The following is a 71,112-nucleotide window of genomic DNA, read 5'->3' as shown; positions in this document are numbered from 1 at the left end:
ACAGGGGAAGACAGCAAGAAGCATCCCATTGCCATCCTAAGCAAAAAGCTGTCCCCTGCTGAACAGAATTACTTTATCATAGAGGAAGAATGTGTAGCCTGATTTAGGGTGTTCTAATAATATTAATTTAATGGATCTATTTTATTTTATATTAATAATAATTAATGATTAATAGTATGGGTTTTAGGTTCACCAATCTGTTTGATCAGAAGTTCTTGTCCCAAAGCAGGCTGCACAGAATTTACAAAGGACCCTCGGGCGTATGACAGGAAGCTCACACTGAGACAGATATAGTCATAAAGTCTTTTTTTAAAAAACAGTAATAGTAAGTAAATGGTAAAATACTCAGAGTCACAAAGTTACGATTGCATTACTGCTATTCAAAAGACACATATGAGAATATAGTATTATATTTTACAAAGCTTTGGTTAATATACTCACACCTTTCCTTGATAACCTGGTGGTAAGAGACACAGGACCAATTCTTGAGTGAGGGATGCAGTGCTTAGAAGAAACGAATGCTAAGAACTATCAAAACTAACTTAGGGTTTACTTGACTAACTTAAACTTAAAATCAAAACCTAATAAACAAACTAAGAATAAAACTTAGGGAAACCAAGCTTAGCCTAGTTCCCTTGAAACTTAAAGTTTAAGAAGAACAAATACAGCCTACTGATAGTAGTAGTCATAGTAGATAGATAGAATAAAATAAAATAGAAAGAATGACTGAAAGTAAGATAGAGTAAGTGAGAAAGTTGAGGTGGCTCACCTCTTTTATAGGGCACAAGTGCCAGAAATCCTTCCTCCTATGCCCAAATTTCATTCCTCACCCACAAAATGTTAGGGTACACTTACCCCATAGGCTAGTATGTAGGTGCGTATTGATGACATGTACGTACACACATAAGTTTCCTTGTGGTGTACCTGTTAAGTCTGTGGGTACAACATTGAAAAAACCCCTATGCCATTCTTCATTGTCAATTGGTCTAGATAAAAGGTCTTAGACGTAGGCGTCGGTATTTATCTATTTAGGTTACGAGATATAGGTCAACTTTAATTTCTGGGTAAAAGGCCTTAATATAGATATGTTAACTTTGCTTTAGCTTAACATACAGGATATGGCCTGTAGGTCTCTTGCCTTACAGCCAAACTTACTTTAATATAAATCTATAAACCTATTACAATTAACCAAATACTTAAACTATAAGAAAAGATATAGATATATATGAAGAAAGCAGGTTAGTCCTATGGGCTACAAGTGCTATACCATTGTGTGGGCCGTCAAACAACAAAGGCCTTACCTCTTCAACAGGAGGTTCAGGATACTAACTCACCATTCACCTTTGGTATGGCATCACCAGACTAAGGGCACAGACTCCGGAGCCTGGTCCTGCAGGAATTTGACATGGAGATTATGCATATTAAAGGAAAGGATAACTTGGTAGCAGATGCCCTGTCCAGAAAAGAGGAATTTTAGGTATACTGCCTCTTCCATGGACAGTGTCCAAGTCTCTGGCAGTAAGTTCAGGAGGAGGGTGTGACGTTATTGACATGAATTGTGACCATGTGCTTCTTTAAATGTTTTATATATTATTTAATTTCATAGAATCATAGAAGATTAGGGTTGGAAGAGACCTCAGGAGGTATCTAATCCAACACCCTGCTCAAAGCAGGACCAGCCCTAACTAAATCATTCCAGCCAGGGCTTTGTCAAGCCCAATCTTAAAATCCTCTAAGGATGGAGATTCCATCACCTCCCTAGGGAACCCAGTCCAGTGCTCCACCACCCTCCTAACGGAATAGTGTTTCCTAATATCCAATCTAGACCTCCCCCACTGCAACTTGAGACTATTGCTTCTTGTTCTGTCATCTGGTACCACTGAGAACAGTCTAGATCCATCCTCTTTGGAACCCCCCTTCAGTTAGTTGAAGGCTGCTCTCAAATCGCCCCACACTCTTCTCTTCTGCAGACTAAATAACCCCAGTTCCCTCAGCCTCTCCTTGTAAGTCATGTGCTCCAGCTCCCTAATCATTTTCGTTGCCCTCCGTTGGACTCTCTCCAATTTCATTCCATAATGTCTATAATATGAGGCATTGTGCTGCAGGGAGCGGGGTGGGGACTCAGTAGGGGGCACTCTCCCCAGCAGTCAGTGCTGGCCTCAGTGCCCCAGGGAGTGCTAGGGGAAACTGTGCTGCACAGCAGAACCCCGCTGAGCCGAGGACCGGCCAGAGTGCTGGAGCCACCTGCTGACCAAGGCACTGAGGAGTCGCTGGGACTGCCACTGGCCTTCTACCCTGAGGAAATGGAGGACCCCCATGGATCCAGGTACACCCCAAGGGGAGGGGAGGAAGTGGCTCAGGGGCAGCTGACCCCAGTCTGGCCGGATTGCTGGGGTGGCAATCTCCCCTCTCGTGGCAATCTCGTTATCAGATCTTCTGTCCAAAACCTTCCAGAAGCTGGTGTCAGTTCAAGTTTCTGTGGTTGGCTGATGTCATTATTCCCCCTTCCATTCTTCCAGTTCCCCAAAACTTATCGGTTATCTAAGTTTATCTATGCAAAAGGACTCAAGCCTCATGCTAGCTGCTGAAGTCAATGTCTTACAGGAGCCAAGCCTGTCTATATACTGCTAAATATAATCAAGCAGAATATAATGCAAAGCCGAGGTAAGCTGGACCCCTGGGCTACAACAGGCATGACCAAGGAGTGAGGTGTGTAGGATGCTCCTAAGCCGGCAGGGTGGGGCAGGTTCTGGCACCCAGGGAGCTCGGGTTTCAGGAAGCATAGGGCTGATGATTTGCCATGGGCGTGGCAGGGTGGTGAGATGGCAGGCCAACTGGTGAGCAGGAAATCCTCTAGGGGGTGGCCAAGGGGAGGAGCCCCAAGGGAGGCTGTATATATGGGGCTGGGGCTTTGGGGCTGGGGCAGTGTGGACGGGACAATGGCTTCACCCGCAGCCACGTGCGTCCTGGCCTGGGCCCTGGCACTGCTCTGCGTGGGGACCCAGGGTAAGGGAGGCAGGGGCTGTCTCGGGTCGGTGTGTGTTGGTGTGTACTGTGGTAGAGTGTGTGGCTATGCAGCAGGGTGTTGGTGTGTTGTGGAGCAGTGTGCTGTGTTGTGTAGTAAAGTAGATGTTGTGAAGCAATGTGTTGTACTGGAATGTATGTTCTGAAGTGGTGTGTTGGGGAGTAGAGTGCATGTTGTGAAGCAGTATGTTGTTCTGTTGTGGAGCAGTGTATTGTTGTGTAGTGTATTAGAATGCATGTTATGGAGCAGTGAGTTGTGTAGTGTAATAGAGTCTGTGTTGTGGAGCACTGTGTTGTAGTGTAGTAGATTGTATGGCTCTTCAGCGGTGTGTTGGTGTGCAGTGTAGAAGAGTGTATGCCAAGGAGCAATCTGTCATTGTGTAGCTGTGTGGTGTAAAGTATAATGGACCATGTTGTGGAGCAACATGTTGTGTTGTGGAGCCATATGGTGCTGTTCAGGAGACTGTTTTGTTGTGGAGTGTAATACACTGTGTGTTGTGGAGCAGTGTGTTTTTGACTAGTATCGTGATATGGGGGTTGTGGTGTAGTGGATGCTGTGTGGCAGTGTGCGTTTATAGTGCAGTGTGTGCTGAGGGACGTGCTGTTGTTGTGTAGACTAGCACAGTGTGTTTTGTGAAGTGGTGCGAGACATACCAGCCTGGCAGGAGGTTGGAGATGGACAGCAGGAGTCCTGGCCCCCAGACATCCCCCCACCAGACCCCCCCACCTCCCAGAGCCAGAGAGAGAACCCAGGAGTCCTGGCTCTCAGCCCTCCTGCTCAAACCACGATGTCCCCTTTCCACGACGTCCCCTGCCAGGCATTGAGGGGCCCCCTGGCACCCATCGCCCCCTTTTCTGATCTCTGCCCCTTGTTCATGGCCAGGCGCGGACTCTGCCCCCTGCATCTTCCCCTTCACCTACAAGGGCAAGGTCTACACGGAATGCACGACCGCGGACAGCAAGCGGCCCTGGTGCGCCACCACCGCCAACTACGACCAGGACAAGGCCTACAAGTTCTGCTCCGAGGAGGGTGAGCGCCCAGGGGCGGGAAAACCGGGGGACAGAATGAGAGGGAAGCCGGGGGATGGGATGGGGAAAGAGGGTAGCTGGGGCACGGTTCAGGGACAGGGGCAGCCCGGGGACAGAATGGGGATGGGGAAGAAGCTGGGGGATGGGATGAGGATGGGGGGCAGCACCGGGCAGCACGGAAGAGCGTCTTGGTTCCTGTTTGTGATCCCACACACCCAGAGCTGGTGGGTCTGGTCCATGTCCAGGCGCTCGGCCACTGTCTTCCTGCCACCTGCCCCGGCGACGTCTCCAGAGCTGGGCAGGGCAGAGCCACCCAGTTGGTCTGTCTGACTAGCCCCATATACCCTCCTCTGTCTGTCTGTCTAGCTCAATACACCCCCACCCATCTGTCTGTCTATGGGTCAGACTCTTGCAAGATGGCAGCACAGTCCCCATCTCTGGTGGGCCTCACCCCCCCCCCCACAGGCTCTGTCCAGGCTGGGGTGAGGGGTCCGCACCCGTCTGCACTGCCCCCAGGACACCCCACCCCCTGACGGTCCCTGTCTGTGTTTCCCCTCAGCCTATGGGGGGAACTCAGGCGGCCAGCCCTGCTTCTTCCCCTTCGTGTACAAGGGCTGCACCTTCCATTCCTGCATCAAGTTGCAGACTCGCCTACTCTGGTGCGCCACCACGGCAAACTACGACAGAGATCAGCGCTGGAGCTACTGTCCTGACACAAGTATGGTGCCTTCCCGGCCAAGGGGCATGGGCAGGGGACACGGACACTCCCAGTGTCCCCCCCACACATCCATCCCTGCTGGTGCCCTTCACTCCTGACCCACAGCCCCTGCTAGCCCAGTCCTGGGCTCACTCCCAGTTCTGCCAGTGCCCCTCACTCCCAACCCGCAGCCCCTGCTAGCCCAGCCTTGGGCTCATGCCCCACACAGCTCTGCCAGTGCCCCATAACCCAGTCCCCCATTCCCTGCACTACCCCACGGTTGTAGGGGGCAGCGGTCGGGCTGCTGGGGAGCTTGGGGAGGTGAGAGGTTTTATTTACCTGGAAATGGGCTCAACTTGTGGTGATTCTAGTTTGAGTGTGAACCGCGTTACCCAGCATGCTCTCTGTCTCTTCTGTCTCCCACATCCCATCTCTCTCCCCCGTCCCATCTCTCCCAGTGCTTGGTGGAAACTCGGAGGAACCCTGTATATTCCCATTCAGCTACAAAGGCAGATGGTACACAGCTTGTACCATGGTTGACAGCAAGCGGCCCTGGTGTGCCACCACAAGCCACTACGAAGCGAGCCGTAAATGGAAGTACTGCGGCACGGCAGGTATGTGAGGCCAGGAGAGGCTTAAGGGGTGGGTTTGCTTTGCAGCTGGTATGTACACAGACTATGGGGGCAAGAGACACCATGGCCCAGTGGAGAGAGCACAGGAGAGAGAATCAGGACACATGGGTTCTATTCCTGGTTTTAGTTCTGTGTCTAGGCAGCACTGGGCATGACAGAGTCCGATCTCAGTGACTCTGGGCAATGCTCTATTCTACTCTGGGAGTTTTTAGTGTCTCCATTACTGTGGTATCTGAACAGTTAAACAAAATGAGTGGACAGGAAGCATTCATTTGTATATAGGTCCTGTAGGAACAAGGAACATCTCAGTGCTCATATTGAACCAAACCAAAATTTTGCCCAGTGCTGCCGATCGACACCTTGGATCTTTTTCCTAGCCTAGAAATATTTTTGGGAATTCAACATTTTTCCCCTCTGGGATTGGAGGGGGGAAAAAATGAAACCTCAAAAATACTCATGAACTGAAAAGCCAAACTCAGTTCAGCTCAGTTAAAAAGTTTAGTTTTGAAACCTGCTGTTTCCATTTCAACCATTTTTCTTTTTTAAATTTTTTTTACTCTAATTAACTTAAATTCCTGTAACCCTTCTGCCAGTCAGAATTGGCAGCAACAAGGACCGGGTTCAGGATCTAGGGGTTCCTTTTCAACCATATAACACAGAACGAGCTCAAGCTCCCACCCAGTTACATGGGACAATTACACACCAACCCCCAGGCACCCCTAAGAGGGAAAACTTCCCCTCTCGCAAGCATGGAGTCTGAGTGTAGCAAAAACTTTTAATAAAAGGAGAGAAGTAACTCTGCGTTAATTTGGGAAAACGCCACAAACAGGGTTCATAAACACAAACCATGAGCAAAAGACCCACCCCAAGTAGGTTGGGCAATGTCCTTTCCCCCTCAGGGTCTTAAGTCCAGCAAACAAAAGTTCCTTCAACATGCCCATCCCTTCTCTGCACCCCACTCACAGTTGTTGTCCTTGGTCAGTGCAGACCTAAAGTTCAGAGGTGCATCTGCAGAGTTCACCTCCCTTCCTGTGTGGAGGGATGGTCAGTAAAGATGCACCTTACTTGTTCCACTGCTCAGGCACTCACTCGCCACCCCTCTCTGCAGGGCTCTGCTCTGGCCTTCTCCACCAGCTGCCCTGTTTGCCACTCACTAAGGGTCGATCACTTATTATAGTTCTCAGTGATTTCAGCTGTTAGTGGGAGAGCCTCACGGCTAGTGCACATGGGCCAGTCTCTTGCATCAGAGGCACTGTCTCAAAGCAGGCCTAATATTTAGACCTGGATATCAGTGATTTTAGCTTTGCAGCATGCAACAAGACCCTCAATTAAGTTTAAATTAGCTGTGTTATTACACAGTGGAGAGAGGAAGAGTCAGAGTATCTGGGGTGCCTTGGGCACAGCCCACATCATCACACACAAGCACCTGTCACAACCCTCCCTCTGTTCACTGGGCTTTGGAACCCATGTTCCTGGTCTAGCGAGTGCCATTCCATTGAGGGTGAGTCCCACCATTGGGATACGCCAGGTACAGTTCTGCTGCCCTTGATTCACACAACGATAACAACCCTTTATTGCTCCTGCCCCAATAAGAAGGAGACTGGGGATCCCACACCAGCCAAAAGTGATCATTGGGCAAGCAATCCCATCATGCTGAGCACCTAGGCAGGGTGGGTGTGTTCATGCAAGTGAGATCAGCCCCTGAAGTCCTCTTCCACAACTCACCACTAGATGTCAGGGGAGAGCTCATTCAGACTCTGCTTATATTTCAAAACAAAAAAGTGCTCCCAACCAGGAACTCAGATTTTTTTTTTCCATTTCAGGCATGTCTAAACTGTTTCCACTTTATTCCCTCGACATTTTTTTCAAGTTGGGAAATGCGTCAAAACCAGCAACTTTCATCAAAATGCTCAAACACTTTTGATTCCCATGAATTGGTATTTTTTCCACTTTAAAAAATTGTTTTGTTGGGAAAATTCGCACCCAGTTCTTCCAGCAAATCACCTGCCATGCGACCTGCCTTCTGCCCTGTTTTTAACCCTTTCCTCCCTTGCCTCTTTCTCCACCAGCTGTAGGAGGAAATTCAGACAGCTCCCCTTGTGTCTTCCCTTTCGTCTATAAGGGCAAGACCTACCACAGCTGTACGGCAGTCGATGACCACATGGGAAGGCCCTGGTGTGCTACCACTCCCAACTACGACAAAGACCGTCTCTGGCGCTTCTGCTTGAGCAAGGGTGAGTCCTGGTCATGAGCAGAGCGCTCCGTGTCAGCACAGAGGGAAAGGGTTTGTGGAGGACGTGCCGGTACGTGGAGCTCTAGCACAGGGAGTGCTGTCACCCAGTCTTGCGGGCCAAATAAGCTCCCTGGAGGGGCTGCGTGCTACAAATGCATGGGCGGCTCTAGACACTTCACCACCCCAAGCACGGCGGCATGCCACGGGCGGTGCTCTGCCGGTTGCTGGGAGGGCGGCAGGTAGGCAGCCTTCCGCGGCATGCCTGCGGAGGGTCCGCTGGTCCTGCTTGGCGTGCTGGGGCCTGGAGCCAACCCTGTACAAATGGCTTCATCTGTGCAGCCAGATTGCCTGGCACCTCCTTGTTATGCGGCCGTCAGAGACAGGATGCCAGGCTAGATGGGCCACTGGGGTGATTCCATGCTCCTAGGCACAACGCCATTCACCCACGTTACAAAATTATCTTTGGCTTTCACCGCAGCAGTGAGATGAGACACTCCTACCCCGGCTTTTCTTTTTCACTCTCTTTGTCATTCCCGCTCTTCACTCTGATTTACTTGTTGCCTTTGCAGCCTATGGGGGGAACTCAAATGGTCAGCGCTGTGTATTTCCTTTTGTTTACAAATCCCGGCGATATCACAGCTGCAGCAACCCTGGAAGCAAGAAAGGAAATTTCTGGTGCGCTACAACCCAGAACTACAACCAGGATAAGCTGTGGAGCTATTGTCCAGATATCAGTAATGTATCCAGTCTCTTTTTATATTCCCTTTGGAGCAGATCTGACTCTGGCTTTTCCTATACAGTTGGGAAAATAACTAATTTGTGGTTTGCTGGTGATTATGAAAAATCAGGGTGGGGGGAGGAGCTTGTCATGGATTGCCATGAAAATGAATTTTTTGAAATTGTCATTGAATCAAAAATGGGGGAGGGAATCATTTCAGGTAGATCATGAAAGTTCATTTTTTTTTAAATTGTCATTGCATTGAAAAATCAGAAAAATGGTTTAGAGGACATTCCTAAAATGAAATTTCTGAAATTTTCAGTAAGTCAAAAAATTAGAAAAAAAATGTCTCAGGTTGTCCAGAAAATGAAATATTTTACAGTTTTTAATTAATCAAAAAAAAGAATCAGGGGAAAATGTGTTTTGGGAGGATTCTGGAAACAAACATTCAAAATTTTCCATTATTTGTAAGATCAGGGAAAATACATTTTGGGTGGACCTTGGAATTGAAATTTTCTTTGATACTTTTCGTGAATTAAAAAAATCAGGAAACAAAATTGTTTTGAGTGGATCCCAAAAATGATTTGTTTTAAATTTTCATTGAACTGAAAATTTAAGGGAAAAAAATCCCTTTGGGTTGAATGAAACATTTCATTTAAATTTTGAGCATTTTTTAAACTTTTTAAATTTTGGTTTTAATAAAATAGAAGGAGATTTTGAAAACAGAAGTTGTTTGAAATTGAAGAATTGACTTTTTCTGAATTTTTGGTCATTTTTCTGACACAAACAATCTCACAAATTCACAACACATTTTGGCTTCACTGAATCCTTACTTTTTACCAAAAACATTTAATCTGAAAAGTTTCATCCTCCTCTATTTACCGAGTTGTCCAGGGGCCTCCAGATCTCCTGTATGATCTCAACACATCTCTGCTGTGCCCCTGAGCCAATGAGGAGTTGTGACATATTGATACCAATGGGAGTTGGGCAGTGGGAGACTATCAGATTGGTTGGTGGGATAGTGGCTTACCACACGGCCCTCCAAGCAGCTGAATGAGCCTCTAAGGATTCCTTCAGGAAAGGTTCAAGACCAGGGTCTAGGAGCAGCCATAAAATCAGATCCAGAACTGATGGAAGGTCCGACCTAAGTGGGATTTGGAAATCCAGGTTCCTGTCCCAGGCCAGTGTTGGCTTTCCTGGAAGATGCTTTAGCCATGATGATGTCATCAGATCCAGACCGGATGCTGTTCTAGAAGATACCTGAGTGAAAGCCAAGTTATTGGGTTCAACACAGAGAGAACCATGGAAAATTCACTGGCCTGTGTTCTACAGGTCAGACTAGATGATCACAATGGTCCCTTCTGGTCTTGGGATCTATGAAAGTCTACCTGAGATTTCTTGGCTTTTGGTGATGGGTGGCCGAGTCATAGTGGGATGGGGGAGCCATTAGTCCGTAGGCAGGTGGGCGTGTTGGCGGTGTCTATAACCACCTCCCTTTGCCTCCCTAGTCCTGGGTGGGAACGCAGTAGGAAAGAGCTGTGTGTTCCCCTTCGTCTATAATAATCGAGTGTACTGCACCTGCACCAGCGACGGGGAGAGCTCGGGAAAACTGTGGTGCAGCACCACCAGGAATTATGACGTGGACAAGAAGTGGACTTACTGCTCCAAGCGAGGTAGGACAGCGGACGGAGACAGCTGAACCTTTGGCTCAGCAAGGCCTGGTTCAATTCCTGGCTCTGTCATAGATCCTTGGGTGAGTCACTTAAGAGCACGTAGGTTGGTTTTTTGGTTCCCACCCTCCACCCTTTAGGGAAAACTGAGCAAGCTGAAGTTCATGGGTAGCAGCTGTTCAGCAGTTCTTAAAACCATCCCCCAAATCGCCCTAGAGTGGTGGGGCTCCTTCTTTTGGCTCTTTAGATTGGCAGCATTTTGAGACAAGGACTGTCAGTCTCTGTCTGTCTAGGCAGTACCTGGCACAACCCCAATCTCAGTGAATCTGTGTCTGGGCAGCTCCCAGTGTGACAGGGCCCCGAACTCAGTGACTGCATGTGGGCATCACCCAGTGCAAAAGAGACCCAATCTCAGTGACTCTGTGTCTGGGCAGCGCCTGATGCAACAGGGCAAGTTAAAGAAGTATGGGCTGGATGAATGGACTATAAGGTGGATAGAAAGCTGGCTAGATCGTCGGGCTCAGTGGGTAGTCATCAATGACTCCATGTCTGGTTGGCAGCCAGTATCAAGTGGAGTGCCCCAAGGGTTGGTCCTGGGGCCGGCTCTGTTCAATATCTTCATTAATGATCTGGAGGATGGTGTGGACTGCACTCTCAGCAAGTTTGCAGGTGACACTAAACTGGGAGGAGTGGTAGATACACTGGAGGGTAGGGATATGATACAGAGGAATCTAGACAAATTAGAGGATTGGGCCGAAAGAAATCTGATGAGATTCAACAAGGACAAGTGCAGAGTCCTGCACTTAGGACGGAAGAATCCCATGCACTGCTACAGAACAGGGACTGAATGGCTAGGCAGCAGTTCTGCAGAAAAGGAGCTAGGGGTTACAGTGGATGAGAAGTCAACAGAGTGCCCTTGTTGCCAAGAAGACTAACGGCATTTTGGGCTGTATAAGTAGGGGCCAGCAGATCGAGGGACATGATCATTCCCCTCTATTCGACATGGTGAGGCCTCATCTGGAGTTCTGTGTTCAGTTTTGGGCCCTACACTACAAGAAGGATGTGGAAAAACTGGAAAGAGTCCAAGGGAGGGCAATAAAAATGATTAGGGGGCTGGAGCACATAACTTATGAGGAGAGGCTGAGGGAACTGGGATTGTTTAGTCTGCAGAAGAGGAGAATGAGGGGGGATTTGATAGCTGTTTTCAGCTGCCTGTTAGGGGGTTCCAAAGAAGATGGATCTAGACAGTTCTCAGTGGTACCATATGACAGAACAAGGAGTACTGGTCTAAAGTTGCAGTGGGGGAGGTTTAGGTTGGATATTAGGAAAAAAAATTTCACTGGGAGGGTGGTGAAGCACTGGAATGGGTTACCTAGGGAGGTGGTGGAATGTCCTTCCTTAGAGGTTTTTAAGATCAGGCTTAACAAAGCCCTGGCTGGGATTATTTAGCTGGGGATTGGTCCTGCTCTGAGCAGGGGGTTGGACTAGATGACCTCTTGAGGTCGCTTCCAACCCTGATATTCTATGATTCTATGATCTCAGTGATTCTGTGTCTGGGCAGTGCTCGGCATGACGGGGCCCCAATCTCAATGGTTCTGTGTCTGGTAAGCAACCGGTGTGACGGAGCCCCGATTTCAGTAACTCTGTGTCTGGACAGCGCCTGGTGCGATGAGGCCCTGATCTCAGTGACTCAGCAAAAGGGGCCCCAAGAAAAGAAGCCCCAGATCTCACACGAGTATCTAGAGGCCTTGACTAATGCATGTAATAACCACAGAGGATGTACCCTGAAAACACATCTGGGGTGTGGCTGTGTCTAACCACCTGTGCCTGTATAAACTGCTAAATGGACTTCCCACGGACCCACAAACCACCTAACACAGTTTGCATACGTAACCCCCAACAGCAGAGACATTGTTTGCCTGTCCCATTGGCATCTTTGGATCATTAGCCTTATGTTGCAGAATTGCATAAACTGAGGCATGGAGCTGGGCCGTGCCTTGCTAAAGGTCAACCAGCAGAGCCAGGCATAGCACCCAAGTCTCTCGTTGCTCTGCCTGGCGCCCCTGTCACAGGACCGCGCTCTCTCCCATATCTCTAAGCTGTATGGGGAACCATCTAACAAAGTGTTTGCTTCCAGTTTGATGTCGCCTCCATGTGCTATGTGCTGCCTGTGATTCTGGCCATGGTACTCACCTGCTGTTGGTGTGTTTGGTCTGCAGACTACGACAAGCCCTGTGTCTTCCCCTTCATCTACAAGAATTTTAAATTCCTCACCTGCACTAACCTGGCAGAGGCCAGCGGGAAGTTCTGGTGTTCTACCACAGACAACTACGACCGGGACCGTCGGTGGACCTACTGCCCTACCTGAGACAGGTAGAACAGGGCACTGGGATGGTCTCTGTTTATCACATCTCTATCTGGACCAGGGGTGCGTATGATGGGTTTGGTCACAGACATCCCCATTGGGACTGTCACCTGATGTGCTGAAATTACCTCTGAGCCCTTTTTCCCTGCCAGCTTGGGACTTCCAGAACCCTGACTTCTTGAGCCAGACACGCTAGCCTGCTGCAAACACGGACCCAAAGTCTAAACCACGCCCCCAAAGCTGCAGACTTTAACTGAAAACTGCTCAGCAGGTCACCTATCTCCAGCACCCAGATGCCTAGCTCCCAGTGGGATCCAAACCCCAAATCAATCTAATTTACTCTGTATAAAGCTTATACAGAGTAAACTCATAAATTATCCACCCTCTATAACACTGATAGAGAGATATGCACAGCTGTTTGCTCCCCCAGGTATTAGTCACTTACTCTGGGTTTATTAATGAACAAAAGTTAGTTTATTAAGTATTAAAAAGTAGGATTTAAGTGGTTTCAAGTAATAACAGACAGAACAAAGTAAGTCACCAAGCAAAATAAAGCGAAAACACGCAAGTCTAAGCCTAATACATTAAGAAACTGATTACAGGTATCAAGTATCAGAGGGGTAGCCATGTTAGTCTGGATCTGTAAAAGCAGCAAAGAATCCTGTGGCACCTTATAGACTAACAGACGTTTTGGAGCATGAGCTTTCATAGGTGAATACCCACTTCGTGCATGCATCCGACGAAGTGGGTATTCACCAACGAAAGCTCATGCTCCAAAACGTCTGTTAGTCTATAAGGTGCCACAGGTTCCTTCTTCTTTTGTCTATTTATACTGGGAACTCTTCCAGGCAGGGACCGTCTGCAGCACCCGGTGCAAGGGACCCCTGATCTCAGTGATTCTGTGTCTCGGCAGTGCCCGGTGCAACAGGACCCAATCTGGCGACTCTGTGTCCATCGATCTATCACCACATGCATCCATCCATCCTTCCCCATACACACCCATCCATACATTCCCATACGCATCCATCCATCCACTCATACATCCCTATCCACAGTCACCCATCCAACAATCCCATACACATCCACCAACCACCCAACTATGTAACCATAGTGATACAGGGCTGGAAGGGACCTGAAAAGCCCCCCTCCCCCTGCCCCATACTGAGGCAGGACCAAATATACCTAAACCATTCCTGACAGGTGTTTGTCCAACCTCCAATGACGGGGATGCCACAACCTCCCCTAAGTAACCTGCTTCAGAGTCGAACTATCCAAAGAGCTAGCAAGTTTTTCCTAGTATCTCACCTAAATCTCCCTAGCTGCAAACTCAGCCAATTCCTCCTTGCCTGTCCCTCAGAGGCCGTGGAGAACAATTGTTCTCCATCTTCTTTCTAGCAACCTTTTGCATATCTGAAGATTGTTATCAGGTTCCCCCCGCAGCCTTCTCTTCTCAAGACTCAACCTGCCCAATTTTTTCAACCTCCCCTCCTAGGTCAGGTTTTCTAAACCTCTGATCATTTTGGTTGCTCTTCTCTGGACTCTCTCCAATTTGCTGACATCTTTCTGCAAATGCAGTACCCGAAACTGGACACTGTCCTCCAGCTAATACCTCACCAATGTCAACTACAGCAGGACAATGACCTCCCATGTCTGACATACGATGCTCCCGTTAATACACCTCAGAATTATATTTGCCTTTTTCACAACCTCGTCATGATGTCGACTTATATTCAATTTGTGATCCACCCTAACCCCTAGATCCTTTTCTGCCATCCCACTGCTGAGCCAGTGACGTGGCACTGAAGGTCTGTCCTTCTGTCCTTTTCAGGTGACAGCCCCAGAGCCGGGAGGAGACAGAACGATGACATTCTAAATTAAATGAAAGCAATGAGCCCTGCTCTGGATACCTCTGCTCTCCCAACAAAGATCGCTTCTGATCAACAGATACCGGTGGCATGATTAGCCTTGAATCCAAATCTAAATGTGCTCATTTCCCTTGTTGATTTTAGTAAATTCAAATAAAGCATCTTTTGCAACACAGCATTTGCGAGTTTTGTGTCCGAGCAAAAGGCAATAAATGACCCGTCCACTTCCATGGGGTGAAGATGACAGCGCAATGGCTTTTGCTTCTGATGCATATTGGGCATTTCTCAATGAATATGGCTTATTGGAAAGGTTATAAATCCTCATGCTTCACGGTCAAAGATGATCACTCTTAGTGGTCAGAGTGACGTTGCACTGCACATGATTTTATGAAAATATGCTAATGAGTGTGAATATAACACAACTGGAATATGCTTCACACAAAAGGTCTCTTGTAAGGTATCATTACAAAGCTCTCTGGCCCTGCTGTATCACATATCTCCCTCTCCCCCACCCCCACCCCCACTCAACAACACTAGGCCATCCGTATTTCCGTGTTGGTTATTGGCTCTATGCTGGATCCGGAAGTGGAAAGGTTATAGAGATTGGAACCATCTAGTCACTCATGCATTCCCCTCCTTGTTCATGTGCATCCGTTGGAGTGGGGTGTGGTCTGTCATAAAGGTGAACTGCTGCCTAAGTAGGTAGTACCATAGCATCTCCATGGCCCATTTAACTGCTAGGCACTCCTTTTCTACTATGTATCGGAGAGGTAGCCGTGTTAGTCTGGTTCTGTAAAAGCAGCAAAAGAATCCTGTGGCACCTTATAGACTAACAGACGTTTTGCAGCATGAGCTTTCGTGGGTGAATGCCCACTTCGTCGGATGCAAGAGTGGAAATTTCCAGGGGCAGGTAAATATAAGCAAGCAAGAAGCAAGCTAGAGATAACGAGGTTAGATCAATCAGGGAGGATGAGGCCCTGTTCTAGCAGTTGAGTTGTGAAAACCAAGGGAGGAGAAACTGGTTCTGTAGTTGGCAAGCCATTCACAGTCTTTGTTTAATCTTTCTTTAAGAAAGAAACCAACAGGACTCCACTGGCCATCACATACAGTCCCCAGCTAAAGCCCCTCCAACGCATCATCAGGGATCTACAACCCATCCTGGACAATGATCCCACACTTTCACAGGCCTTGGGTGGCAGGCCAGTCCTCGCCCACAGACAACCTGCCAACCTGAAGCATATTCTCACCAGTAACTGCATACCGCACCATAGTAACTCTAGCTCAGGAACCAATCCATGCAACAAACCTCGATGCCAACTCTGCCTACATATCTACACCAGCAACACCATCACAGGACCTAACCAGATCAGCCACACCATCACTGGTTCATTCACCTGCACGTCCACCAATGTAATATATGCCATCATATGCCAGCAATGCCCTTCTGCTATGTACATCGGCCAAACTGGACAGTCTCTAAGGAAAAGGATAAAGGGACACAAATCAGATATTAGGAATGGCAATATACAAAAACCTGTAGGAGAACACTTCAACCTCCCTGGCCACACAATAGCAGATCTTAAGGTGGCCATCCTGCAGCAAAAAAACTTTAGGACCAGACTTCTAAGAGAAACTGCTGAGCTTCAGTTCATTTGCAAATTTGACACCATCAGTTTAGGATTAAACAAAGACTGTGAATGGCTTGCCAACTACAGAACCAGTCTCTCCTCCCTTGGTTTTCACACTTCAACTGCTAGAACAGGGCCTCATCCTCCCTGATTGATCTAACCTCGTTATCTCTAGCCTGCTTCTTGTTGGCTTATATATACACACCTGCCCCTGGAAATTTCCACTCTTGCATCCGACGAAATGGGCATTCACCCACGAAAGCTCATGCTGCAAAACGTCTGTTAGTCTATAAGGTGCCACAGGATTCTTTGCTGCTTTTCTACTATGGTGTCCCATTGCTCCCTGGGCAGGAGCTTCCGGCTGAGGTAAAAGATCAAGTGCTCCTCATCCCCCACCATCTGTGAAAGGATGGCCCCAAGTCCTACTTCCGAGGCGTCTGTTTGTAGAATGAATTCCTTCTTGAAATCTGGGGCTGTAAGCACTGGATGACCGCAAAGGGCCGTCCTTGGGTCTGTGAACACTTAACTATCTCCGGGCCCCAAGTTCTTATCAGGTCCGTCAGAGGGTGCTGGCCTTGTGGCAAAGTGAGGGATGAACCGGCGATAGTACCCCACTATTCCTAAGAACACTCTGACTTGCTTCTTGCAGATTGGGCGGGGTTATTCCTGTATTGCCTCCACTTTGTTCCATTGGGGTTTCACCAGGCCCCTTCCGATGACATACCTGAGGGATCTGGCCTCCGCTAGCCCTATTGCACATTTGGATGGGCCAGCGGTGAGGCCCAGTCTCCCTAAGAGTGTCTAGTACCACTTCCACTTTCCCCAGGTGCATCTCCCAGTCAGGGTTATGGATTACCACATCATTCAAATAGGTGGTGGCATACTTGCCATGGGGTCAAACTAATCTGTCTATCAGCCATCTGGTCATGCCAGATGCTTCCAGGAGTGGCACGGGGCCAGGGCAGGCAGGGAGTCTGCCTTAGCCCTGCTGCAGTGAAGACCGGGATCCATCTGAGATAAGCACCCCACTCCCCCTCTCACACCCCAACCCCCTGAGCCAGCCCTCAGACCACTCCCAGAGCCTGCACCCCAAATCCCTTCCCACACCCCAACACCCTGCCCCTCCTCTGAGCCCCCTCTTGCACCCAAACTCCCTCCCAGAGCCCGCACCCTCTACTGCACCCCAGCCCCCTGCCCCAGCCCAATGAAAGTGAGTGGGGGTGGGGGAGAGCGAGCAACAGGGGGAGGAGGGATGCAGGGAGCTGGGTGGGGCTTTGGAAGGGTGGGGCAAGGAGCAGGGCAAGAGTGTTTGGGTTTGAGTGATTAGACAGTTGACATCCCTACGTGTCACCTGCCCCATCCCCCTTCCACCCAAAGCCCCCATCCCCCTCCTGTCTCCCGTCCCATCCCACCCTTCCCCCATCCCAGCTTATTCCCCTTCCCCAAGAAAAGACTTTTCTGGGTTGTCTCAGGTGTTTGGTTTCTAACAAGGGTTTTAGGTGAGAATAAGCTGTTCACAGTGATGGGGCCTCCCAGGCCTGGCCCCACTGACCCCATGGAGAGGGTGCTGGCTCCTGCCAGGCCTGGCCCAGCTCTGGGGTGAGAGGCCCAGCCCCATGACCCCATGGGAGTAGTGCTGGCTCCTAGCAGGTCTGGTTGTGGGTGGATCTGCCCTTTATGTAATGGGGACTATTGGCCCCTTACTAACCTCGGTGCGGTTTTTGGTTGGGTAGCTCCCAGTACCAAGCAAAAGGGTCGACAGGAAATCAGGACCCTGAGTGTGACTATCCCCAGGGGCAATGGGGAGAGGCCAATGCTCCAGGTGAGCCTGATTGACAGGGCAGGCAGGCTGATGAGGGAGTCAGGAGGCAGGAGGGGTCCTGTCCTCCATGTGAGCTGGTGGAGTGATGGAACAGGGCAGAGCTACGGAGAGAGCAGGAGCCTGGGCCGCATCAGCCAGGGAGAACCAGAGAAGCAGGCCAGGCGGCAGATCCGTGCTGGGAGGAAAGCTGCAGCACTCCTGGGGCTGGAACAGTCCAGAGCCGGGTGCAGGGAGCCGCTGGGGAGAGCGCTGAGGGACACGAGGAGAGGGCCCAGTGCAGGGAGACACCCCCAGCCAAGAGACCTTGCAGGCCGGACTAACACAGCATTATGCCAGAGAACTCTGCCTATGTGCCAACTATTGTTGTAGGTGAGACATGAGGTTCTGTATTAAAACAGTCTTGTTTATTGGTCAGTGTTCAAGGCTGGGAGTTGGGACTCTTGAGTTCTCTAACTAGCAGTGATACTTGATTCACTTTGTGCGTGACTGTAAGCAATTCACTTGACCTCGGGGGGCCAGCACCACATGGGAGAGCAAGGGGAATATTCTCACCCTACGGAGCAGGGTGGTGGGGTTGGAGTTCCAGCCTGGGGAGCCCCCTCCAATTGGTCAGGGCCCATGGCCACAGGCCCCTTCAGACCACACGGTAATTCAAAACACATCTGTCTTGCCATGAGTTTAAAATGTGCATCAATAAAGCACACGCTGATTTTTGTTCAAGTCTTTTATTTACACCTTTAGCCACGTGGGCCTTCTTTTTTTCCAGCAGGTACCTTTCTAAAGGGAATGTTAAAAAGTGATGACCATTATTTATTGTGCTGCTTATAAATGTAGCCTGTAAAGTAAAAAAAGTACCTTTTTATCACATAACTTGGTTTGGTTTGGGTTTTACTTCTGCAAGAGAACCAAATCAGGAAAGTATAAGGTTTAAAAATTACACAAAACTAAAAGGTTCTACAGTGCCCTGTGACACTACACGCCGTATTCTTCATAGTGGTATGATTATAATATAATTCTGACATCATTATGTTGCATCTTGTACAAGATATGTCTTGTCAGGTGTCTGTGGAAAAAGATATGATTTGCTGAATATGATTATCCTATCTGTACGCATGAATCAATTTTGTTTCTAAAGTTGTGAATATTGACAATCTATCTGTATGTCACAAAGAATCATAGAATATCTGGGTTGGAAGGGACCTGAGGAGGTCATCTAGTGCAACCCCCTGCTCAAAGCAGAATCAATCCCAACTAAATCATCCCAGCCAGAGCTTTGTCAAGCCTGACCTTAAAAACCTCTAAGGAAGGAGATTCCACAACCTCCCTAGGTAAACCATTCCAGTGCTTCACCACCCTCCCAGTGAAAAAGTTTTTCCTAATATCCAACTTAAAATTTCCCCACTGCAACTTGAGACCATTACTCCTTGTTCTGTCATCTGGTACCACTGAGAACAGTCTAGATCCATCCTCTTTGGAACCCCCGTTCAGATAGTTGAAAGCAGCTATCAAATCCCCTCTCATTCTTCTCTTCTGCAGACTAAATAATCCCAGTTCCCTCAGCCTCTCCTCATAAGTCATGTGCTCCAGCCCCCTAATAATTTGTGTTGCCCTCTGCTGGACTCTTTCCAATTTTTCCACATCCTTCTTGTAGTGTGGGGCCCAAAATTGGACACAGTACTCCAGATGAGGCATTACCTATGTTGAATAGAGGGGAATGATCACGTCCCTCGATCTGCAGGCAATGCTCCTACTTATACAGCCCAAAATGCCATTAGCCTTCTTGGCAACAAGGGTACACTGTTGACTCATATCCAGCTTCTTATCCACCATAACCCCTAGGTCCTATTCTGCAGAACTGCTGCCTGGTCACTCGGTCCCTAGTCTGAAGGAGTGCATGGGATTCTTCCTTCCCAAGTGCAGGACTCTGCACTTGTCCTTGTTGAACTTCATCCGATTTCTTTTGGCCCAATCCTCTAATTTGTCTAGGTCCCTCTGTATCCTATCCCTACCCTCCAGTGTATCTATCACTCCTCCCAGTTTAGTGTCATCTGCAAACTTGATGAGGGTGCAATCCACGCCATCCTCCAGATCAATAATAAAGATATTGAACAAAACCGGCCCCAGGACCAATCCTTGGGGTACTCTGCTTGATACCGGCTGCCAACTAGACATGGAGCCGTTGATGACTACCCGTTGAGACCGACAATCTAGCCAGCTTTCTATCCACCTGTAGCGGGGTGGACACCCGCTCCTGCCCTGAAGGGCTTAAAACAGCCCTGGGGGAAGATTGTGGTGGGGAGCTGCTAAGCTGAGCTGATTGGGAAGTGGCTGCAGCTGGGCTACACCCCAACCAGGCCACAGCTGGCCTGTATAAAGAGGCTGGGAGCCAGGAGCCCAACGGTCTGTCTCTGGCAGTAGTGGGAGACGGGCCAAGCTGCAAGGAACTAGAGCAGAGTACCTGAGGGGAGCAGGGCTGGGGAAAGGCAAAGGAGCTGGGGAGCTCCAGCCTGGAAAGCCCCAGGTTGCGGCCTAGCATTGGGCCAACAGATACTGGGGGTTGGAGAGGGCAGCCCAGGAGTAGGCAAAGGCAGCAGTCCAACCCCACCTTGCCAGTGATGACTGGCTGATACTGCAGTCTGCGCCAGGGAACGGGGGCTAGTTGGTGACTGGTAGTAGCCTTACACTGAGGCAAGGTGGGGATAGTGGGTTGGGGGTTCCCCAGAGAGGGGAGATCCAGATCGGTGGGACACTGCCAGGGGGCAGCTCCCCAGTTAAAGGGGCACCAGGGTACAGAGAGGGACACGGGGGCCGGAGGAGGACAGGTGGATCACTGGCCTGCAGAGGGCGCTCCAGAGCTGGAATGAGCTAATTCCCAGAAGTCACCAGCAGGAGGTGCCACAGGGGTGAGTCCACTCCTCTACACCACCTTATAGTCCATGTAGACACCCCTGGGTGACACCCACTTGGAGAGATGCTTCCAGTCTAGATAGCTGGTTGTGAAGGGCCTATTCAAGGTAACAGTCCATTAGGGGAAACAATAGGCTTTTGAAGAAGCTTATCCCACACCTGGTGAGCCTTCCTGAAAATGCTCCAGACAGCCTATGAATAATGGCTGCTATGACATGCAAGGGCATTTGACCAGACCACATGACACTAAACTCCATTTTGGTACCTGTATTTTTCCACAAACTGGACTGGGAACTGACTTTGGAACAAAGGGTTCCTGCCATATCACAGCGACTCTCAGCCAGCCAGTAAAACAGAAGGTTTATTGGACAACAGGAACACAGGATACAGCAGAGCTCGTGTTCAGAGCCAGGACCCCTCAATCCAGCCTTTCTGGGGGTTCAGGGTGTCTGGGTTCCAGCATAGGTTCCCCTGCAAACCCACCACCCAGCTCCTAAACCGAAGACTGCCCCAACCCTCTCCCCTCAGCCCCTTTCCTTTGTCTAGCTTCCCAGGCAGGGGTGTCGACCTCCCCTCCCCCAGGCCTAGCTCATGTTACAGGCTGAATACTTGTCTCTCACCTATCTCGACAGCCCCTACTCCACCACACCATCATCTCAGGGTCTCACTCCCCCAACACAAAAGAACTCCTGGAAATACCTGAGAACCAAAGACTGAACTGAGGGAAGTGCTGGTCGCAGGCTAAATGGATTTCTAGCCTGTGTATGAAAACTTGGTGGACTGCTTGTATCATTAGTCAGGGTGAGAAACTGCTAATTCAAATCCTATTCATCTAGTATGTTAAGCTTAACTGGCGTTTTTTGTTTTGGTTTGGTTTTTGCTAGATAATCTGCTTTGATCTGTTTGCTATCACTTAAAATCTATTTTTCTGTCATTAATAAACTTGTTTTATGTTTTCTCTTTATCAATGTGTTTTGAATGAAGTGTCTGGTGAAAATCTCAGCTTGGTTAACACAAGCTTGTTGTGCATATCGTTCCCACATTGAGGGAACTATAGAGCAAACTATATTAATATACTACATTGTACAGACCTTTGTTCAGTGCAAGACAGTATAATTCTGGGTTTATACTACAGCAGGGGTGTAAAGCTGGAGCACTTGGTTGTACGTCCTGGAGTGGCGTAGGTAAAGCACTCAGTTAACTTGGGCTAGTGGCACCATGTTCTGTCATGTTGGTGATACACTCAGCCTCCCCAGGCCCTGTTATCTCCAGCAAAGCCCACAGTGGTTCCTGCACCTCCCAGACTGCACCCCGGGGGTGATAACCCACCACAGTGGGGATAGGGCGCAGTGAGGGGAGGGGGGATTCTGTATGGGGGATAATGGGGAGGTGTGGGTAGGAGAGGGGTGGTGAGGTCAGGTGGAGAGAGACCTGGTTTGAAGTACCAGGGCTATCAGCAATTTTCCCTCTAATTTTTTCCAGACTTGTGTGGAATTAATTTTGTTATCTGCACTGTATTGAGGTAATGAGCAGAAAACTCATGTTATTAACTAAAAAAAAAAGCAATTAAAAAAATTAATCATGATTAAACTCGCTGTTAAACAATAGAATACCAATTCAAATGTATTAAATATTTTTGGATGTTTTTCTACCTTTTCAAATATATTGATTTCTATTTCAACACAGAATACAAAGTGTACAGCACTCACTTTATATTATTTTTATTACAAATATTTGCACTGTAAAAATGATAAACAAAGAAATAGTATTTTTCAGTTCACCTCAAACAAGTACTGTCATACAATCTCTTTATCATGAAAGTGTAATTTACAAATGGGGGGTTGTTACATAACTGCACTTAAAAACAAAACAATGTAAAACTTTAGAGCCTACAAGTCCACTCAGTCCTACTTCTTGTTCAGCCAATCGTTCAGACAAACAAATTTGTTTACATTTACAGGAGATACTGCTGCCTGCTTCTTATTTACAATGTCATCTGAAAGTGAGAACAGGCATTCACATGGCACTTTTGTAGCCGATGTTGCAAGGTATTTACAGACAAATAGGCTAAACTTTAATGTGCCCCTTCATGCTTCACCGACCATTCCAGAGGACATGCTTCCATACTGATGATGCTCATTAAAAAAGTGTGTTAATTAAATTTGTGACTGAACTTCTTGGGGAAGAATTGTATGTCCCCTGCTCTGTTTTACCCACATTCTGTCATATATTTCATGTAATAGCAGTCTCGGATGATGACCCAGCACATGTTGTTCATTTAAGAACACTTTCACTGCAGATTTGACAAAATGCAGACAGTACCAATGTGAGATTTCTAAATATAGCTACAGCACTTGACCTAAGGTTTAAGAATCTGAAGTGCTGCCCAAAATCTGATCAGGACGGGGTGGGGAGCAAGACTTTCAGAAGTCTTAAAAGAGCAACATTCTCATGCGGAAACTACAGAACCCAAACCACCAAAAAAGAAAATCAACCTTCTGCTGGTGGCAGCTGACTCAGGTGATGAAAATGAACATGCGTCGGGCTGCTCTGCTTTGGATCGTTATCGAGCAAAACCCGTCATCCGCACGGACACATGTCCTCTGGAATGGTGGTTGAAGCACGAAGGGACATATGAATCTTTGGTGCATCTAGCAGGTAAATATCTTGTGACACCAGCTACAAGAGTGTCATGTGAATGCCTCGTCTCACTTTTAGGTGACACTGTAAACAAGAAGTGGGCAGCATTATCTCCTGCCAATGTAAACAAGCTTGTTTGTCTGAGCAATTGGCTGAAATAGAAATGTATTTAGAATTTAATAGAATACCATTTATGTTCATGTAGAGAGTGTCTACATCCATAGTGGCTAGTAGGAGGACACTTCAGTCTCTCTGGTCACTCAATAACAGACCTAACAGTGGCAATTCTTCAGCAAAAACCCTCAAAAACAGACTCTAACGTGAAACTGCAGAACTGGAATTACTTTGCAAACTGGACACCATCAAATTAGGCCTGAATAAAGACTGGGAGTGGTTGGGTCATTACAAAACCTAATTTCCCCCATACTAATTTCCCCCTACTGTTATTCACACCTTCTTGTCAACTGTTTGAAATGGGCCACTCTCATTACCACTACACAAGTGACTTGTCCTCCCTTGGTATACTACTGTTAATTGAATTGTCTCATTAGACTGACCCCCCCACCTTGGTAAGGCAACTGCCTTTTCATGTGCTGTGTATTTATACCTGCCACTGTATTTTCCACTTCATGCAGCTGATGAAGTGGGTTCTAGCCCACGAAAGCTTATGCCCAAATAAATGTGTTAGTCTCTAAGGTGTCACAAGGACTCCTCGTTGTTTTTATAAAATATTAGTAATGCACCTCAAGTGAAAATGAATGTCTACACAACAACTACAAAAGTATAGCTTGTGTTATAAAAGTCTTGGTCCCTATTACATTGTAAACACACTAAATTAATCAGTGTATTAAATTTGGGTTACTAAAAAAAAGAGAATTATAAAAACAAACAAACAAAAAAATTATTATGTTAACTAACTTAAACTGTTTAAGGTTGCATCCCACAGACCAAGGATACCAGAAGATATCACACCACAAAGACACCAGGAGATATCACACCACAAAAACACCAGATGATATCAGTATACAGTGAAGAAACCAACCAAGCATCAAGAAAAGAAAAATGAAGTGCTTTATAAATAAGAGACTGGTCAAATACACGGCAATCTACAATATATGAACAATTAAGTTGGCAATAAGCTAGAATCCACTGTCAGTTCATTTGAATTTGGCTACTGTGTAAAAACAACAAATATTGCTGTATGACTGTATTATTGTTGTAGTGTTGCATTATTGTTGTACTACTGTATTATTCCTCTATATCATTTACAATGTGCATAACGTTGCTAAACTGTTTAACCAGCACACAGGAAATAATTAACAAAAGAATGGCAGCAAACAATATGAAGGCAAGGGAAAAAAACAAATTGGTAAAGAAATCAAGTTCCATAGTAACAACAAATTGGGTAAATAAATTGCCTGTTAGTACCAGTCATAATTTGGGTCAGTGACACTGCAACCCAACTGAAGCACATGTTATTCAAAACAATCTTGATTAGTGTCTGGATACCAGTACTTAATCCTGACACAGCAATCCTTGCTAATTTGGTTACTGTGCATTCAGTAGGTTATCTGGAAGACAGCATCCATAAGAAACAACTGGATCTACATCAACTACTGGTGTATCACAGAGCAGTTCAACCAATGGAACAGAGATGCTACCCACTTCTGTTTCCTGCCCGGTGAAGCTTACCACAGGGTGACAACCAGCAGTAATCTATACCATGAATGGACAGTTCTGTGGAATAACTAATTACAATATATTTACATATAAAGGCCTCAGTGGTAGTGTCACTACTCCAAATTTCTCTTTTACTTCTTCTTTACCCAGCACTGTGGGACACATTATCACAATCCCTGTCTCAGTATTTCAAAACACTCAGCCGACTACTGATAATGATACAGATGGTAACTGTCATTGCCCTGATAAAAGGGGGTTGTTGTCTGCAGTACCACAAGTATCAAACTACAACACCAGGTTGGAAAAGAATTGTTATGCTTGGATATAAAGTGCTGTTATATGTAAACATACATACTGTACTGTGATACAGCATGGCCAGAGGGCAGCAGGAGAGTGTTACAAGGGAACCTTATTCCCTGTAAGGGGAAGAAAGTTTGCTATAGATTAACTAGAGCACCTGAAGCCAATTAGAGCACCTGCAGTCAGTCACATGATAAAACCCCCCTGCTTCAATCAGACAGTGTGGGAGTTGGAGCAGAAAGGATTGGTATTGGAGCAGAGAACAGTTTGAAGGAGTTGGAGCAGAGAACAGTTTGAAGAGAAGCAGAGGAAAGTTTGGAGAAGTGCTGCGGTGGGCTAAGAAGTCCAAGACCCTCGGTAAGGGGCATCTGGCTTGTGCAGAGGGAGGTCAGGAAGCCCCCCCACAAGCTGAAGGGCAGGAGAGGGAAGTAGCCCAGGGGAAGGAACTGCCAGTTCACATGGTTCACCACTATCCTCAGGGCCCCTGGGCTGGGACCTGGAGTAGAGGGTGGGCCCAGGTCCCTCCTTCTCCACTCCCCTCCTCAAAGACACTAGTGGGGCAATTAATATTCCAATTCTGGGGCAAGAAATGGTGCCCTGAACCCCCACCAAAGAAGAGAAAGCGCGAGACCCATCATAATAGTGCCATCAATTTGCCACAATACGTATAGGCCCATATATGCTATGAATATATACACCATATCCATATTATTCATATATATTAATTATTTGGGAGTGCCTCTAAGGCTCAATCATAATACACCAGACCCTCGCTAGAACGCAGGATTTGGGATCCATGCGTGGTACCGCGTTAACACAGGGACTGCGTTATAGCAGGGACCGCGTTAAAATGAATTGCAATTCAAGTAATTACATTTGGGATCCATGGCCGCGACCGTGTTATATGTGAATTCGCACTATATAGACGCGCGTTCTAGCGAGGGTCCGGTGTACTACATTCCTCAGTCATGGTCCCGGGCCTAACATTCCCAGGCCCACCCGGGCCTAACATTCCCAGGCTCACCATAAGGGACTAAAAAATAATTGGATAATAAAATCTGTCTGTCAGTCGTACGAGGGACTGTGCAGACTAAAAAAACAGATGGGGCAAGAGTGTATGGATGATAAGATAAGATAACCACGTAACAGTGTTTAGCCCACTGGGTTATCTTTAGTCCATGCACTATGCTTTTCCGGGACGATGGGTAAACATCCTCCCCACAAAAAGACAAAAAGTGGGAGAATGTAGTAAGATGAGGTCCTGAAACATAAACCCTTGTATCAGAGGCCCGGTATGAGGCCTAAGGCCTGAACTAAAGTAATGGTCAAGCCTTTGCTAACATAAAGCAAAGTTAAGCCGTGAGCAAGAGGCAGGCCCTGCTCAGAGTCTGGCAAGGAGAGGGCTGATGTTACAAAAATACACCTACCTAAAAGGCACTGGACACCAGAGATATAAACATGTGCCAGGGTGGTATCAGAACACTCCGATACTTGCACATTCTACACTGATAACCAGGAGAGAGGCGGCACCCTAACGCGTAGAGGGGTTGTACCTCAGTGCGTCAGAAGCGATGTGTGACTTGTTTGTACCTGTGTATAAGAATGCACTCCTGAGGGGTTGTCTTTGTCTGGCCTAGAGGGCAGTGGAGAATCCCCCTACTTACTGAGCTGATCCATTGTCAGGGAGCACATATGAACTAGCAGAACTGCAGACATCTGATCTGAGGAGCTAGAGACTGTGCTTCATTTGACAATAAACCTGGCTGGGTGCCTTCGTACCTTATCGGAGTCTGTGGTCATTGGGGGTCAGCTGTGCCAGCGAGGTGCGCAGAGCCGGGGCAGCAACAGAGGAAGCACACACACACAGCCGACTGTTATCAGCATTGGACTGAGCAGAGCACCACACCGGTGACGTCTGACAACACCTGGTATCCCTGCAGGACCTGGCAGTTCACTGCATCGGTGACTCCCCAGACAGCCTGGGACTGCGAGAAACAGGGGGCAAGATGCTGGGACTGCCTTGATACAGGAAATAGGCAGGTGGCAAGAAGAGACCAGGGAAGGGACTGGCCCAGGGGCCCAGAGCTGGTCAGTAGCAGAACTGAGGAAAGAACCCAGGTATCCTGACCCCCAACCCAGCGTGTTTGGGGTCCAGACCAGCCCTTGAGACCCCTCCCAGCTCTTGCTATCCCAGGCTGTCTCTGTGCGTCTCTGGCTGAGAGATCCAGGATCTCCCAAGTTCCCGAAGCCCGTCATTCAGACAAAAGGTGCTCAACCCAGGAGGACCTTCTCTCCCCAGTGTGGATGGATTTATGGCCCAGGACAGGCAGAATGAACAGACTTCTGTGCAAACCCCCTTCCCCAGGAAACATGCAAAGCAGGGCATGTCCTGGCAGCCCCACCACAGCCATATCTGACAACGACCCCAGGTTGTGCCTGTCGAAGTGGCACGTGCCTGTAGGAGCTGGGAAGGGGCCTTTGACTTCCAGCAACGGACCAGGCCCCGGGCTGAGATTACCTGATCAGCAGTGAGTAGAGAGCTGGGATTTTGCTCCCCTTTATCCCACCGAGCTCCCCCTTCAGTGAACCCAAGTTCTGCCCATTTTCAGGACATGCAGCTTCCCTGTCGTCGCCTCGGTCTCCCCAACACGGCCTTCTGGCTTGTGGGGGTGTTTGGCCCCCCCAGAGCAGAACTCCCCCAGGAATAGGGGTCTGTCTCTGCCCCACGGCCCCACTCAGAAGCTCCCTGCCCCTGGCCAGGCCAGTCTCACATGGAGACACCCTTGTTCCAGAGGGGATGGGCCAGCAGCTGAGCCTCCTTCCAGAGCCACGGCCCGTGAATGCCGGCTGGCTGGCTCTCCCCACGCTAGTCCTTGCTGAGATGCCAAGCGCCCCTGGCAGGGCAGCATCTGGGATTGGCAGCTCTCCAGAACTCAGACTGGCCTCAGGTTAAACAGTAACTGAAAGGAGTGAAATCGATTTATGGCTGGTGCCAGCCTGTGTCAGCAGAGACCTGGCTTCTCCCCCTGTCACCCCACAGCCCCGGGTGAGCGCCCCCCTTCCTTGGCCTGGCAGTGAGTGGCAGACGAGCGCCCCCTCTTGGCCACTCACCAGAATGCTGTGAGGGGACCCAGCTGCTGGATCTGGGAGTCTGAACAGAGTCCAGCATTGGGCTCTGTGTTGGGGTCCCTGGGCACCCTCTTGAGGTGCAGACCCTCTGCCTAGCACCTGCCCTGACTGCTTAGACACACAGTGCCCTGCCCAGCCCCTGCAACCAGGGGTGACCCCTCAGACTCTCCTGTAGCTTAAACACCTCCCTGGCAGAGCTCCACCAAAAGGTGGGAACCCCGAGGGGGCCCTCTTCATCAGCCCCCCTGGGAGGTGCAGCACTGACACACAGACACTTTGCACAGGTGTCTGACACAGACCTACCCACCCCTCCCTACCCAACCCCTGCCTCAGTTTCCTCCCTGCTCTGGACTGGAGACATCTGGCACCACCCAGGGGCCTTCTGTTGCCATTCATGGCTTGTGATCAGAAACATGGGGCCGGGCCTGGGGGGTGGGGGAGGTTCCATCACTGTGAGCGGAAAATTCTCACCTAAAACCCTTGTTGGAAACCAAAAACCTGAGAAAACCAGGGAATGAGCTGGGCTGGGCGGATGCGACAGGGGAGAGTAGGAGGGGGATGTGTCTGGTGACAGAGGATGTCTGACCACAGTGATCGATTACTTGGGCAGCTGGGCCAAGCACCCACCGCACAACTGGAGCTGCCGTGATGTTTACAGGCACTAGCATGGGCCCCTCTACATGAGCTGAGACTGAGTCACGCCTCCCAGTCAGGGCTGCCCAATGCCAGGTGTCTGGTTTTTCACCGGGACACCTGGTCGAATAGGGACCCTGGCGGCTCCATTAAAAGTCTGCTTGGAGGTGCAGGCAGGCTCCTTACCCGGCTCCGTGCAGTTCCTGGAACCAGACAACATGTCCTTGCAGGGTGCAACCTCTAGGCACAGAGGCGGCCATGGAGGCTCTGCAGCTCCCACTGGCCAGGAATCATGACCACTGGATCTGTGGGGGCAGCGCCTGTGGACAGAAGCAGCTCGTGGAGCCCCAGGGCTGTGCCACCGCCTAAGAGCTGGAGTAAGATGTCGCAACTTCCTGGGAGCCGCCTGAGGTCAGCGCCACACAGAGCCTGCTCCCTGAACCCCCTCCTGCACTCTGACTGTCTACCCCAGCCTGGAGCCCCCTCCCACACTCCAACCCCCTCATTACTGCCCCCACCCCAGAGCCCAAACCCCCCAGGCCAGAGCCGGTACCCTCTCCCACATCCCAGCCAACTGCCCCCACACCAGAGCCTGCTCCTCAAACCCCCTCCCACACCCCAACCTCCTACCCCAGCCTGGTGAAAATGTACAAGTGAGCAAGGGTGGGGGTGAGCGACTGAAGGGGATGGAGTGGGGGGGGCAGGAGCTTGGAGATGGGGCAGAGCAGGGAGTGGGTCAAGGAGTTCAGGTCTTTGCTATTAGAAAGTTGGCAACCGTACAGTTGCTGTGCAGACACACTTGCTTGTCACGTCAGTCACTGGTTCTATGCACACTGGTGGGATGTTATTTCTGTAGTTGCCTTCAGTTTTGTGCTGGTTGTTAACTCCCTTATAAACCTCACAGATGTTATAGATCCAAATTTAGAGAGGGGCAAACTGAGGGACCCAGACAGGAGGGGGCCTGCCAAAGACAGGGGCGGAGGTAAGGCTGGAACCCAGGTGTCTGGCACCCACACCCAGGCGTCAGCCCCAGGATCATTCTTCCTACCCTCTGCAGTGGAAGGGCCAGTGTCTGGTCAGTGCCCTGAACAAGTGTCAAAAATCAAAACGTAACCAGGGGCTGGAATCTGTCTGGATGAGGTGCCGTGGCAGTGACACCAGAGCTAGGGTTGTGTGCAACACGTTTGTGTTTGGGCAGTGGCAGGGATAGTGAATATCTTATGTTGCTGAGCGACTTCTAATAAAACAAAACCTGGGTTTTAAGTTTTGGCCAGTGATGGAGAGAGAGAGAGTGTGTGTGTATGTGTGTGACATTTGCAGATATCATCGTTCACAGACCAGATCTATGGTCTCCAAGAAGCCCCTCTGATCTGCTACTGCCCCACCCTGTCTGTCAGAGTGACTAACCCAGATTGGAGTCTCAGGTTTCTAACCACTAAGCCACACTCCTCTCCCAGAACCCGGGGCGAAGAGAGAATCCAGGTGCCAACTTGCTACTGCTGACAAATGAATGCTTGGGTAACCCACTGAGACAGCATTGCTCACGTCCTTCTCTGGTGGCTGCTTGAGGGAGGGGCTAGTAGTTGCTCCTGGAGCCCAGAGAACAAGCTGGGGATCTGAGGGATTGAAACCCTGCTGCTGATCTATGTGAAGGCTGAGTGTCTTTTCCTTCTGGGTTTGTACAGCGCCTAGCACAGGGGGGCCTGGTGCAGGACTGGGGTCCTAGGCGCTGCCATGATCTGGTTTCATGTGATTCATGCAAAGCCCCCGTGAAAGCAGGTTTTGTGCTTCACAACTCTGACGCTGGGTCAGTTACGGTGTGAATCCCTGACACACACACGTCAGCTGTTTGTCACACGCTTTGCCTGTGGAAGCCCCGGCGTAGGTGTGTGGTTGGCCTCCTGCCCCGGCCCCCCACACACACACACCCAGGGAGTCTGTGACAAGGCTCAGCCTGGGAGCCAAGAGTTATTGGTCCAGTCCCTAGTGTTGGCCACACTGGCAGCCAGCCCACGGGCAGTGTCCCTCGTTAGCCTGCTCCAGGGTGGTGAGGTTTAGTTCACATGGGAGGGCAGGGGAGAGCCCAGGCAGATGGGGGAGGGATAGCTCAGTGGTTTGAGCGCTGGCCTGCTAAACCCAGGGCTATGAGCTCAATCCTTGAGGGGGCCATTTAGGGATTGGTCCAGCTTTGAGCAGCAGGTTGGACTAGATGATCTCCTGAGGTCCCTAATAAATTATGACTCTATGATGGGCTGATGCTGTGCAGGCCTGACTGTAGCTAATTTCCCTGAGCACTTTGGGAGGTGAGTGAAGATTGTCTAATATGTGCCCCAAACTGCCCCACTAATGCAGCTTCTGAGTAGTGACCCCTCTGCTTATATCTCCATTATAGCAGCCTGTCCCACAGCCATGCACTGGCACCAGCCTTGTGCCCGGACCCAGTAGAGGTCACTGCTGGTTCTGCCTTTCCTGCAGGTTGGGTGGAGCTGGAGATGGATTGTTCTTGGGTGTCTGTCGGGGAAGGCCGTGAAAGGCGAGTTATGGGCAGCATTGTGGGCGGTGGGGAGGGACGCACAAGTCTTTCCCTGTCACTAATTGTGGGATTGAACAATCTTTGTAATTTTCCATTAAATAGAATTCGTTCTGATTGCTACAATCCCTTCCCTGGCCATTGCCCAGATTTTAAAGCTTTATCAGGTTTCTCTTGTGTTTGATTAAAGCCGCTTTCATGGAAGAGAAACCTGCTCCTTCTCTGAATTGTCTTATGAAACTCGGGCTTTAGAGACAGGCACCTGATCCTATCCGTGGCCTTTACCACCCACCTGTCCACGTCAGTGGATCCCGGCCTGGTTAACAAGCAGGTGAATCTGGCTCAAGGGGAGAAGCGGATGAAACGAACAGACATGAACGACTCACCAAGCCGGGGCAGGCCCAGGTTTCTGTCTAACCGGCTCTCCTATCCCCTGTTCTCATCCCCCATCCCCAGCGCAGCACCTCAGAGCGTCCAGCCACTGACTGGAACCTCGTCCCGTCAGGCCGGGGAGCTGCAGGTCCCCGTGGAGTGACGGGGCACCTACACGTCCCACTGCAGGTGGACGTGCGCCCAGCGCTGGAGCCCCAAACTCAGGTCTGCCCATTGTGTTTTTCATGTGTCTACCTCCACCTCACCAGCAGATGGCAGCAGATGGCCAGGTTCATCCATAGCGAGCTGGGTGTCTGGCAAAGGCTGCCCGGCCTCACTCCCAAGGGGGTGACTCTGCCAGGGGTCTGGGCTATGGGGGAGCCCCAGGCAAAAAGTGGAGGCCAGGCCTGGCCCGATGAAGAGGGCACTGTCAGGGAGGCTGGGAGGCCTCCCACGCTGTGTAAAGTCCAGATACACGGACAGAGAGGAGGGAGACAGACACAGGGACAGAGACACGAGGCCCCAGGATGCTCTGACACTTTATTGGTGTTAATCATTCAGGATGGGGGGACTCCGCAAAATCACAGGCCTTGAGACAAGAAATGTCCCACCTCCTCCACCTCCTGTATCCCCCCATGTTCCCGAACCCTCCAACAGTGTCTGCTGCCCCAACCCCTGGCAGTGTCCCTTGCCCTGTAACCGCCCCCCAACCCTGTGATGGAGCCTCCCAATCCTCCATCCTCCCTCCCTCCGATGGCACCCCCTGGCCTGCCATCCCCCAACCCTCCAGCGGTGCCCTCAGCCCCGCCGTCCCCTCCACCCCCCATGCCTCCTGCCCCGCTATCCCCGACGCCCCCTGCCCCACCATCTCCTACAAAACGGATTCCGCCCTATACCCCGCCATCCTGGACACCCCCCACTCCACCGTCTCCAATGCCTCCGACGAAGCTCAATGTCCGGCCATCCCCTCAATGTTACGATGTCGCCCTCTGCCCCGCCGTTCCCCCAGCCCTCCAATGGTGCCCCCTGACCCACCATCTCCTCATCCCACCGAAGGTGCCCCCTGCTCTCCCCTACATCCTCTGCTCTCCCCTCTGCCCCCTGCTCTTCCTTCTGCCCCCTGCCAGATGGGTGCAGCGGCTGCCTCATGGCTCGAATCTCATCCAGGCAAGCGCTGGGGTCAGTTTTGGGGTCATTCCCTCTGCAGTCCCTGCAGCCGTTGGTGTCACAGCGCAGCAGGGGCATGTCGACCAGCCGGTGCCAGGCCTCCAGCAGGCTTTGGGGATCCAGGTCCTGGTCCTGATGGTAGAGCTGCCGGAAGACGAAGGCCTTGTAGTTGTGGTCGATGGGGCGGAAGGTGTCGCTCACCATCTGGAGGATGTTGTGGGGCCTCTTCACCAGCAGGCACGTCCCCGCACAGGGCGAGCGGACAGTGAAGAAGATCAGGCAGCTTCTCTCATTGTAGGTCCGGGCCAGGAGCTTCTGCACGGGGCTGTTCCGGTCACCCTGGAGCAGGCGCCACTCGGCGTGTTCCCCCACCCTGCCCAGGCGCTGCATCCAGGCAGCCACAATGGGCCCTTCGTCTGGGTCGTACAGGACACCCTCTGGGTTGATGGCCGCCTGCATGTCCCGCAGCTTGTTCCTGCGCAGCACCTGTTCCAGACCAGATGGGTTCTCACAACTGGCTTTCTCCAGGCTGATGGCGAAGGTGTATTCAACAGCCAACCCATCCCTGAGCGAAGGCAAAGCAAAGGGCAGTGAGGGGACGTGGGGCTCTGAACAGCTCTGCCCCCAGCACCGAGCGGCAAACTTGGGTTGGGTCGCACATGGCACCACCACTGGCCGGTTCTAGGCTCTCAGGGCTCCAGCCTGGATCAAGGGACGTTTGCTCCCTGGGAGAATGAAATAAACTTGGAGGGCGGTTTTAAGAAGAAACTGCAACAGGTGCCCCCAGGGATCATCAGCCTGGTGTGAGCTTTGGTCTGTCAGCCCCACAGGGCTGAGCGTTACCGCTTGAGCTCCAGGAACAAGTCAGAGCTTTTATGTGGAGCCACCGCAAGAGAGGGACGTGACACACAGTTGGCCCCAGGATAAACAGCAATTTGCTGGACAGCTGAAGAACACTGGAGATCAGGGCTCCTCATTTCTCCCCCCAGCTCTGGGAGAAGACTGTGATTGTGATTAAAGGGAGGCTGACAATAGCACCTATACATGGCACATTCAGTGTGAAAGGCTCTGTGTCTGCCACCTTAGAGAGCAGGGTTCTCATCCCACCTCTGCCTGAAGTGGATTTGTGCAACTGAACTGGGGAGGGTTGGGGGCTCATAACTGACTGAGGACAGGGCACTAATCTATAAGGTCTGAGGCCCTTTTTTCAGCAATTAGCAGCAGCAGCCATGAAACAGAGAGTCACATCCTCACCTTCCCTCTAAATTGTAAAAAAAACCAATGTAACAATGGGCAGTTAAGGCGGCCCTCCTGTCCTACTAGTCCCCACTATCACCAGGTCTTAAAATCTTTAATCAAAACTTTGTTTGACAGAGTTCAGCAGCCTGGCAAGAAACCCTTTATCAGCAATTGTCATTGTTCAATCTGTACTTCTATTGCTTTGCCATTATAGTCCCCCACTTCTCTCCTGTTTATCTAGATGGTCTCTGTCTGGTTCTTTGATTGTTTCTGTCAGTTGCATAACTAATCTTGAAATATTTAAATCAACTCAGGTGGCGGGATATGATTGGGTAAAGAATTGATTTGTAATGGGCTAGGATTGGTGAAAAACATGATTTTGTAGCATTTCAGTTTACAATGATTGGGTCAGGTACAGCTAAGCAGGACTCAAGTTTCACTATATAAAGTGGGGTCCAAAAGGAAGGAAGTTCTTTGGACGCTAACTCCAGGACACAGCCCAAGATCAGCACTGCCAGCCCTCAGCACCCTGCCAGCCCTCAATGCAGCTGCTGAAGCCCCACATGACCTGGCACTGACTGGCCCCCAGGGAAAGTCCGTCTGCCTTATTGGGAGTGGTGAGCATTGTCTGCTTCCCCTGTGTATTCTGTTTCGGTAGCTGTTAATAAATAGAGGTTACGGATATTACTGTGCAAGGCTTTTTCACTGGTAAAAGGCCCCACAAACCTGCAGAAAATGATGCCCTGAGCCCTAGGAAGTGAGAAAGCGCGGGGGTGCCTAAATTAACCGGGTTACGCCTTGAGCCCACGGATGGGTAAAGGTGGGTGGAGTGTGCAGTAATAAGGGCTGTGCTGAGCCCTAGACAGCAGACATGAGAGCAGATCTTCTGGCTCCCAGCCCAGTGCACCTTCGCCTTAGCTGCGATCTACTGGGAGGGAATCTTGCTCTGGGGGGTCACAGCATGGGCTTGGGGGAGCACAGGTGTCACCTGTGGGAGCAAGGTGAGCCCTCCAGACCCTTCATCCTCTAAGCTGAGCCCCCTCCTCCTTCTGCAGCCCCCAGCCTCTGGAGCAGGGGGTGGGAATGAAGTTGGGTTCATGGTGGTTTGTCCTATTATAGGGCCTGAATGTGATCATGACTATTCATGCTAATGCTCAGCCTCCCATGTCCAAGTCTAACATCCTCACCCTGATAATACTGGGGGGCACTTATCCTACAAGCCAGATCTTTTAAGAGTCTCGAGTGCGTGCAAGGTATCTGGTCCTCATTTATTCCAAGGGGAGTGTACAGCAACCACATGGTTAGTGCTGGGCCACATTTTTCAGCCAGAACAGTTTTCCTTAGGGAAAGGCTGATTCTACAAAATCTGAATGTTCCAAAGGAATACATTGATTCTGTGTAATTTTCTGATGAAAAATTATCAGAAAAATTTGTTTAGATTGAAACATTTGGTTATGACTTTTTTTAACCTTTTTTTATGTTATATTACTGTTTATAATATACAGGTTAAAACATCTGGACTTTCATATTATATTATATTATATATCAGGAAACTCAAGTTGCTAAAGCTGAAATGGAAATATTTTGAGCCTACTGAAATGAAATATTCAGATATGGTCCAACTGAAATCTGTTTTTAATTTTTCCAAACAAAATTTGGAATTCCCGTTCTGTGGAAGTTTTCAACGTTTAGTGCTAATTTGGACTGAAAAGAAAATAGAATTTCTGAGGGAATTGGAATTCCAGTTTCCAACCAGTTTTTCACAATAGTAATGAGCCCCACAACCCCAGCCCCATGCACCCCAAGAATTACCCCTCTCCCAGCTCCAGGCTCCATCTCCCCCTGCACCCCAGAATCACCCCTCCCAGCTCCAAGCCCCAGCTCCTCCTGCACCCCAGAATCAACCCTCCCAGCTCCAGTCCCCTGCACCCCAGAATTACCCCTCCCAACTCCGAGCCCCAGTTCCCCCTGCACCCCAGAATCACGCCTCCAAGTGCTGCCATGCACTGAGCCACCTATGACATAGAAAATCACGTAGGGCAAATGTGAAGCATCTTCCCCCCGTTTTCCTTCATTTACCACCCGGGGAGGGCAGAGTGGTCCCAGCCAGATGGGAAATGCCCCACTGGGGCCTCACTCACTTATCTGCATGATCCAAAATCTCTCTGAGAGCGGCCGGGTTGATGCTCCCGACAGTCTCTGGCCCAAAGCAGAGGAGAAGGGGCAGCAGCAGGAGTCCAACCCTGGGCATCCGTCCCGACACCTGCACAGGACCCCACAGCGTCAGTGCCCCCGAGCCTGGGCACAGACCCAGAGCCCCCCAACCCATCTCCTAATCTCCTGATGGAGATTGATGGGGTGTGGTGTGAATGGCAAACAGGTCTTCTGTGGGGCTCTATGGGCCAGGAGTGAGTGACAAGGGGGATTCACCAGGGTTTCCATAGGGCAGGAGGAAGTGGTGGGGATTCACCAGGGTTTCCGTGGGGCAAGAGGAGGTGGGAGGGACTCACAAGGGTTTCCATGGGGCAGGAGGTGAGGGGCAGCGGGTACTCACCATGGTTTCCATGATGCAGGAGTAGGAGGTGCTGTCACTCACTGACAGATGCTCACACCGGATCCCCAGTGATGGGCTCTCAGCTCCCAGCCCCTCTTCTTATAGCCCCATTCTCCCCCCCCACCTCGCCCCATGCTGCAGAGGGACGGTGCCCACTCCTGCTGTCCCCGTGACCAGGCCAGTGGCAGGGGAGGTGGGACTCAGCTAATTCATTCAATATTGCCTTGAAAGGAAATATTGTGGGGCTGAGCCAGGAGGGGTGGGGCAGACGGGGGACCAGGATGGGAGGTGGAAAGGGGCAAGGCAGACATGGTGGGGGATGGGAGGTGGTGGGGGCACTGGGGCAGATGGGGAGGGGGCTGGGAGCTGGGGAGGGCCAGGGCAGATGGGGGTGAGGGATGGGGTATGGTGAGGGCCAGGGCACACAGCAGTGGGCGATGGGAGGTGATGAACACCGGCCAGCGCAGACTCCAGGCTGGAGCATTGGCCCTGTCCAGGTGGGTTGGTTTGTCTCATGCTGGGGGTCGACGGGGGGAAGTTCCTGATTCTCCTCCTCATGAGCAAGGCCTGGGGCCTCACATCTCTGTCCCTGTGTCTGGTGCTGTGACCCTCTGTGCTCCAAGGCAGTTCCCTGGCACCCCCATATTTACCATGGTGATATAATTCTGCTCTGTTGTGTACACAGTGAGCCTGTGAGACATCATTCGAAAGGGCTTGATCTGTTGAACATTAATGTCCTGGTGGCAAGAAGTTCCAGAGGTTGACAGTGCATTGCACGAACAAATACTTTCTTGTGTTTATTTTAAACCTGCTATCTATTAATTTCATTTGGTGGCCCCTTGTTCTTGTATTATGCGAAGGAGTAAATAACACGTCCTTATCTACTTTCTCTATACCACTCATGATTTTATAGACCTCTATCATAGTCGCCTCTTTTTCAAGCTGAAAAGTCCCAGTCTTCTTAATCTCTCCTCATATGGAAGCTGTTCTATACCCCTAATAATTTTTGTTGCCCTTTTCTGAACCTTTTCCAATTCCAAAATATCTTTTTTGAGATGGGGCGACCACCTCTGCACGCGGTATTCAAGGTCTGGGTGTACCATGGATTTATATAGAGGCAACATGATATTTTCTGTCTTCTTGTCTATCCCTTTCTTAATGATTCCCAACCTTCTGTTTGCTCTTTTTTTGACAGCTGCGGCACATTGAGTGGATGATTTCAGAGAACTCTCCACAATGACTCCAAGATCTCTTTCTTGAGTGGTAACAGCTAATTTAGACCCCCCCAACATTGCATTTGTATAGTTAGGATTATGTTTTACAATGTGCATTACTTTGCATTTATCCACATTAAATTTCATCTGCCATTTTGTTGCCCAGTCACCTGGTTTTGTGAAATCCTTTCGTAGCTCTGCGCAGTCTGCCTGGGACTTAACTCTCTTGAGTAGTTTTGTATCATCTGCAAATTTTGCCATCTTACTGTTTACCCCTTTTTCCTCCCAGACTACTGCACTGAGCAGCACAGCATGGGGAGGAGGTGACCAGCCCTCTGTGGAGAAATAAGTGGTTCAGGATTATTTAGAAAAGCTGTCAATTATCAGAGGGGTAGCCGTGTTAGTCTGTAGAAGCAGCAAAGAATCCTGTGGCACCTTATAGACTAACAGACGTTTTGCAGCATGAGCTTTCGTGGGTGAATACCCACTTCTTCGGATGCAAGAAAAAGCTACATTAGAAAAGCTGGATGAGCAGAAGTCCATGGGGCTGGATGTGCTGCATCCGAGGGTGCTAAAGGCATTGGCGGATGTGATTGCAGAGTCATTGGCCATTATCTTTGAAAACTCGTGGTGATTGGGGGAGGTCCCGGATGACTGGAAAAAGGCTAATGTAGTGCCCATCTTTAAAAAAGGGAAGAAGGAGGATCCGGGGAACTACAGGTCAATCAGCCTCACCTCAGTCCCTGGAAAAACCATGGAGCAGCTCCTCAAGAAATCAATTCTGAAGCACTTAGAGGAGAGGAAAGTGATCAGGAACAGTCAGCATGGATTCACCAAGGGCAAGTCATGCCTGACTAACCTAATTGCCTTCTATGATGAGATAACTGGGTCTGTGGATGAGGGGAAAGCAGTGGATGTGTTATTCCTTGACGTTAGCAAAGCTTTTGATACGGTCTCCCACAATATTCTTGCCAGCAAGTTAAGGAAGTATGGGCTGGATGAATGGACTATAAGGTGGATAGAAAGCTGGCTAGATCATCGGGTGCAATGGGTAGTGATCACTGGCTCTATGTCTAGTTGGCAGCTGGTATCAAGCGGAGTGCCCCAAGAGTCGGTCCTGGGGCTAGTTTTGTTTAATATCTTCATTAATGATCTGGAGGATGGGATGGATGCACCCTCAGCAACTTTGCAGATGACACTAAACTGGGAGGAATGGTAGATACACTGGAGGGTAGGGATAGGATACAGAGGGACCTAGACAAATTAGAGGATTGGGCCAAAAGAAACCTGATGAGGTTCAACAAGGACAGGTACAGAGTCCTGCACTTAGGATGGAAGAATCCCATGCACTGCTACAGGCTGGGGACTGACTGGCTAAGCAGCAGTTCTGCAGAAAAGGACCTAGGAGTTACAATGGATGAGAAGCAGGATATGAGTGGACAGTGTGCCCTTGTTGCCAAGAAGGCTAACGGCATTTTGGGCTGTATAAGTAGGGGCATTGCCAGCAGATTGAGGGACATGATTGTTCCCCTCTATTTGACATTGGTGAGGCCTCATTTGGAGTACTGTGTCCAGTTTTGGGCCCCACACTACAAGAAAGATGTGGAAAAATTGGCAAGAGTCCAGCGGAGGGCAACAAAAATGATTAGGGGGCTGGAGCACATGACTTATGAGGAGAGGCTGGGGGAACTGGGATTGTTTAGTCTGCAGAAGAGAAGAATGAGGGGGGATTTGCTAGCTGTTTTCAACTACCTGAATGGAGGTTCCAAAGAGGATGGATCTAGACCAGGGGTCGGCAACCTATGGCACGTGTGCCAAAGACGACACGTGAGCCATTTTTAATGGCACGCAGCTGCATGCCGGGGTCCCGGCTGCCGGCCCCCAGCCCCACTCAGCCCACTGCTGAACCCAGGCCTGGCTTTTTTGCCGCCCAAAAAAAAAAAGTGTGGGGAAAAAAACCCAAAAAAACCAGCACGGCTGGAGCGGCAAGGCGCCGGGGGGGCGGGGAACACGGCGCAGCTGGAGTGACAAAGCGATGTGGGGGAACAACACAAAAATGGCATGGCTGGAGCAGCAAAGCGGGGGGAGAAACAAAACAAAAAACCCTACAGGGTGGCCAGAGCCAGGGTGCCGGGGGACTCCCTGTGCTGCAGAGTGCGCGCTTGGTCTAATGGGGGGGAAGGGGAAGGAGCGGGGGTGAGAGAGAGAAGGAGGGTGGCCAGCGCTTCAGTGGGGCGCTCATCACGCGGCCCCGACCGCTGCACCGCCTGCCGGGAGGGCTCCGCTCCACTCCGGTCGGCCTACAGGGCGGCCGGAGCAGCAAACAACATCAACAAAAAAATGCGGCCGTGCCGCCCTAGGTTTGGGCAGAATGCCGCCCTGTAGAATCTGCCGCCCCAAGCACGAGCTTGCTCAGCTGGTGCCTGGAGCCGGCCCTGCAGGCTGGCAGCGGGCTGGGCAGGGCCAGCGTCTGGGACCCTGGCAGGCAGCACAAACCTAAACCTCCTTCCCCAACCCAGATCCCCTCCCTCATTCTAGCTCCTGGCCCGACCCTACATCCCAACCCCCAACCTGCTCCTTCACCCCCAGCCTTGTGCTCAGTTCACTCCCACCCCCAGCTCAGTGCAGAGAGAGAGGAAGAGAATGGGCTAAAACCAGGGAGAAGGTAGGTACCCACTGTATGTGGGCAGGGCCGGGACCCCGGACCGGCAGCGGGCTGAGTGGGGCTGGCAGCCAGGACCCCTGGCTGGCACAAGCCGGCGGCCGGAACCCCAGACCAGCAACGGGCTCCCTGAGCATTTCACAGTCACTAACACCATCCTGGTCAGGTGGTCTGTAATATAGCCCTACTGCTAGATTCTTATTTTTCAAGCAGACTGAAAACTAAAACCAGACAGGAAGAGCAACAGGAAACTTAGGAATAGAGAAAGTATCAGATGCAAACACAGTTGCAAAAATTTCAGGGGAGGGGGAAGCGGAGAATCTGAAAAAGCTGTTAGTGGGGGCGGAAAAAGCAGGTCACAGCCAGCGTTAGTGAAAGTTTTGATCAAAACTTAAATATTAAAGGATTAAACCAGAAAATGAAGCTAACGGCAATTAGTATCTATCGTGGGGGAGGGGAGGAGGACAAAAATGGGTAAGCCAAATATCTTGCAAGCCCATCCACAACAGGGTCGTTTATTGCAAGGAACTCAGGGAACTGTAGAAGTTGCTGTAAAAGCCTGTAAGGGTGAAATTCTGGATATCAGTATCTCTCAAGAAAGACAAAAGTCTTTGCAATCTAAAAGTCACTTTAATCTCTCTAAGCCACTCTAGTCAGGAGCCATAATAAAAAGAAGTGGCATCATTCATTTTAAATCTAACATGCCTATTGTAGCCCAAGACACTTTAGAGCCCAAACCAGAGCCTCCACATGCACCCAAGCCAGTGCCGGACTTTTCTAAGGTGCTGGAATAGGTGCCTGCCAAACGAAAATGTAAAAGGTTACAGCAAAATTCCCTACCTAAATTGTCCACTGTTAAAGTTGCCCAAACTTGGCAGATACCAATTCCTCTAGAGGAAGAGGAACCCAGACTCCCCAGTGGAACTGTAAAAGAGAAAAAAGAATCAATTTATAATGTGGAATCTATAGACTCCAGTAACCATGTCTCTCCAGTAGCCATAGTAACAAGTATAATAGCCTTAGAAGACGACGTAAAAACAGTGGGGCCGAAATAAATAAATAAATAAAGCAAATCTGGTGGCTGCTCACGCAGTCCATTTAGAAACTGTAGTCAGATTGTTTCAGTTCGATGAAGAAGACAAGGTTAAGATTTTACAGTTAACTGCAGAGAGGGTTTATGAAATACACGGCCCCCAAAGTTTCAAAACAAGACAAGACATTTAAAGACACTGTAGGGTTCTTAAAAAGCAAAATGCACCCAAGCCAGGCAGGAGCGACTTTGGTAGCTAACATGAAGTAATGGGAAGGCAAGTCACCACATACATTTCACAACAGACTTTCAGCCTCTTGGGTCTCTCGTGAAATGCCTGGCAAGGAAACAAACCCACAGTGTATTAATTTGTTTGTTAACAATTCTTCACCAGCAGTCTGGGGTAAAGTAATAATGCATTGACCCTGGAATCACTCTGCCAGAAGTGCTGGACTTATTGTCTAAAGCTTAGAGTTATATTCAAACCCAACAAAAAAATCCCAAGAGAAATCATCCTCCTATAGCAACTGTTCAAGGAGCCTCTGATAAAGTAGTAGTTGAAGTTGAAGGCTCACAGACTGAGACACAAGGTCAATCATCTAGTCCAAGAGGGTTAAATCATATTAAAATCAAATCAGACCAAAAAGGGGCCACACCACGACACCCCCAACTTCAAAATCCCAGATAGTATAACCCTAGAAACATGAATGATGGGACAGGGACATGGTCTGTACCATCTTCACCAATCACAACATAAGAACATAAGAACGGCCATATCGGGTCAGACCAAAGGTCCATCTAGCCCAGTATCCTGTCTACCGACAGTGGCCAATGCCAGGTGCCCCAGAGGGAGTGAACCTAACAGGCAATGATCAAGTGATCTCTCTCCTGCCATCCATCTCCATCCTCTGACAAACAGAGGCTAGGGACACCATTCCTTACCCATCCTGGCTAATAGCCATTTATGGACTTAACCACCATGAATGTATCCAGTTCTCTTTTAAACGCTGTTATAGTCCTAGCCTTCACAACCTCCTCAGGTAAGGAGTTCCACAAGTTGACTGTGCACTACGTGAAGAAGAACTTCCTTTTATTTGTTTTAAACCTGCTGCCTATAAAATAAATCACAAGCAGGAAACAATTCATGCCTGACACGAATAGTTATTGCTTCCATCTGAGAAGCCCAATTGATCAACCCCTCTAGTCCTACGATGGATGATTATAAAAGAACTTTGCCAAATTGGAAAAACACTAGACTTTCACAAACGTGAAACACAAGAAATACAGCAGCAAATGAATGCCATAATGTTGGACAACCAATACACCCCACCGCAGCCCATTGTAGTAGGGACTGAACTGGCAGCCTGAATTTCAAAACCGTGTATGAAGCATCAAAGCCGAGAAACAAACAAAAAATTGTGCACCTAAAGGAACAGAATATGTAACTCCAAAAGACCCCATGTAAAATTGTTGCGTCGCGTGGCGGACGTGGACAAAGCTCAGCAGTCAATGTGATTGGAAGCAGAGTCATTTATTTCTCTCCAGCATACATCTTTATACTCTTGAAGCAGGCAAGCAAGCAGTTGCTAATTGGTTAACAAAATACACACAAGCACTGCTATAACTTCATAGGGTAACATCATCCTAGACAGCTTCTAATTTATTATCCTATTATGCCTGCTAGAGAGAAGTTAGCCAAGGCCAACTTCTCATAACAAAACTCACAACTTAATTAACCTAACCTAAAAACCTAAACATCTTAGCTTCCCACACTACCAGCTGCCAAGCTAGCAAAATATTTCCAACACCTCCCCCCTTTAACTCAAAATCAAAACAAAAAAAATTAGCAAAACAAATCCAGCTCATAATATCAAACTGCAAGCTACACAAGCCAAAGCAAAAGGCAAATTAAAAACACCAGCTGTCTAACTAAACCGTAACAATATCTTCCGCAGTGCCCTGCTCTCACCTATCACATTCTCCCTCCAGGTAATGCAAGTGGTCCAAGGGGCCAGGAGGGGCCTGCCAAGGTGCGTGCCACACAGCAACAGCGGCGGGCACACCCATAGCAAAAATATAAAAGGCAGGCAACAAAAATACAAAGCATGCCTAACATTAACCCCTGTAATAAATGTGCAGCCCAGCCACGTAGCGACGACAGCCATGACCACAACCAGAAATCACCCTGGTGCTGGCGAATGCCCTCCGCTAGATGGCGCAAACGATCCAGATCTGCTTCGATAGCCGCACTCGCATCTGTAATATTGAAGCAACACATACCCACAAAATCAGAACAGGGATGACCATGTCGCAGCAACAAATAATCAATGGCTAAGCGATTTTGCAAAACTCCTCGGCGAACTTCTCCCATCTCTTGAGTTAACAAGGCAAGAACAGTGGAGGTCAAATTCAAGGCCTTTGCCACAGTACAGGCAAGGTGAGCGACGGCATGGTAATTATGCACCACCAAACCAGGGAGGCCCACCAGGGTAAAGGCAAGGGCTGCTGCCTCTTGTTCTGAAAACAAGGTAACATCTGCCTTGCAGGTAGGACTTAAGGAAATGCTCTCCCGCCGCTGGCGATGCCCCTTCACTATGGGATGGGGAAACAACAAAGGGGCCACACGGCCAATAGCACAGGGGCCACCTGAACTATTGGCTGGAATGTAAGTAAAGGCTGTGCGGCCGCATAACAAAAACCACCCCAGGGGCAACTTCATATGTGCATAAGCAAAGGTCACGTTCCTCTTATGGCGACAGGTAAGTTCCACATTATTATGATTAATAGCTACATGCTTAGTATTAACAAAATTCAAACAAATAACGGCAACTGTCACATTAGCCAAACGAAAGGAAAACATACTGGCATCTAGCTTATATGAAAAGGCTCCAGGCCCCAAAGCATACAACTCCTCATAAGGTATATCCTTGGAAATACGAAACAGCCAGTGAAACAGCCAGGTGTACCGCTGCAACACCTCCAATTCGGTACAAACACCCACAAAGCAGGTTTCCATAACAGCTCCCACTGCAGGAACATGGGGCAAGCAAAAGGCCGTAGTATTTATGGCACTCTGCGCCAAAGTCAGCCAGGCATTCACTGGGGGTATAAGATCATACGTGGCGCCTCCCCTCACAAGGAGCGCCAAAACAAGCAACAAAGCAAAACCAGGCGAGGCTGACTCTCCACATCCAGCAGAATAGGAGCCCAGGCCAGGATCACGGAGACTTGTGGGACGCATTGACAGACGGGCCATGCTGTACTGCCCAGGGCGCACGTCTCCAAACCTATGGGCAACAAAAGGGGTACAAAACAATTAATATGCAATCACACAAAATCAAAAAAGGCGGGCAAAAGTCCTGGCGTGGCCAGCGAGCAATTATTCTCCAGTCTCTTCGGGGGCGTGGCTCCTCGGCGTCTGGGCGCGTCCCGTGTGGCTCTTCCGAATCTGTCTGTTGTTGCGCCCGAGGATGCAGCCAAGGCCGGACCCACTTCGCCCGAATCCACCTTGCTTACTGAATTCCCATTTCCCATGCAACTTATCTGATCCCAGTTAGGCCACCTGGCATTTGCCTCGCTCTGGCAGTTCCCTACTTTCTCATAACAACTTTATCTCATCCCTCTATTCTCGTAACCACGCAACTGTAACTTTCCACCAAAGCAGCATAGGGAAGATGCAACCGGACATAAAATTATAGCCTCGTTAGGAGGAAATGGAAATGGAAAACCTACATTCTCAGCAATGATGAATGCAGAATTATCCCCTTTATCATCAGGACAACCTTTGCAAGTAACCAGATCACAGCTGTGTTATCAAAACCAGTGGTGATAAAAATAGAAGACTTAAAAAGGAAATGTTTGCACTAGCAAATCTAAAAGAACCTTATAACTTACTAGGAGTAAACTTTCTAAGGAAACATGAATGCATTATAGATCTGACCAGTTACTTGGTATGTGTAACTGCAACTCAGGCATTGAACAATCAATATGTTGTCATTTCCATTGGTGACTTTATTTCAAGAGTAACAGAACCAGGAATGTATACCCTAGAAAACATTGCAAAACAGCAAGCTAATGTGCAGGCATTAATAACTAAGCATTCTGATGCTTTTCCACAGGCACGACTGGGGAAAAACGAATGTGACTGTTGAAATTTCAGAAGGGTTTCCACCACAGAAGCAATATCCTTTTCCAGATCAAGCCAAACCTCATATTGCTGAAACCATTGACTCTTTGCTACAACAACAAATTATTTGTGAGTGTACATTCGTATGTAACTCTCCAATTTGGCCAGTACAAAAAACAGATGGGTCGTGGCATCTTACTATTGATTATGGAAAATTAAATCAAGTGACTGCAGCTTGTACAGCTGTTGGATCCAAAATGCCTAACCCAATTAAATCTTTTAATCCCAAAGCAAAATGGTTTTCTACCGTGGATATTGCCAGTGGTTATTGGTCCTGTGTCTAAGGAAAGTCAACATCGTCTCGCTTTTACAGTAGAAGATAAGAAACTTGGAGTTCATTGTCACCAGACTCCCCGTATCAAAAGTACAAATCAGAACTGTACATAACTAAGGATATATTAATGTATTTCAAAAAATGTTTTCTGGTATAGGTAGTCCCATCACAGCTGCACAGGGAAATAATCTATCTGGTACATGCCACATGATCAGGAGGTCATCCAGGGGCAAAATACCCCATGCAGTGCCTATCTCAGTAGGTTAGTGGCCATGCATGAAGGCAGATATTTGTCAGAAGCTGGGAATGGGTGACAGGGGATGGATCACTTGATGATTACCTGTTCTGTTCATTCCCTCTGGGGCACCTGGCATTGGCCACTGTTGGAAGACAGGATACTGGGCTAGATGGACCTTTGGTCTGACCTAGTATGGCCGCTCTTATGTTCTTATGTTCAGATGTACCACAATACTGTGAAAATTGTTTGGTTTGTGCACAAAACAAATTCCTACCCCCACAAAAAAAGAATGCTCCTTTAAGATCTCAAATATATAACCGCCCATGGCAAGCTTTGCAAAATGATTTTGTGGGACCTTTACCAAGGGAAAACCAACACCTTTTGGTTATTATTAACCCAAGTGGGTAAACACATTTCCTTTAAAAGCAAATACTGTTGTAGCTACTGCAAAAGTCTTGACTGAACAAATCTTTTCTCACTGGGGACTCGCTGCTAGGGTAGAGTCAGACAGAGGAACACATTTTACTGAACAAGTGTTTCCAAAATGTCTGCAGTTACTGGAAGTGCAACAAAAATTGCATATTCCATATAGACCTCAATCATCAGGGATGGCAAAGCAAACAAATCGCACCATCAAACTTAGGCTGCGAAAACTGGTAGATGCCAGTAAATGGAACTGGAACACCCTGATTCCTCTCATTTTAATGGCCCTCAGGGCAACTCCACCTGCCTCCACAGATCACACACCCTTTGAGGTTATAACTAAACAAACTATGTGAATGCCAGAGCATCTTTTGTGGTATACCAGTGACTCAGAGGTAGAAGAAATAAAATAAAAAGCCTACCTGCAAGCGTTACAAAAACATTTAGATCAAGCAAGATTGGATTGCGGCTGTGTGTGCCAGCAGCACTGTGCAATGAAATGGGACGTCAGCCAGGTCCCAGCCTGTGCCAATTGGCCCCAAGCCATTGGAGTGAATGGGGCAGGTCCCAGCGGCTGCCAATCGGCCCTGAGATATTGGAGACAATGGGGCAGCTCCCAGTGGCTGCCATTTGGCCCTGATCTCAGTGGAGCTGCTCCAGCTGGGAATCTTCACTCCAAGGTCACCCCGGGGTGGGAAGAGGTTCTAGAGGGGAGCGTAGAGTGTGCTCGGGGTGGGGGTTCTAGACTGGAGTTCAACACTTGCTCAGGGAAGGGGCAGAGGTTCTAGACTGAAGCAGAGAGGTCTCTAAGAAGTGAGGGGGTTATAGACTGGAGTGTGGAGCAGAGTCAGGACAGGGAGTGGGTTCTAGATTTGAGCCAGGCGCAAGCTCTGGGTGGGGCAGAGATTCTAGATAGAAACCACATGCACACGGAGGTGGGGGTTCTAGATCGGAGCCAGGTGCACACTCAAGAGGGGCAGGGGTTCTAGACTGCAGGCTGTTACACACTCAGGGGGAGGGGGTTCTAGATTGGAGCCTGGCACATATGTGTGGGTTCCATACTGGTGCTCAGCAGGGGCAGATTTTCCCTCTGGAAAGCACCCCACAGGGACTGGCAGAAACGCAGCACCACCTCTGCCAAACCAGACAGCGTTTCGCTAGGATCCAGGACTGACGGAGGTTTTGGGAAGGTCCAGGACAGAGAAATATAACCGAGAGCCCCACTCCAGCAGCATCTCCGCCCCCTACAGCCTCCTGGGGACATTGGGATGAAGGTTTGGCTTGTGATGGTCCCAAGCTTCCCCTGCTGGCGCAACCGTGGCTTGAGAAATAAATGACCCTTGTGGCCGTGGTGGTGGAACAAGAGCTGTTGGGCCAGCAGGCTCCACCCATGAGGGACCAGCCACTGGTGGCCTTGTCTGTGGCAGGGAGTGGGGAGCAGATGAGGGCCTCCCACCTGAGCCCCTCACCCTTCCTCTAGGGGCAAAGGGACCCCCAGGAGAATGTGGCCGGGATGCGGGTGAGAAGGAAGTACCAGGACAGCGCAAGGCTCCCAAGGGGGGTAGAGCAGGTAGTGAGGGGGTCTCTGGGGGTGGGATGCAGAAAAGGTATTTCTGTCAGTTTGGGGAAGAGCAGGGGGCTGGGGGCAGAGTAGGGGCCATGGAGGAAAGCAGGCAGTGTGGGTGTTGCTCGATCTGCCCCGCAATCCCTCAGCTTGATCCCTGGCTCCCAACCTGGACGCCCCTTCCCAGGAGGGGAGGTCTCACCCCTGAGGATCCCTTCCCCCGGCCAGCTGGAGCAGGGCCCCAGGACGCTCGAGCCCCTGTGGAGCCAGGTGCCCAGAGGCCAGCGGGAGGAATCACGGCTGGGGCGGCTCCCCGGAGGGATGGGGCGATTCCCCCCGGCTGTTGCTCCATGTTGCTCTTGCTCTGGCTGTGTCCAAGGCTTGGGCTGGATGCAGGTGGTGCAGGCCCAGGATGCAGGAGTCCGGCTGGACGGTCCCAGCCCTGTCCTGGCTGTGCATCCCGCGCTGAGAGCAAGATACTGGCTGGGCTCCCTGCCAGCCCCCCCACCCTCCAGGAGCTCCCGGTGCCGTCCCTGCCAATGACGCCCTCGTCTGGAAAGCCATCGGGCTGTGTGTCCCATCTGCACCCAACCGGTGCCCCCACCCCAGGGAGACTGTGGATGGGAGCTGGGCCCCCAGCTGGGGACTATGGGGCAGGACGGTTTGTGCGACTTGGGGGTAGGGCTGGGGCCTGTCCTGGTGGGGTGCTCACCCTGACAAAGGGGTTCATGGTCCAGCCTGGCTCGGTGAGACACCCCCCATCACCGCACTGTGCCAGGCACAGGGCGTCCCCATTGGCTGAGCTCCCCCCACTGTCGCAAATGCGGCTTGGGAAGTAAACGGCATTTGCGGTGGTGACAGTGGGGCAAGAGCTGTGCAGCCGGGAGGCCTCGGTCTTGAGCCTTACGCCAACCCCTCGCCTCAGCCCTGGCCAAACTTCCCCTGTGGCCTAACCTTGGTTTGAGAAAGAAACGGCCCTTGTGGCCGTGCTGGTGGCACAAGAGCCGCGGGGCCGGCAGCCTCCAGCCCCTGAGGGACCAGCCTCTGGTAACCTTGTCTGTGGGCCTCCCTCCCAAGTCCCTCATCCTTTCTGTGAGGGCAAAGGGACCTCCCTGCCCCGGGCCCCCTCCTAGGGTGACCAGACAGCAAATATGAAAAATCAGGACGGGGGCGGGGGGGTAATAGATGCCTATATAAGAAAAATCCCCCAAAATTGGGACTGTCCCTATAAAATCGGGACATCTGTTCAACCTACCCCCTCCAGAGGAATCCAGCTGGAACGGTCTTTGGCCTGGGTCAGAACCAGGGAACAAGTGACAGGCGTCTCGCACAGCACGTACCCGTCTGACTCAACCCCAGGATCATAAACAGGAGCTGTTCTATTGGGCCAGGTGCTGATGGGCCGGCTGCTGTCCCAGCTGCCGTGCCAGGGGCTGAGTCGGGGTCTCCTGTGTTACAGGCACAAGCTGATGCCGTTTGGGAGCCAGCCCAGGAAGAGGTTTTCTGGGCAGAGCTGGATGAAGATGTCCTGGCATCCAGCATTGGGGCAGAGATGCCAGGTGCCGGGACCTTGGGAGCTTTATTGGCCTCGGTCGCCCTGCAGAGAATCAGCAACTTCATCACATGTGTAATAAACAGAGTGTGATGGAAACTTCTCATGATACTACCCTGATGGCACCCGCTGCCCTAGGAACCCCTACCCAACTGAACCCCTCCTTCCCCAGGGACCCCCAACCCGACTGCAACCCTCCTGCCCTAGGGACCCCAAACCCAACTGCACCCCTCCTGCCCCAGGGACACCAAACCCGACTGCATCCCTCCTGCCCTAGGGACCCCCAACCCGACTGCACCATCTGCCCTGGAACCAGCAACCCCACTGCACCCTCTGCCTGGGGACACCCAACCCGATAGAACACCTGCCCTGAGACCCCCCCACCCCGATGGTGCCCCTGTCCCGGGACCCCCACCCAACGGTGAGTCCTGCCCATGGACTTCTGCCTCAGGTGCACCTCCTTCCCCAGGACCCCCACCCCAATTTCACCCCCCTGCCTGGAGACACACACCCCCGACTGTGCTCCCTGCTCCAGGAACTCTATCCCCATGCAGACTCTGACCCCTCCCTGGGACCCCCTCCTCAACTGCAGTCTCTTCCCCAGGATACCCCAACCTCACTGTGCACCTGCCCAGGGACCCCCCAACCTCACTGTGCCACCTGCCCCAGGACCCTTATCCCCAATGGGGCCACACCCTCAGGTGGCATCCACCAGGCTCAGGGAGCAGCCCCACATCCGGACCCATAACCCTCTCCCCTGCCCCAGTTCCTCAGGGTTTGATCACTTCCCTTTGCACCAGTGAGGAGGCACTGGGTCTTGTGAGCCATGGTGACAAAGATGGCTGCCTCCTCCCCCTGGGGGGGACAGACTGTGTGGGGCCCACCCAGGGGGCTCCGTCAACCCCCAGATGCCGCAGGATCAGCCCCACACAGCTTGACGGGGAGCAAGGGGGATAGGCTATAATAATGGCTTGAAGCCCAGGGTGACAGAGCCCCCACATTGGCCTCAGCCCGAACCCCCATCCCTGACCCCTTGGGCCCCCATGCAGGTCAGCCCATCCCCGCACTGGCTGGACTCCGGACATCAGTGCAGCCAGGCGGGAGACACTGGGCCAGTCACCCCCAAAGGGCTCGGGGTCAGGCTGAGGCTTCCTCAGCCCCACAGGTCTGTGACTAGCCCATCTGGTGTTGGCAGGGCCCCTGTGGGTGCTGTGGACGGGGGGTTCGGAGGCTGGTATTGCCGTGGGTCCCATGGGGGCTGGATATTGCTAACAGCCCAGAAATCAGAGCAGTGTGAGCCAGTGGGCTTCCCACGTGCCACTGGGACCGATGTACCGGCAAGGGCTTTGGCCACAAGTGGGTCGGTAACCATGCTGCCAGATGGGCCCCAGTACTGGCACTCGTACTACCTGGGGCTGGCTCCAGGACAGCGAGAGGAATGGGGCCACCCCGTCCATCGCTGGCAATTTTAAAACAAAGATTGGATGTTTTTCTGCTCTAGGAATAGTTTGGGGGACATTCCCTGTCCTGTGCTACACAGGGCTCAGCCTAGATCAGCCCAGTCCCTGCTGGCCTCGGAACCTATGACTCTACTTGCAGAGATAGAGGGAAAGCGGCATGGCTGCTCCACAGGAAACGTGACATTTCCGGAATCTGTTGTCAGTCCGAATGCGAATGAAAAGCCGGCGTATCAAACTTGTTTGTAGAATGTTTTCTTGTCACCCACTATGTCTCTAGCTAGTTTGATCTCATTTTGTGCCTCAGCCTTTCTAATCTTGTCCCTGCATTCCTATGTTATTTGTTTATATTCATCCTTTGTAATTTGATCCTTTTGAATTTTGAATCTCTTTTGTAGGATTCTTTTTAGATTTTTAGATCATTCAAGATCTCCTAGTTAAGCCAGGGTGGTCTCTTGCCATACTTCCTATCTTTCCTACGCAGTGGGATAATTTGGTCTTGTGCCCTTAATAAGGTCTCTTTGAAAAATTGCCAACTGTCTTCAGTTGTTTCAAATGTTGTGTTCTGATTTGTATTAGATAGATAGATGGGGTGGATGGGGATAGATAGATAGATAGATAGATAGATAGATAGATAGATACCATAACACTAAAATTCAGATTTCAATATAATATAAAAGTTGAAATGACAAGAATTGAACCCATACATTCAAAATGAAACATTTTCCTCTTCTTAGAAGGAAATGTTTCAATTAATATTTTGTAATAAAGTAACATCTGTAATAAAATGTTTCAGTCTAATATTTACAAAACATTATACTTTAATAAAAAATGAAATATAGATTATATACTATAATAGTAATATTTTGTTTCAGTATGGTAAAATGCTTCATTCTGACCATTTTGAAACATTAAACTACAATATAAAATAAAATAGATAAAATAGATGTACAATAATATAAAAATCCAGATTTCAATATAAAAGTTGAAATGAAAAGAATTGAAACAATAAATTCAAAATGTAACATTTTCCCCTCATCAGAAGGAAACATTTGAATTAATAGTTTGAAGTAAAGTAACATGTTTCATTTGGATAATTAATTAATATTTTGTAATAATGTATAATGTTTCTGTCCAATAATTTCAAAACATTATACTATATTATAAAATAAAATATATGCTATATTCTATAATGTTAATGTTAATGTTAATATTTTGTTGAAGGTAAAATGCTTCTCTCTGATCATTTTGAAACTCTAACTATAAAAATAAAGTATATAAAACAGGAGAGATATACAATGTAATTAAAGTATATAAAACAGGAGAGATATATACCATTAAAATTCACATTGTAATATTACAATGTAATTAAAGTCAAAATGAAATTAACTGAAATGATAAATTCGAATTGAAACGTTTTTCCCTCGTGGGAAGGAAACTTTTCTGCATCATTGCAGTGAATTGAGAACCTCAAAGTGACTTGTTTCCTTTCCCATGTAAAATCTCATCTAAATCAGCACCTTCAAAACAACACATTTTGCCGAACCTGCATTTTCCAATGGAAAACTAATTCGGTCTGCAATTTTACTGACCAGCTCTACCTTCCCTGGCCTGTGATACTTGCCATAAGGTTTAGCTCCATCTGAGGGTCCTAATCTGACCTTCCCCAGAGTTTGGGGGTGTGGAGTTGGGGTTCTGCTTTGGGCCTATTATAGAGACAGTCCCAGGCCACACAGTTACTACCCTAAGGTTTGGGTGTGGGGACTGTCCGTCTGAGACCAAGTGAGCAACAGGTACCAGAGATGATGATTCAGAGCCTGACCAAGGAGAGAGAGAAGATGCTCGATTTGGGGTGGCTGGGCCACCAAACAGTGAAGGAGCAAGAGGGATGATATGGACATATTTGTTTGATAGAGATTTCAGGAAGCTCCGTGGAGCAACCAGATCTGCTGCATACTCAAGACCTGACACTGACAGACTGACTGAGCAGCTAGGCCAGGCCACAGACATACCCAGGATAGACTTTGGCAAAAGATGTTGTGAAGTTTAACATTCTAGTCAAGAGTATAAGCCACAGCAGGTTGTCAGGGCAGGGACCCTGCTGGATAATACCTGACTTTTTTACATCATGCACACAGAGGGTGGCACTGATGACTACTAGGGCCGGCTGGGAATTTTACATGAAGACTTTTTGATAAAAAACTTGATTTTTGAGTATTTTTTTTAATTTTACTTCATTGTGGATGTCTCTGCTTTCTTTAAACATTTTTGATTTTTCATTGGAAAACCAGCAGCCCCAAATTATTTCAGTTTTTGGAAGGTTTCAGCTGATTTTTTTCAGTTTTCAGGTTTCAAAACCTGATATTCCCCTAACCCCCTATTTCCATTATTTCAGTTTGTTGATGAAAAACAGTGGAAATTATTCTAGATTTTCCACAGAGAAAAAAATCCCATTTTCTACACTGCCCCAGAATGTGCCATGTTTAAGCCCTCACTGGTTGCATTAACTTCATCACCTGATGTTGGAATGTGATCACGAGATTGTTCGTTTTCATGGAGGTTTCCAGTATTAATGTGACGGGGTGGAGGGAGGGGACACGGGGACTCCCAGCCCCACTCTCACCAACTAACTGTCCCTGACTCCGCCTGCTCCCCACTGGTTGCCTGACCCACAGCCCTGCCCAGAACCCTTAAACTGTCCAGTGTGAAACTGGGATCTGGACTGAAGGTGCTGCTCTGCGAGCTTCCATCTGCCTGATCCAGCCAGTGGGGGGCTGGCAGGGACCATGCAAACTAGGGTCTGCTCCTTGCATTAGTCACATGTCTTCCTCCTGTTCACCAGCAGATGGCAGCAGGTGGCCAGGTTAATTAATAGAAACTCGAAGCCTCACTCTGCCACTGTTGGGGTTGACTTCAGATTCACCCCAACAAGGCCCAGAATCTGGGGTCAGAACCTGGCCCACTGAGCCCCGCTGCAGTTAAAGGCCTCAGCATTTCTGGGGTGAATAATCTGCAAAAATAAACCAGCTCGGGGCCAGTTTGTAGAGGACAGCAGCGAAGATCTCCCCGTTTAGTGCTGGCATCGTTGTGTGGGAATTTACCGTATACGATTCAGCTGAGCCGCATCCATTCACACCAGCTGGCGACGTGGCCCATTGACCCCTTTTTCTCTTGAGTCTCTTGTGTCGCGATGTAGATCCAAGAATGCTCTTTCAAAGGGGGTGGGCACAGCGTTGTTGGTTGTGGTTTCTCCCTACTAAACAAGAGGTCCTGGGATCATATCCCAGCAATCCCTGCTCTAAGTGTTTTTTTGTCTAACAGAGGGGGTGGGTAATTAACCATCGGAACACTCTGCTGAGGGTCATGGTGGATTCTCCATCACTGGCCATTTTTTAAATCGAGATTGGATGTTTTTCTACCAGCTCTGCTCTAGGAATCGCTGCGGGGCCGTTCTCCGGCCTGTGTGATCCAGGAGGTCCGAGTGGATGATCTCAATGGACCTTTCTGGCCTTGGGACCTATGAATCTCTGGGTTTGTATTCACTGCTGAACTGACCCAGTGATCAGCCCCCGGGTCTGAGTGCCCGGGTGTGACAGTGCCCACTGCAAAGCCACAATGGAGTTGCTGCATCCCAGTGGCACCGCACTAGCCCAGGGGAGGCCTCGGGCTTCAAAGGGAGCCTGCTCTGGCTCCTAGCGCTGGGTTACTCTCTGAACGCTCTCAGAGCGACTTGGGGGAGAACGTCACTGGCCTTTCTGGGCCTATGCTCTGAGCCTGGCAACCCAGAAATGTAACCCAGCTTGGCGTGCTGTCAATCTTCGCCCGCGGCCTCCATTCCAGCCAGCGCCCAGGCATGGAGCCAGCTCTGAGCCATGGCCTGCTCCCGCCTTTGGCATTACTGCAACACCCACCAGCACGAGGAGGCAGACACGGGGAGGGGGAGGTGGGGACGGGCATGCCCACAGCAGCCTGTTGCCCAGAGAAGGTGGCAGCGTGAATGGTTCTGTTGGTGGGGAGGGAGGAGGAAGCACCAAGGTGAATGGTGAGGCTGTGGGAGAACCGAATACACAGGATATTGCTCGGAAGCGTTTCCTTCTTGTAGACTAACTTCTGCTCTGACTTATTGATCTGCTGCAAGTGGCTGAGCCTGTCACAGTCCCCTCCCAGAGCTGGGGGGAGAATCCAGGATTTCTAGGCACCAACACACTCCTGCTGACAAGTGAATATGATGGTAACCCACTGAGAAAACATTGCTCACGTCCTTCTCCTGTGGCTGGTTGAGGAAGGAGCTAATAATTGCTCCTGGAGCTCAGAGAACAATCTGGGAATCTGAGGGATTGAAATCCTGAGTGATCTGGATCATGTAGATAAGAGAGTGAGGCCCCAGTGGGGCATTTTCCATCTGGCTGGGACCCCTCTGCCCTCCCCGGGGGAAAATGAAGGGAAAAGGAGGGAAGATGCTTCGTGTTTGCTCTCTGTGGCTTTCTATCTGGCATAGGTGCCTCAGTCCATGGCAGAGCAGTAAGGGATGATTCTAGGGTGCAGGGGTAGATGGAGCCTGGAGCTGGGTAATTCTAGGGGTGCAGAAGGGAGATGTGGGTCTCATTACTCGTGAAAAACTGGTTGGAAAGCGGAATTCCAATTCCCTCAGAAATTCTGAAATTTCTATTTTTTTTTCAATCCAAATTAGCACTAAAATTTGAAAACTTCCACAGAACAGGAACTACAAAAGTTGTTTTGGAAAAAAATAAAAACCGATTTCGGTTTAACAATATCTAAATATTTCATTTGAATAAGATCCAAATATTTCCATTTCAGCTTTAGTAACTTGACCTTCATGCTTAATATAATGTAATTATAATTAATAAATAGTCCAGATGTTTTCACTTGTATATTATAAACAGAAATATAAGCTAACAAAAGTAAAAAAAAAACATAACTAAATGTTTCAATCTAAATAAATTGTTCTGATAATTTTTCATCAGAAAATTACACAGAATTGATGTATTCCCTTGGAACATTTAGATTTTGTTGAATCAGCCTTTCCCTAAGGAAAACTGTTCTGTCTGAAAAAATTTAACCAGCAGAAGTCATTTGCTTGCTGTACATTCTGTTTGGAATAAATCAGGATCAGGTAACTTGCACCCAGAAGTCTTAAAAGAACTGGCCGAGAGATTTCTCAGCAATTGATGAAAATTTTTAACAAAACTTGGAACCCTGGGGAAGTTCCAAAGGATGGGGGGAAAGCTAACATTGTGTCTGTATTTACAATGGATAAATGGGATGGTCTGGGGAAGTAAAGCCTGGTAACTGACACCAATCCTGGGCACAATCTCTGTGCGCTTCCACTGCCCACTCATATCGATACCAGGGTCCTCCCCTACAAACGCCAGTGGCTCAGTGTGTCCCCCCATTATCTCTGACACTGACCCTGGGCAGAATCATGGAATGATTCATACAGGGCTCTAGGGATACAGAATTAAAGGGAAGAAAAGAGAACTTTCCGAATCAGGTCTTGGGAAAGAAACTCAGAATCCTTCTGGGAGGCGATGAGGTGTTTGGTTGATAAAGGTAGCTGTGCTGACTACCATGGCTCTGCCAGAGGACGACGGGCCAGGAGGTGACAGGAGGCTGGGATGGAAGCTGCCTTTTGGAGAGACACAGCAGCTTTTACTTGGGAATGACAGAGGCCTGGTACATTGACCCCACTACATCGCTCAGAGATATGAAAAATCCACTCCCTTGAGCGACAGTTTTGATGGTTACCCAGAGATTTCAGGGAAATAGAAATAACTTGCTTAACAGCAGGAGTTGGAATTTAGAGGTAAACGTCAGCCACAGGAACACGGAAGTGATAACCACAAATCTGCTTGAATGCGAGGTGGTGGGTATGATAATGAGTTAAAATAGCATGAATTTGTATCACTGTAGCCAGATACGTGCCCCCCAATATAATCAAGGTGAGGATGTTAGAATTGGACATGCAAGGCTGAGTATTAGCATGAATATTTGTGATAGCGCTCAGGCCCTATAGTAAGACAAACCACCTTGAACCCAGCTTCATTCCCACCCCCTGCTCCAGAGGCTGGGGGCTGCAGCAGGAGTGTGGGGGGGATCAACTTAGACGATGAAGGGTCTGCATGGCTAACCCTGGACCCATAGATGACACCTGTGCTCCCCCAAGCCACACAGAGCAAGATTCCCTCCCAGTAGATGGTAGCTAAAGCAAAGGTGCACTGGCCTGGTAGCCAGGAGATCTGCTCCCATGTCTGCTGTCTAGGGCTCAGCACTGCCCATCTTATTGACTTGTTACCTGCACACTCCACCCACCTTTACCCTTCCGTGGGCTCAAGGAGTAACCCGGTTAATTTAAGCAGCAAAGAGTCCTGTGGCACTTTATAGACTAACAGAAGTATTGGAGCATGAGCTTTCATGCTCCGGTTAATTTAGGCACCCCCGCGCTTTCCCAGTTCCTAGGGCTCAGAGTAATTCTCTGCTGGTTTGTGGGGCCTTTTACCAGTGAAAGAGCCTTGCACAGTAATATCCTTAATCTCTATTTATGAACAGTTACCATAAGAGAATACACGGGGAAAGCAGACAATGCTCACCACTCCCAATAAGGCAGATGGACTTTTCCTGGGGGCCAGTCAGTGCCAGGTCATGTGGGGCTCCAGCTGCTGCATTGAGGGCTGGCAGGGTGCTGAGGGCTGGCAGCGCTGATTTTGGGCTGTGTCCTGGAGTTAGCGTCCAAAGAATTTCCTTCCTTTTGGACCCCACTTTATATAGTGAAACTTGAGTCCTGCTTAGCTGTACCTGAACCAATCATTGTAACCTGAAATGCTACAAAATTGTGTTTTTCACCAGTCCTAGCTCATTACAAAACAATTCTTTACCCAATCACACCCTGCCACTGAGAAGCAGGGGGGGTTGGATGGGGGCGGAGGCCAGGCCACACCTGGCTGTTTGGGGAGGCACAGCCTCCCCTAACTGGCCTTCCATGCAATTTTGGAAACCTGATGCGGCCCTCAAGCCAGAAAGTTTGCCTGTCCCTGCTTTAGAGGGAACATCTCTCTGTTTCCTAGCTCATACAATATCAGCATTGGAAGAAGCCTTAGGAGGTCATCTAGTCCAACCCACTGCTCAAAAGGGGAACCATTCCCCAGACAGGTTTTTGCCCCAGCTCCCTAAAGGGCCCCCTTGAGAACTGAACTCACAACTCTGGGTTTAGCAAGCTAATTCTCAAACCACTGAGCTATCCCTCCTCCTTGTGTTGCTGAAAAAGGGTGCAGGCTTTACAGATTAGTGCCCTGTTCTCAGCTAGCTATGAGCCCCCATCCCTACCCAATTCAGCTGTACAAGGCCCCTTCAAGTAGAGGTGGGACTAGAACCCATCTCTCTAACATAGCAGACACAGAGTTTTTCTACAGGGACTGTACCACGTATACATATCATTGCTAGCCTCCCTTTAACCACAATCACAGCCCCCTCCCACAGCTAGGGGGAGAACCAAGGAGCCCCCATCTCCAGTGTTCTTCAGCTCTCCAGCAAATTGCTGTGTATCCTGGGGCCAATTGTGTGTCACGTCCCTCTCTTGGGGTGTCTCCACATAAAAGCTCTGGCTTGCTCCTGGAGCTCAAGCATTAACACTCAGCTTGGTGGAGCTGATGGATCCAAGCTCATCCTGGGCTGATGAGTCAGGGGGGCACCTCTGTCAGTGTCTGATCTTCTTAAAACCACCCTTCACATGTATTTCATTCTCCCAGGGAACAAACATCCCCTGATCCAGGCTGGAGCCCAGAACCAGCCAGTGACAGCACCATGTGTAACCCAGCCCAAGTGTTGTGCACTGCAGCCATTTGCCACTCAGGGCTGGGGGCAAAGCCAGCTGGAGCCCCATGTGCCCTCACTGCCCTTTGCTTTGCCTTCCCTTAGGCATGGGGTGGATGAGCAATACGCCTTCGCCGTCAGCCTGAACCGCACCTATTGCCAGAACCCGTCTGGTCTGGAACAGGGGCTGCCTGAGGATGCGCTGAAGAGCAGGTGCAAAGCCATTAAATAAACAGGCGGCCTGTATGACCTGAAGGAAGGGCCCATTGTGGCTGCACGGATGAACTGCCTGGGTAGGGTGGGGCAACACACCGAGTGGCACCTGCTTTGGAGTCACCGGAAAAGCCCCGTGCAGAAGCTCCTGGCCCAGATCTACAAAGCAGCAGCTGCCTTATCTTCTTCACCCTCAGCTCGCCCTGTGTGGGGACGTGACTGCGGGAGAACGGGCCCTACAACATCCTAAAGATGGTGAACGACACCCTCTGCCGCATCAGCAACGACTACAAGGCCTTCGTCTTCCAGAAGATCTACACGTGGGACTGGAACCATGAGATGCACCGGCACCGGCTGCACGACATGCCCCTGCTGCACTGTGACAACAACGGCTGCACGAACTGCAGAGGGAACAACTCCAACCCAATCGCTGCCCGGTGAGGATGTGAGCTGTGGGGCAGGAGGGAAATCAGGGGAGAGCAGAGGATGCAGGGGCAAGCAGGAGGCACCATTGGGGGGGGTAGCAGGGCAGGGGGCACCATCAGAGGACTGGGGTGCTGGTGGGGCAGGAGGGTTGGGGGGGTGACGGGGCAGGGGGCACTGATGGGGGGATGACGGGGTGGGGGGCACTGATGGGGGCATGCAGGATTGGAGGCGGTGGGATATTTCTTCTCGCAGTCCGTCCCCTGCACCGTATGATTAATACCAATAAAGTGTCGAAGCATCCTGGGGCCCTGTGTCTGTCTGTGCGTCTGGTGCCCTCGTCTCTGTCTGTGCCTCTCGGCTTTGCAGGTAGGGCTGCTAACTTTCTATGTGCACAAAACCAAACACTTGCCCCATCCCCTGCCCCTCCCGCCCCTCCTACAAGGCTATGTCCCACCCCTTCTCCGAGGCCTCCTGGCCCCACGCCCTCCATCTCCCCCCCCCCCCCCCCGCTCGCTCTCCCCACCCTCACTCACTCATTTTCACCAGGGTGGCTCAGGGGGCTGGGGTGAGGGGAGGTGAGAGCTCCGGCTCGGGGTGAAGGCTCTGGGGTGGGGGTAGGCATGTGGGGTTCGGAGGGCAGGAGAGGGCTCTGGGCTGGGCAGGGAGTTGGGACGTTGCGGGATGGGAGAGCTCCAGACTCTGGGGTGGGGCCAGGGACAAGAGGTTTGGGGTGAAGGAGGTGGATCTGGGCTGAACTGAGGGGTTTGGAGGGTGGGGAGCCCCAACCCTCCACGAGGGGAATCAGGACTGGAGCAGGGGGTTGGGGCCTGGGAGGGTCTCAGAGGTGCACAGGCACCAGCTGGCGCTTACTTCAAGCAGCTCCTGGAAGCAGCGGCATGTCCCCACTCTGTGCGCTGCCCTGTCCGCAGGCACCGCCCCCGCCGCTCCCATTGGCCAAGGCCCGGGCCCCCACGTTTTGCCTGGTGCTCCCCCTGAGCCCAGACCCCTGGCAGAGTCACCCCCCTTGGGAGCGAGGCCGGGCAGCCTTTGCCAGACACCCAGCTCGCTATGGATGAACCTGGCCATCTGCTGCCATCTGCTGGTGAGGTGGAAGAAGACATGCGACGAGCACAAGGAACAGACCCTAGTTTGCATATTTCCTGCCAGCCCACTGGCAGCGGGGAGACCCAACCCTCAGTGGGAAGGGGCTGAGAGGGGCTCGGGGCAGATCTGCCCTGTACATCCTCCCCTGGGAGCCTGATGACATGGAGGCAACACGCGCTGCCCCACGAGAACTGCTGGGCAAAGTGCCCTGGCTCCAGCACTGAACTAACATCCACCTGCAGTGGGACGTGTAGGTGCCCCGTCACTCCACGGGGACCTGCAGCTCCCTGGCCTGACGGGACGAGGCTCCAGTCAGTGGCTGGAGGCTCTGAGGTGCTGCGCTGGGGATGGGGGACGGGAACAGGGGGCAGGAGAGCCGGTTAGACAGAAACCTGGGCCTGCCCTGGCTTGGTACATGCCTGTTCATTTCATCCACTTCTCCCCTTGAGCCAGATTCACCTGCTTGTTAACCAGGCCGGGATCCGCTGACGTGGACAGGTGGGTGGTAAAGGCCACGGCTAGGGTCTGGTTCCTGTCGCTAAAGCCCAAGCTTCATAAGACAATTCAGAGGAGAAGGAGCAGGTTTCTGTTCTGTGACGGCGGCTCTAATCAAACACAAGAGAAACCCGATAAAACTTTACAACCTGGGCAATGTGCAGGGAAGGGACTGTAGCAATCAGAACGAATTCTATTTAATGGAAAATTACAAGGATCGTTCAATCGCACAAGTAGTGACAGAGGAAGGCTTGTATGTCCCTCCCACCTTCTCATTGCCCACAATGCTGCCCCAAACTTTCATGCCCTTTGCCGATGGACAAGCAAGAACAATCCGTCCCCAGCTCCACCAAACCTGCAGGGAAGGCAGAACCAGCCGTGACCTCTACAGGCACGAGGCTGCTGCCAGTGCATGCAGTGTGTGGCCATGGGACAGGCTGCTGTAACGGAGATATAAGCAGAGGGGTCACTGCCCAGAGGCTGCGTTAGCAGGACAGTTCGGGGCACGTATTGCACAATCACTCACCTCCCAAAGCACTCAGGGAAATTGGCTACGGCCAGGAGCAGCCAGGCCTGCACGGCACCAGCCAATCTGCCCAGTTTCTCCCATGTGAACCAAACCTCACCTCCGTGGAGCAGGCTGACAAGGAACACCTGCCCGTGGGCTGGCTGCCAGCATGGCCAATGCTGGGGACGAGATCAATGAATCCACTGCTAAACACATGAGTCTTTACTTTACAGCTCGTGCCAAAGTGCCAGACTCCCAGGCTGATCATCTGCCTGTGGGGCAGGTCATGGGAGACCGACCACACATCCACACTGGAGGGGAAGGGTTCCACGGACAAAACGTGCGACAAGCACCTGACATGTGTGTGTCAGGGATTCACACCATAATTGCCCCAGTGACAGACTTGTGAAGCACAAAACCTGTTTTCAAGGTGTCTTTTCAGTGTGTGAATTGCATGAAACCAGACCGTGGCAGCACCTAGGACCCAGGTCCTGGACCAGACCCCATTGTGCTAGTTCTGTACAAGCCCAGAAGGAAAATACACTCCGCCCCCACACAGATCAGCAGCAGGGTTTCAATCGCTCAGATCCCCAGCTTGTTCTCTGGGCTCCAGAAGCAATTACTAGCCCCTTCCTCAAGCAGCCACAGAAGAAGGACGTGAGCAATGTTTTCTCAGTGGGGTACCATAATATTCACTTGTCAGCAGGAGTGTTGGTGCCCAGAAATCCTGGATTCTCCCTACAGCTCTGGGAGGGGAGTGTGGCTTAATGGTTAGAAATCTGAGACCCCAACCTGGGTTAGTCACTCTGAAAACAGCCTGGGGCCATACCAGTGGCTTTTGTCATCTCAGAGACCTGGGTCCTGGACATTTTTTGCCATTTTTCCCAAACCACATTTTTATCATCAAATTCAAACCTGGCAGCTTCAAAAACCAGAGGCACAAAATTGACCATGATCACTTTAAAGTACTTTAAAAAAATACGGATGTTCCTAAAAATGGTATCCTTGGAATACCTGGTCTGTTAACTAACCAAGCAGTCATGCCTGCGGGAGGTGCTGGTCCCGCGGCTCGGGTAGACCTCCCGCAGGCATGACTGCGGAGGGTCCGCTGGTCCCACGGCTCCGTTGGACCTCCCGCAGGCATGACTGCGGAAGGTCCGCCGGACCCGCCTGCCACTCTGCCGGCAAAATGCCACCCCACGCACGCGCTTGGCGTGCTGGGGTCTGGAGCCGGCCCTGGCTAGGATGCCTAGGCTCTGCTGTTGTCTTTGGCAGGTCCCCTCCTGTCTGGGTGCCTCAGTTTACTCTTTTCTCAGCTGGGAACTATAACAACATTTCTTTCTGTTCCAAAAGCTGGGAAATTAAATAGCAAAAAGCTTTGTTAACACACAGTTAATGTTGCCCAGCAATGGCTCGTGCTCTTCCAGGACATCAAATTCAGCAAAACTGGTGAGCACCAGACAGCATGGAGGGAAGGGAAGCGCCCACGCCACCTAAGCTCTGCCCTCTGGCAGCCATGCCCCAATGATCCTGCGCCATGTCCTTGAGCAGCAGCTCCCTGCACTCAAACCCTTCACCTGCGCCGCAGAAAGACAATCACAGCTACTGACCGTGACAGCTCCTTCCGCCCTGTGCAGCCCTTCACCCTTGGGCACACGAGATCATCACTCTACGTTCACTTACCCATCATTTAACTCACTGGCAGCCCTCCTCTCCCTCCTCACCGCTGAGGTGTCCCCAAGGCAAGGAGCCCCTGCATCTGGCTAGCGACACAGCCAACCCCACTGGGTCCCCAACTTCTTTGCCATTTAATTATTATGCATTGGGGCTGGAGGAATTGCTGCACTGGGTGGCGGGGGAGGGAAGCCATGACCCCTTGAGTGGGTTAGTCGAGATGGTGCTAGAGTAGGAGGCTGGCAACCTGCATTCTAATCTCTTCACTGAACTTTAGCAAGGTTGCGCCTCAGTTTCCTCATATATCAAATCTGTTGTTTACCCTCCCTATGTAAAGGCCTTAAATGAGTGGAGGGGAGGTCTATGTACATTCAGAGAGGCCAGCTGTGTGAGGTAACCTCTTCAATTGACCCAGCTTCTGCTGGTGAGAGACACAAGCAATTGGGAACTGTGTAAACACCAAAGCATGTCTCTCTCACCAGCACAGGCTGGTCCAATAAAATACGTTACCTCCCCCAAATCATCTCTTCAGTACCCCAGAACCGACATGGCTATGACATCGCTACAGTGAGAAGGTTTTACTCTCCGCTTCCCCTATTCTCCATTTTGCGGGTGGTGCAGAGGCAGCTGCCTCACCTATTGAGCTGCGTTCGGGTGCCCGAGCCGCACACCCATTCATTAGCTATTGCCCATGCTCTGTGCTTCACTCCCCCAGCCCTGCACAGGGACCCTGTATCTGCCCCTTGGACGCTCTCTGCAGCTGCGTTTGTGACAGGCTTAGCTACTTGCAGCAGATCAATAAATCAGAGCAGAAGTTAGTCCACAAAAAGGAAAAGCTTCTGAGTGATTCCCCTGTGTGCTCGGTTCTCCCCCCTCCCCAACCCAGGGGAGCAGTGAGACAGGGATCCTGGGGGACCCAGCCTGGGGATACTCAGGGGGAAGGCGTTACCTGGGGCTGCCACGCACAGGGCCAGGGTGACCGAGCCCCAAGCCAGGAGCCTCTCACTGGACGGCATCTCCCTGGCTTACGCTGGGTGTCCCTCGGAGTCGCTCTCCCCTTATGGAGTTGCCAGGTGGGCCACCCCCCAGAGCCACCTGCTAACAAGGAGGTTTTACATCTGCCCGGCTGCACATTGTTTCTGTTCCATCCACCCGGATGTGTGGGGAGAGGAAAATCCTCTTCACCCAGCCCAGAGGCTGGTGCCTCTGCCTTTGGTAAACTGCCCCACTCCAGGTGTGCCCCACTGACCGACTCAGCCATAGCTGCTGGCTCAATTATTTCTACAACTTGTTTTACGTAGCTTATCTCTTACCTTGTCCTTTACTGCGGGGCCCACTCAGCCCAAGTGAGGCCTACATGGGCCAGGTCTAAATGACACACACACAGCACTCAGATACACTAACACGCAGCCATGCAGAAAAGCAAATAAACATGCTCACACAATAAATGCCATGAACCACACACTGACCCAAAAACGTGCACATGCTGAGTGGCTAAAGAAGAAAACAGCTCAGTTTGGATTATGTGCCTGGAGTTGTGTAATTGGGGTGGTACCAGAAAACTGAAAATAGGAGCAGGGATTAGAGCTCCTGGCTCTATCCCATGTCTGGGAGGGAAGTGGGGTCCAGGAGCCAGGACTTCTGGGATCTATGCCTATCTCTGGGAGGGGTCCTGTGGGTTAGAGCAGAGGGGTCTGGGTGGGGAATAATCTTCATGGGTTTGATGGAGGGGGGGCTGGGAGCCAGGGCTGCTAAGCTCTATGGGTGGGGAGTGATGTTTAAGAGGTTAGGAGAAGAGAGGTAGGAGTTAGGAATCCTGGGTTCTATTCCTGCTCCTGGGAGGAGTGTGTGGTATAATGGATAGGACTTTAGCTCACAAGTCCATGGTTGTAATTCAACCTATGCCACTGGTTCTTGGTGTGAGATTGGGCAAGTTACTATCTGTCTCTGTGCCACAGATTTTAATCTAGAAAATAGAGTATGTACCAAGCAACCTCATCTGAGAATTAGTAGGTCAAATTTCTGCAAGGTTTTATAATTGGTTAATAGTTCTGTAGGGATAGAGGTGAGATTGTTATTAATTTTTAAGCACACACACCTATATTTGGATTGTTTCATTACTGATCATATATTTAAAATCACAACGCTTTTCAAGCTACGCTTATGTCTTAAATAAACAATCTGTCTATAAACACAGGATCTTTCATGTAGGATGTTGTCAGGGTTTCTAAGTAAAAATAGTGTCATTTATCATTTTTTCAGTTAAGTAATTCAGTGTAAACTGTTTGTTTACATGGCATTTGGCATTCATTTTCAGAAACAAATATAAAGGAGGGTTTATACCTGAAACCTTCCCTAGACAGGAAAGTATTTGGCTTCAAAATTCTCTTATACAGATGTATTTGCATTTGTGGAATCACATTTTGAAGTCTAACCCCTCATCAGCATACCAGTCTCTAAATTGCATCCAGTTCTAACATGGATTTGATTCCATCCCCCAGTGATTGAAGGAGCTGACTGAGTGGGAGTTAACACCCCATTGAAGTGGATTAATCAGCAGTTCAGTTTCACAGTCCTTTGATGAAGCTGGATAGAGACAGAGCTATTGTTCCCCTCCAGGCAAAGAAGAGCATTTGACAACTGCCTCTGGTGATTCAAGACCCCAGGGGAGCTGGAACAAAGACACTTTAGACCTGGTTTGCTCACAGATTTTGTGCCAGTACAGGTAGGAAGCTAATGTTCAGCTGCCATCCTCACCCCAGAGATCCCCAGGAACTATATGCAAAAAACAAAACACAGCCATGTGCTCATACAAAATACACAGTGAAACAAACATAGAATCATGCAGTCCCACTTGTAGAAACACAGAGTAACATAACTCACTTATATATGCAATCAGAGAAACACACAGCCCACAAACACAGGCTCACACAGTCACTGTCCAAAGAGTACACAGGCTTTCACATGCAAATACAAAGTACCAAGAGAGGCACTCACACAGTCTATATCCAACCAACAGCATCCAAACATGTACTTTTGAGTCTCTAAATAAGAATGGGCTGCCCTGTTTTGATATTGTTCCTCGAGCAAAATTCACCCCATGAAACTAGAATCACAGAACTGGAAGGGACCTCATGAGAGCATCTAGTCCAGTCCCCTACACTCAAGGTGGGACTGAGTATTACCTAGACCATCCCTGACAGGTGTTTGTCTAACCTGTTCTTAAAAATCTTCAATGATGGAGATTTCACAACCTCCCTAGGCAATTTATTCCAGTTCTTAGCAACCCTGACAGATTAGGAAGTTTTTCCTAATCTCCAACCTAAACCTAAACAGAGCATATTTGATTAGTTCTCTCTTGTATTTTGTAAGTTTCCTCCCTGTCTGCCAAATCTCCTTCCACATGAGCTTAGGCCATAGCTTGTGACTCAATTATTGCTTGAACTTGTTTTTACACCGCTTATCTCTTCCCTTGTTCTTGACTGCTGGGCCCATTCAGACCAAGTGAGGCTGACATGGGCCAGGTCTAAAAGATACACACAGAGAATTCACATACACTAACACAGAACCATGCAGAAATGCAGAAAAGCAAATAAACTTGCTCACACACTAAACACCATGAGCCACACACTGACACAGAAACAGGCACTCGCTGAGTGGCTAAACAAGAAAACAAAGCTCACTTTGGATTCTGTTTCTTGAACTGTGTAATTGGGGTGGTACCAGGAGACTGGAAGTAAGAATGGGTATTAGGACTCCTAGGTTCTATCCAAGCTCTGGGAAGGAAATGGAGTCTAGTGGTCAGACTGAGGTGCCTGGGAGACAGGGCTGCCCGTGGGGCAAGTGGGAAAATTTGCCCTAGGGTCCCCCATGAGAATATAGTATTGCAACTTTTTTTAATGGAAGGGGTCCCCACAATTGCTTTGCCCCAGGCCCTCTGAATCCTCTGGGCAGCCCTGCTGGGAGATAGGACTCCTGGTGTCTGTTCCGTATCTCTTGGTGCAGTGTGGGTTACAGTAGAGGGAGCTCTATGGGTTGGGCTTAGGTTCTATCAGTGGTTCTGGGAGCACAGTTTTCCATGTGGAAAATAGAGGGATGATGACTAGACTTGGTAGAATTTGATTTTTAATTTGTATAATTTTGATGGAGATTGATTTTTAAGCTTCTTTTTAATCAATATTTATTTATTTAAATTTTCCAGTGGTGGGAAATTATGGGAGCAGTGAAGAACAGGAGGTCAGACAATAACTTCAGGGCTGAAGCTGATCTCTTTCTATTAGAGACCAAACTGAGAGTTAATGTCAGAGGTAGATTATCCTCTATCTGCTAATAGATGGTTCCTACATCTTTCTCTGCAGCACCAGGGGCTGGTCCCTGTCATAGACAGGATCATGGACTATATGTACCTAGAGTCTGGTCCAGTCTGGCAATGCCTATGATCTTGTGCCTGTTAGTCTAAGGGGTGTGGGAGTGAACTCTTTGTTATTGAAAGTGGTTAGGTGCTTCTGGAACCAGAAATATGGTATTTAATTAGGCTGGTACTAGGAGACCGAACACATGAACGGACATCAGGACTCCTGGGTTCTATCCCTGGCTCTTGGAGGACAGTGGAGGCTAAGGGTTAAAGTGGGAGTGTGGAGAGTCAACCCTACTACATTCTATTGCCATCTCTGGTGGAGGAGTGGGGCTTAGTGGGTTAGAAAATTAAGGGATGGAAATCAGAACTCCTGGGTTCTATTCCTAGCTGAGGGAAGAGGGGTCTAGTAAGTTAAAGCATAGGACTAGGAATCAGGATTCCAGTTTGGCCACTCACTCTTTCTATGACCCTGGGCAAGTTACTTTCCTTCTCTGGGCCAGAATTTTCCATCTGGAAAATAGAGGGAAAATATAATATGTATAGAGACAACTCACATGGAATTAATAGGCAGGACTGATTTTTGCAAAGTTTAATAATTGGTAATATTTCTGTAGGCTTAGTGGAGTGAGATGTTCAAAGCAAGATTTTATAACTTTATTATTTTTAACATGCACACACACAATTTTATTATGATGGTTTCACTCATTGAACTTGTATTTAAAATTCACAAGGATTTTCAATTTATGTATATGTCATAAATAAACAACCTATTATAAATACAGGATCATGAGCTGGATATCAGTCAACAGTGTGCCCTTGTTGCCAAGAAGGCTAACGGCATTTTGGGCTGTATAAGTAGGGGCATTGCCAGCAGATCGAGGGATGTGATCATTCCCCTCTATTCGACATTGGTGAGCCTCATCTGGAGTACTGTGTCCGGTTTTGGGCCCCACACTACAAGAAGGATGTGGAAAAATTGGAAAGAGTGCAGAAATGGGCAACAAAAATGATCAGGGGGATAGAGCACATGACTTATGAGGAGAGGCTGAGAGAACTGGGATTGTTTAGTCTGCAGAAGAGAAGAATGAGGGGGGATTTGAAGCTGCTTTCAACTACCTGAAAGGGGGTTCCAAAGAGGATGGATCTAGACTGTTCTCAGTGGTACCTGATGTCAGAACAAGGAGTAATGGTCTCAAGTTGCAGTGGGGGAGGTTTAGGTTGGATATTAGGAAAAACTTTTTCACTAGGAGAGTGGTGAAGCACTGGAATGGGTTACCTAGGGAGGTGGTGGAATCTCCTTCTTTAGAGGTTTTTAAGGACAGGCTTGACAAAGCCCTGGCTGGGATGATTTAGTTGGGAATTGGTCCTACTTTGAGCATGGTGTTGGACTAGATGACCGCCTGAGGTCCCTTCCAACCCTGATATTCTATGATTCTATGATCTGTCACATAGAAATTTGTCTCTATTTCTTTTTAAGTAAAAGTAGTGACATTTATCTTTATTTAGAAAAGTGAGTAAGTGAAAACTGCTGGTTATTTGGCATTTGGCTTTAGCCTTCACACACACACACATTCAGAAACAGGAAAGACTTTGGCTCAGAATTGTGCTGTTCAAATGGGTTCATCCCCATGGCATCAAATTTTGGAATCTTAACCTCTTTGGCCTACCTCAGTCTCTAAATTACATCCAATTCTAAAATGGATTTGAGTACATCCTCCAGCGACTGAAGGAGTTGACTGAGGGAGTTAACACCCCATTGAAGTGGATTAATCAGTTTCACACTACATTGATATGACCACATAGAGACAGAGCTATTGTTCCCCTCCAGGCAATGAAGAGCTTTTGGCAACTGCCTCTGGTGATTAACGACCCCAGGGGAGTTAGAGAAGGCTAGTCTGCTCACAAATTTTGTACTTGTACAGATAGGAAGCTGATGTCAGGCTGCCATCCTCACTCCAGAGATCCCCAGGAACTATATCTAAACATCAGAGGGGTAGCCGTGTTAGTTTGGACTGTATATCTAAACAGTCACACACCACTGTGTGCTTTTACACACATATGCAGTCAAACACACATAGACTCATGCTCTCCCTCATGTAGAAACACAGAGTAATGCAAATTCATTTATATATGCAATCAAAGAATCACACCACCCACAAACAGAGGCTCACACAATCAATGTCCAAAGAGTACATGAGCTGTCATGAACAAACACATAATACACAAAGAGACATTCACATGCTCAATATCCAACCAACAGCATCCAAACACTCAGATACAAACACACAAACATGTACTCTTGAGTGTCTAAATCAGAAAGGACTGCCCTGTTTCAATACTGTTCCTGGAGCAAAATTCACCCCATGAAACTAGAATCACAGAATCATATGACATGAAGGGATCTCACGAGGTCATCTAGTCTAGTTCCCTGAACTCAAGGCAGGACTAAGTATTATCTAGACCATCCCTAACAGGTGTTTGTCTAACCTGTTCTTTAAAAATTCCAATGACGGAGATTCCACTACCTATCTAGGCAATTTACTCCAGTGGTTAACAACCCTGAGAGTTAGGAAGTTTTTCCTAATGTCCAATCTAAACCACCCTTGCTGCGATTTAAGCCCATTAATTTGTGTCCTATCCTCAGAGGTTAACAAAAACAATTGACTTGACTTCTCCTGGTAACAACCTTCTATTTATTTGAAAACTCTTTTCATGTCCCCTCTCAGTCTCCTCTTCTCCACACTAAAGAAACCCAATTTTTTCAACCTTCCCCCCACAGGGTGTTTTCTAGACCTTTAATGCTGTTCTCTGGACATTCTCCAATTTGTCCACATCTTTCCTGAAATGTGGCATCCAGAACTGGACACAATACTTCAGTTGAGGCCTAATCAGTGTGGAGTAGAGCTGAAGAATTACTTCTAGTTTTTGCTTACAACACTTCTGCTAATATATCCCAGAATAAAGTTTCCTTTTTTTGCAACTGTGTTAAACTGTTGACTCATATTCAGCTTGTGATCCACTATGACCCCCAGATCCTTTTCCGCAGTACTCCTTCCCAAGCAGTCATTTCCCAT

General features: G+C 49.6%; 2 protein-coding genes and 1 long non-coding RNA gene across 3 annotated transcripts; 2 read left to right on the top strand and 1 right to left on the bottom strand.

Moving 5' to 3' along the window:
• Positions 1-2,939: 2,939 nt before the first annotated feature.
• On the top strand, positions 2,940-7,539 carry LOC120393178 (matrix metalloproteinase-9-like). The gene is made up of 5 exons (XM_039517750.1): positions 2,940-3,006; positions 3,851-4,054; positions 4,631-4,771; positions 5,209-5,364; positions 7,505-7,539. The coding sequence occupies exons 1-5, from the start codon at positions 2,940-2,942 to the stop codon at positions 7,537-7,539; spliced, it is 603 nt and encodes a 200-aa protein (XP_039373684.1).
• On the top strand, positions 7,466-14,320 carry LOC120393190 (72 kDa type IV collagenase-like). The gene is made up of 5 exons (XM_039517771.1): positions 7,466-7,616; positions 8,185-8,349; positions 9,842-10,006; positions 12,223-12,376; positions 14,197-14,320. The coding sequence occupies exons 1-4, from the start codon at positions 7,544-7,546 to the stop codon at positions 12,369-12,371; spliced, it is 552 nt and encodes a 183-aa protein (XP_039373705.1). The 5' UTR covers positions 7,466-7,543; the 3' UTR covers positions 12,372-12,376; positions 14,197-14,320.
• Positions 14,321-43,818: 29,498 nt separating this feature from the next.
• On the bottom strand, positions 43,819-44,915 carry LOC120393193. The gene is made up of 2 exons (XR_005591937.1): positions 44,603-44,915; positions 43,819-43,996 (listed from the first exon to the last, which is right to left on the bottom strand). It is a non-coding gene; the product is annotated as an uncharacterized LOC120393193 (long non-coding RNA).
• Between the last annotated feature and the right edge of the window lie 26,197 nt (positions 44,916-71,112).

The sequence above is a fragment of the Mauremys reevesii genome, unplaced genomic scaffold (genome assembly GCF_016161935.1).
Source record: "Mauremys reevesii isolate NIE-2019 unplaced genomic scaffold, ASM1616193v1 Contig16, whole genome shotgun sequence".
Lineage (NCBI taxonomy): Eukaryota > Metazoa > Chordata > Testudines > Geoemydidae > Mauremys > Mauremys reevesii.
This window is presented reverse-complemented; position numbering and strand designations above follow the sequence as displayed.

Excerpts from the sequence above, each read along its gene's own strand:
- LOC120393178 (XM_039517750.1), top strand. The coding sequence starts at position 2,940 with ATGGCTTCACCCGCAGCCACGTGCGTCCTGGCCTGGGCCCTGGCACTG. Across the intron at positions 4,055-4,630 it reads CAAGTTCTGCTCCGAGGAGG|GCGGCCAGCCCTGCTTCTTC; the intron begins GTGAGCGCCCAG and ends GGGGGAACTCAG. Across the intron at positions 4,772-5,208 it reads GAGCTACTGTCCTGACACAA|TGCTTGGTGGAAACTCGGAG; the intron begins GTATGGTGCCTT and ends CATCTCTCCCAG.
- LOC120393190 (XM_039517771.1), top strand. The coding sequence starts at position 7,544 with ATGGGAAGGCCCTGGTGTGCTACCACTCCCAACTACGACAAAGACCGT. Across the intron at positions 7,617-8,184 it reads GCGCTTCTGCTTGAGCAAGG|CCTATGGGGGGAACTCAAAT; the intron begins GTGAGTCCTGGT and ends TTGCCTTTGCAG. Across the intron at positions 8,350-9,841 it reads GAGCTATTGTCCAGATATCA|TCCTGGGTGGGAACGCAGTA; the intron begins GTAATGTATCCA and ends TTGCCTCCCTAG.